The sequence below is a fragment of the Lepidochelys kempii genome, chromosome 2 (genome assembly GCF_965140265.1).
Source record: "Lepidochelys kempii isolate rLepKem1 chromosome 2, rLepKem1.hap2, whole genome shotgun sequence".
Lineage (NCBI taxonomy): Eukaryota > Metazoa > Chordata > Testudines > Cheloniidae > Lepidochelys > Lepidochelys kempii.
In genome coordinates, this window is record NC_133257.1 from 181,430,675 (window position 1) to 181,502,763 (window position 72,089).

Below are 72,089 nucleotides of genomic sequence, written 5' to 3' on the forward strand. Positions count from 1 at the left end.
AATGCTTCTTTGTCGCTTCAAGTGCTATGAATGCAATGGGCAGAGTGGGGGTGCACTGGGGTGTTTGTCCCTCCTTTTTTGTATTTTCAGTGCCCTTCTTGAAAAACGTTTCCAGCTAGGTACCAGGAGACAAGTTCTCTGCTGCTTTTTCCACACAAGGTTGAGCTTCCTTTGTTTCCCTTTCTGCTTGATGACTCAGTTTACTGCTTAAATGCAACTTAAGCAGCACACGCATTCCTTTCCTTGTTTGAGACAGACCTGTTTGCCAACCTCAGTTTAGAACGTGTGTTAATAACACCATAGAGTGAAATCTTATAACTTCAACTACAATATTGTCACATACATTTTACCAGGAAAATAATGACCAGCAAATTATGAGTTTTCAAATAATACCTCAAAAGGCATACTTTGTACAAAGATTATTATAATAGGGGGTAGGCTGTGGATATGGATACATTGTATCACACTATGACAGGTAAAATTCTTTTAATTTATTTGAAAAATACACCCTTTAATATAGTCAAGGGCTTCTCAAACTGTGGGTCAGGACCTTAAAGTGGGTTGGGACCCTATTTTAGTGGGGTCACCAGGCCTGGTGTTAGACTTGCCTAGGCCCAGGACTGAAGCCCGAGCCCCACTGCCCAGGGCCAAAGCCTGATGGCTTCAGCTCTGGGTGGCAAGGCTCAGGTTACAGGCCCCACCTCCTGGGGCTGAAGGCTTTGGGTTTGGCCCTCCCACCCAGGGTGGTGGGGCTTGGACTTTGCACCTCCCCCCCGGCCTGGGGTGGCAGGACTCAAGTGGACGTAGGCTTTGGACCCCCTCCTGGGATTGTGTAGTAATTTGTGTTGTCAAAAGGGGATTGTGGTGCAAGGAAGTTTGAGAACCCCTGATATAGTCTATTCTTGAAGTTATTTTGTTCAATGGCATACTGACAATGAGGTTTGCTGACAACTCGCATCATGTCACAAACCCTGTATACATGAGCAAAATGTGCAACGGTATAACTACATCAAGGTAGTCACAAGGATGCAAAGCAAGGTTTCAACTAGTGTAATAGGGACCCTGGTAAACTTTCATTTGATACATTGGTCATATAAGCACAGCCTGCCCACTGTGCCTTAGATAAATTTGCATTGGCGTAATAATTAGGTGGACACAACTTTGCTGGTGCAAATGTCTCTAGAGCACAAAGAGCTGCAGTTTGCTCCCCTGACACACACTCTGTTGTATTCGACGCCTTTGCTGTTGTTTGTATGATGATAGTACCTAGCCGCCCCCGGCGCGGAGCACTAGCCAAAGGCCAAACACTTGTTGCAGATGCCATGGAGCTCTGGGGGCTGGAGCGAGCAGGGGGTTTTTCCCTCATCCCCGTCCCAGAGCAGATACCACTTCAGAAAGCTCCAGTGAAGGTGCCCCGCTGCTCCTTCTCAGTTCTCAGAGGCCTTGGATGCAGCCTGTGTGAACAGCCCCTCTGAGGCCCTGCTGCCACTCAACAGCAGGGGGCGCCCGTCTCCTTGGCGCCAAGACGCAGTGACCGGGTTTCCCTGGCCCCAACACAGGGCCGATGCGGCCGCGGCTTGGCCAAGAGCAGGCCTGGAGGACTGCCGCGGTCTCTCCGCGCGGGGGGAGTGCGCATGCTCCCTTCGCCGCCAGCCCTCCAGCGCCCCCTGGCGCCGCGCACGGGGCGCCGCAGGCGAAGGGAGGCGAACCACTTCCGGTCTCCATTTTACGCCAGCAGAACAGCTCCGGGACGAGCCGAGCCGCCGCCGGGCTCGGTATGGGCGGGTCGGGGCCCTTCTGCTGCTGCTGCCGCCGGGGAGGCGGGGTGTAGGCCTCCCCCCAGGGGTCGTTGAGTGTGACCATGCCTCGCCCGAGGGTTGGGCTCCCAGTCACTGGGCTCCCCGCTCTGCTCCGGTTACCGGCCCCCGGGGGGGGGAGGAGGAGGAGGAGGGTCGCGGCCCTTGTTGCGTGGGAGAGGGGGGTCGGTGTGTGACGCCCCTAACTCGCCCCCTCTTTCCCCCTCCGCAGGCGGACACCGCCCTGGCGTGGCTCGTCGGGGTCCCGTCTACTTCCCCCTTCCCTGTACTGCCGGGGCGGCTCCCGCCGAGACCGCGGGGATGGGCGGCCGAAGCCTCCTTGTGAAACTCGCCCCCGGACACTGATCCTCCGGCCCCGGCCGTCGAGCTTCAGCGGCTTCGCCCCGCGGGGAGAGAGAGCGAGCCCGTGCGAGCAGCATGGACCAAAGCCTGGTGGGTCACCCGGTGACCCTCATCATCAAAGCGCCCAACCAGAAATACACCGACCAGACCATTAGCTGCTTCCTGGACTGGACCGTGGGCAAACTGAAAACTCACCTCTCCAAAGTCTACCCCAGTAAGCCGGTAAGTCGCTGCCTTGCCTCGCAGCAGCCTGCCCAGGGCCACGCTGCCTGCCCCGGTACTATGGGTTTTGTATTACAGCAACTTCTAGGGGCCCTGATGAGGGCCCCATCGTCCTTGGTATGGCACACATACAAAAAGTCCCTGCCCTGAAGAATTGGCAAGCCGAGTAATGTTTGCAGTTGTCTTTATGTTTTGGGGAAACGGGAAGCATATTCAATATCTTTCTCCTTTTTCATGGTCTAAGCAGAGCACAGTGCATTTAGTTAGTTAGTTCTCTAGGCTAACTAGAGCAGTATATGTTTTTGGCTAAACTTCAGTAAACGGAAGGCCTCTGAGGTGGGTGTTTTTTTTGGGGGGGAGGGTACTGCTAAGTTTCACATAAGATATAGTATATTTATGGAAGGGATGGGCTGCAAGAATGCTTAACAATGTGAAGACAAAGCTTTAAAAGAGCGTAAAACTTCTCTCCCCTTTCCTCCAATCTTGGTTTAGAAATCCGCTCTTCTGAACACTGAAGACCATTGCTGTGTTCTCAGTTCTTGCAAATACTGTTGGGCAAAAGTGGATGATGGTTGTCCTGATAGTAAAAATGGAAAGTATTATAACTTAGAATTATTTATTGCTGTCTTCTGAAGAAATTTTGTGACTTGCAGATTGAAAGAACTTGGAATGTTGTTAGATTCCAAATTTGCACAATGAAAGAACTGTAGCGCCTATAAGGCTAAGGAAAAAACAAAAATTGGTGGTTCAAATACATTAAGTGCATTCTTAATACATCCAGAATGATTCTTGTTTGCTATTCAGTTTCCATTTAAAATGTGCAGGAAGTCGTGTATTTGGTTCTTAGGCACATTGAGATGTGAATTGATTACACTGTGTAAGTATTTTCCTGGGAAAAAAGTACAGGATACTGAAGGTCTCTTTTTATCTAGCAGAGAAAAGAATAAGAAGAACCAGATAAATTCAAATTAGAAATAAGGCATACATATTTTTTAAGTGAGGATGATTAAATGAGTGAAAAAAAATAAAGAAGTTTTGGATTCTCCATGTCTTAATGATTTCAGATCAAGACTGGATGCTGTAGAAAACAGCAAAAAGAAAAGGAGTACTTGTGGCACCTTAGAGACTAACCAATTTATTTGAGCATGACGAAAGCTCATGCTCAAATAAATTGGTTAGTCTCGAAGGTGCCACAAGTACTCCTTTTCTTTTTGCGAATACAGACTAACACGGCTGTTACTCTGAAACCTGTAGAAAACAGGTTAAAGGATTCAGTACTGGGTGAAATTTAAGGGCCTGTTATATATACACGAGGTCAGACTAGATGATCTGATGGTCCCTTCTGGCCTTAAACTCTGTGAATCTATGAAACTTATATAGATTAAATTTCTGAGGCATGAACAGTTTTATTTCATCTTCGTATAGCACCAGCACAATGGGGTCCTAGGCCTGATTAGAGCATCTGGGTGCTACTGTAATACTAGGGAAAGAATAGAACAAAGGATGAGTGTGTATTGCAAATGGCTAGCATAGAGCTAGTGTAATAAAATGGTCAGCTGCTTTATCAGTCTCCTTCAAAAAGTGCAATTGTAGGATTTTTCTTTAGTAGTAAAATTGTTGTAGTTTCATGTTTGAAAAGAAGGGTCTAAATTTTTTGAGAAGGAATTAAAGTTGGAAGGAAAATAGAACTGTTGTGTGTGCTTTGTCAGGCATGTGCAGATCATTTTTTATCTAGTTTACAACATGATTATATTGTGACTGATAAAGCTACACTGACATCTGTTGGAGGAGTAAGTACTCTGAGGGTAAAACTTGTGAAAGTATAATTAATAGATAAAATGTATGAAAGGAGCATGTCCATTTTAAAGGAAATGAAAAAATACCTTTGATTGGTTACAACTTTTTCATCAATAGAAAACACTTTCCTAAAATGTGTATTCACACACCAGTTCAACAAATCTTCCCCGGATCTCACATAGGCAGAGACTTGAATTAGTCTTTAGGAAACAACTCTAATGCATAAGAGAATATATATGCATTGTATCATTACTTTTTTTAGGGGACTGAGCAAATTAGTGAAAAAAATTTATTCTAGTTGAGTAATAAATTCCTTCTCAATGGGTCTCTGGTTACCAGGAGACTTAAGCTATGTCTACTCTACAGCTGCAGCATTGTATGTGAATAACATAGCTGGAGTCAATGTACCTTAGGTCGAGTTACTGCGGGGTCTACACCGTGGGGGGTCGACAGGGGAAAAATCTGTCAATTTACCATACTCTTCTCCTCGGGGGTAGAGTACAGGGGTCGACTGGAGAGCGATCTGCAGTCGATTTGGCGGGTCTTTACTAGACCTGCTAAATCAACCACCGGTGGATCAATCTCAGAGCGTCCATCGCCATAGTGTAGACCTGCCCTAAATGTAGACACTTCCTCCAGCCACAGAAGAGGTTTTTCTGTTCTGTAGATAATCCACCTCTTAGAGAGGTGGTATAGCTAGGTTGATGGAAGAATCCTTCCATTGATCTAACCACATCTACACCACCAGAGGTTAGGCTGACCTGACGATGGTGCTCAAGGTGTGAAATTTTTCACAGCCCTGGATGACATAGCTAGGTCAACCTAATTTTTAAGTGTAGATCCGGCCTTAGCACAGGGATGAAAGGGCTTTTTCTGTTTCTGTAGTAAGTTCACCGCCTTGAGATGCAGCAGCTAGGTTAATAGAAGAATTCTGTCAACCTAGCAGTGTTTACACCGGGGCTTAGGTTGGCTTAGCTACATCTCAGGGCTTTGATGATTTTTTTTACTCCGATGAGTGGCATATCTAGGTCAATCTAAGTTTTAGGTGTAGACCAGGCCTAAATTTTACCTGACCTATTAAATATGTTTCCCTGCTGGGTTGAAGAGGATGGGGAGAATGCTAATTTAATCAGTTTTGCTTTTTTGTGTTGAGAATTTCATTGTACCTTATATACAGTTACTGTTAACTAATTCAGCAAGTTCAAGTGTCAGTTGGAGTGGGATTTACTGCATATGTTTTTGGCTGTGATTGATGGTCACAGATTAAAGGAGCCTTTTAAAAAAAAAAAAAATCTGTGGTGTCCTGTAAAACAGCATGGAAAGTATTTGGTTTTTAGAGGCTGTTTCTCTTCTCCACCCCCCTAATAAAAGTTGGGTAAAACTGTTCAAACTTATCATAGCTATATGTAGGCTTGGAAAGGTTTAATTTACTAATAAGTTCTGGAAATTAACTTTTTTTTCCAAGTTCAATTTAAATTTTTGCACTACTAAAACTTTGTAAAATAAAAATGCTTGATACTGTTTTCTTGGACTTTAGTGACTGTAGAAGTTTGAAAAACAAGATTTAGAAATAAAATAATTTAATATTTGTAATAATGCACCAGTTCACAAGTGCTGCTTTTCGGCATAACATTTTCCTCTCTAAATTTCAATTAGTGATGGAAAGGAGAAATCAATTGCCATCACTTACTGATCAACTATAAACTTTTCAAGATGTTTTTATATGACCCTCGTAGATCATTGTTATACCACTAGCTAATTCATACACTTATGGCATATTAAAAATGATAAATATGTTGCCCCCTGCTTAGGTTTACCAGCCATTGTAATAATTTTATAAATAAAAATTCTTTCAAAATAAAAGTAACAAATGTGAGACTAACCAACATTGATTCACAATCAGGAGTATTGCCTCTTGTCATAAGTTAAAACATGAATTAGAAATGATATATTAAACTTTTGGGTATTTTTTCATGTGGTAGCATAATGGGAAGCGAAGAGCAAGAGATTGTCAGTAACCCACTTATGATGCAAAGGATCCCAGAATTTTGAAGACTCAGGTGTTGTCTGTATTAGAGCAGTTATACTAATTTATATTATTATAAAAAGGTCCCAGTTAAATCAGTGCAAACTCCTAATTTAAGTGCTCTTAAACCAGTTAAACCGTTACTAAATTCAGGTGTTGTCTGTATTAGAGCAGTTATACTAATTTATATTATAAAAAGGTCCCAGTTAAATCAGTGCAAACTCCTAATTTAAGTGCTCTTAAACCAGTTAAACCGTTACTAAAATCAGTCTAGACTGCATTGTTAATTCACTGAATTAAGATAAAGGGATTTAAGTGAGGATTAAATTGATTTGTGAGTGTACATTTTAAACAGATTTAAACTAGTGCAGTTTTTATAGGCAGGTCACTTGAATTACAACTTCCCAAATAGATAAGTTTACTCGTAGGTGTAAATACTTTGAAAAAAACTGAGTTGTGCTCTCACGAAAGCTTATGCTCAAATAAATTGGTTAGTCTCTAAGGTGCCACAAGTACTCCTTTTCTTTTTGCTTTCAAAAGGTTATTCTGGTATCGTAGATCCTAGGTTCAAACCATCACAGTGCATGCATCTATCTTCTTTTGTATTTGAGTACTGATATCTTGTGTATGAAAAAGGTTATTTCTAAGGTTCATGAAAGAATCCAAACTTGGCATCTTCTTTTTTTACTGTTTATTTAGGAATGGATGTTGACAAGCTTAACTTCGTGTTAATGCAGTTTTTGAGTGAATTAACCTTGTTTTTGGAGTAAATGAATTATGAGCATACGGGGCAAAGCTTAAATTAGGTTGATGACAATATTTTCTTAATAGTCACACTTGAAGGACTTTAATTTAAATTTCTGTGGAAAAATGGGATGGGAAAAACCATAGTTGTGTGTCAAAAACATGAATTTCTACCACCCACGAAAGAGATGCTCAATGTGAAACAGAGGAATTTCCTTTAGAAAAGTTAGTCCATTACCAAATTCTGTATAGATGTTATCCTCAGAATTGTCTCTACTCTTAGCCATAAATAACTCTGACCATATAGTGCAGAAATGGTTTTGCCGTATGTTACTTATATAAAGTAGACAGTATTGTTGAGAAATTGAGCTCTGTAACAGTGCTCCAGATATTACTTTTTGTTAGTATAAATAAACTCAGCAAAAATATTTGCATGTCTTTTGGAGAAGCAAAACTAGAAAGGAATAAACCACACTAGGAATTACTGAACTAGAAGACTTCAGATTAGCAAATATTCATGTCATTCTCAAGATGTAAATGTTTTTTACTGTCATAGGCTGATTAGAAGTGCGGTTATGTGTTTGTTTGTGCATGGGGATTTATTGGATTTTTATTAGACAGAAATATTCTAGGTGTTTCGTTCTTAAGAATCTACTCAGTTTAAGGATTATGCCAGAGAATTATTGTTTGTTAATTATATAGCTTTTGAGCAGGCAGTTGATAACTAGATGATGTAAAACAAATTTTCATGTATTAGAACTTCTTATATAAAGTTACCAAAGCAGGGCACCTGTATTTGATCATGCAGGAGAGACTACCTCATAGGGAAAAAAAAAAAAAAAACATAGAAAGCAACTTGTACTGGCTTGCTATCCATTTTAAGGGATTTCAGCCCCCTCACCCCCCAAGCTATATACTGTATACTTAGGACTAATTACTTTTTTAAATGTTGCATTATAATCTTATGAGGTAAGCCCTCTGGGTTCTTTAAAAATCCTCTGTGGTATTTTTCTTGTGACATGATTTTTGTCAGTTTCCAAAGAACTTTTAAATCTTGTAAGTACAAAAATATGGTCTCTTGTACTATCTTTGCTGTGGTAGTTAACTCTGTTCCTGTGATTCTTGTTTCTGTGATGTGGAAAGCCGAAGTTTTGTAACAATAGGATGCTATGTTCACTGAAGTTCTTATACAACAAACACCTTTCTTTCAGCTCTATTTAAAACAATGTTAATTAAATAAGATGGGTCAAAGCCAAGGGCACTGTAAGCATGGAGAGTAAAACTAACAAATTATGAATGTTTTCTGAAAAGAAATTAGTCTTAGCAGTGAAATGTGGAAAGAATGTAGTCAGTGTGCTACAATACAGGAAAAAGTTGCTCACGTTTGCCAATAACCAACTGGGCAATATAACTCACTGTCTTCTGCTAGTAACCTAAAGTGGACTCTACAATATGAAGAGAGCACTTAGGACTTGTTTTGTCATTATTTTTCAGTTCAGTTTCCATGTTTGGGTTGTACTTCTAAGTAGCACTAGGACATAACTTGTTTTGTACGTTTATGTCTAATGTTCTCCACCCATAGCCCCTACAATAAACTTTGCCTTTCTTCTCTGTCACCGATGGGTTTCTTTTTTTGAGGCAGCTTATATTTGATACGCTGCTATGACCTTCTAGTGTGACTGTATTGAATGTGGTACATCAGAAATAGGAGTTGGAAGGAAATTTTTTTTTAAGGTAATATAGGGCAGGACTGTACACTACAGTACATTTTCTAATTCTTTGCCCAGTGTTGTTCTAAATGTTTGTCGTGATGTGGCTTATTCCAGAAGAAAAATTGTACCAGTGTAGTATCCGGAGTACAGTTTGCTAAATTACAGGGGAGCCTATAAAAGGTAATTGCAAGCAAACAAACAAAAAAAGTGTATTGCCTTCTGCTGCATTGTGACATATAAAGATGGTCTCAAAGGATTTAAAATAATATTTTGCATTAGAAATCTGGATCTCAGCAGGATCTTTGGTCCTGTATATGAGACTGTATACTTAGCTGCATATTAAGAGAAGGGGGAAAGAAATGCAGAATCTTAAGCAATGTTTACACTGATAACAGGTTCAGCTGATGGGGAGGGGAGTGGTTTATATCAAGCATCATGTCAGCAAGGCTTGCTCCATATTGAGTTAGTTGTGCTGAAAAACTTTGCCAGTTATAAACTTTTCTACCCCAGGATTCTTCATGTTGCTTGTGCTTGTTCAAGTGAAGTTAGCAAAGGTGGGGATTTTAAAAAAAAAAAATCCCACTGTAGATAAGGCTTCAGGGCCCATCTAAACTAGAAAAGCTGTTCAGGGATGTAGTGGTATCCTGAAACTGTTAAAACTAGTTGTGTATTGCCCTTGTAAATGGAACCATACTGTGAACTTCACCAAGGCTATAGCGTGATTTAGTAATTCAGTTAAAACAGTTTGATCCTACCAGCAAAGGTAAGACCAAAGGGAGTCTTTTTCTGCATAAAGTGCCTGATACCAATGGTGACACATAAAAATCACATTGGGTGCTGTAGTAGTGTAACTTGGTCTCCCACATATACTTTCTACTCCTGGGGAAATTCTGCACATGCACAGAATTTGTCCCCCACAGATTTCTTTGTTTCCCAGTCAGAAAGTCACTTTTCTGCAGGGAAACAAAGGGAAGGCACAAGAGTGGTCATGCTACCATCGCCAGCAGTGTTTCAGGTCCCCAGGGCAGCCAGCAGAGAGAGAAATCACTGTGGGGAAGGGCACAGGACTAGGAAAGACCTGGCTGGTGGCTCCTACCCTGTGCCAGGCTCAGCTGCTAGTCCCAGCTGGGCTGGGGAGGATGGGACTCCCTCTTCCCCTGCACAGCATCTGGGGCCATGTCAGACCCACCCCCAGATTTCTCTCCCAGCTGTAGGAAACTCTGCAAACCTCCCCACCAACTCACCCTGGTGCTTCCTGCACCCATCGCTCCTCAGCTGCAGGGGGAGGGATCCCTATAGAGAGAGCTGCTCCCCCATCCACCTGACCTCTGTGCATCCAGATCCTCTCATATCCAGACTCCCCTGCTGAGCCTCACACCCCTCCACTCAGAACCGCCTGATGAGCCTCACTCCCCCTGCACCTGGACTACCCCAATGAGCCACCCCGATCCCCAACCAGCTGCACCTGGATCCCCACCCCACTGAGCCCAAACCAGCTGCACCAGATCCTTCACTGAGCTCCCCACACCCGGACCCCCCTGCTGAGCCCCACCCACTTTCACCTGGACCCTCCTGCAGAGTACCATTACCATTGCAGGTAGAAACCCCCCCCCACCCAAGCCCCTGTGCATCCAGATCTCCCCCACACCCAGATCCCCCCCCACTGAGCCACCCATACCCAGATTGCCCAACACAGAACCCTCTCATCCCACACCTGGATCCCCCCACCTTTTGTTATGCACTATCAGCAATTTTCCGTAACAGCTGAAATTACAAAACCACTGAAATGTGTTTTGCAGACTAACAGTAGGTGGTGGGAATTTGCAAGGGATTTTTTTCATCTACAAATGTTTCCAGCTGTAAATCTGTACAGCTGGAAAAAAAGCTAAATTCCTCTCTTTGTCCCATCTTGTAGTCTACAAAGGATCAGAGACTGGTGTATTCTGGCAGACTGCTTCCTGATCATCTGCAGCTGAAAGATATTCTCAGAAAAGTAAGCTTTACATCAACACCATATGATATTTTAAGTAAAACCATTGTTTGGGGAAATAGGACTCTAAACTTGCATTGTTTAACTTTCAACTTTTCATTCTTATATTGAGATTGAGCATTTTATTACATGTAGTCTAAATATGTTCAGGGAAATTAATTTGAAAGTTCATGTCTCTCTGCAGGGGAGTAGAGCTTTTTGAAGGACTGCGAGAGGTTTGGTGGGAGAGGGTAAAATATTTTGCATTAATTCTTAGCTAGTAGCATGAGGAATAGAATGATTGTTTTTTAACAACTGGCCCAAGTGCTAACTTCGCTGTTGCGTGATGGCATAAGTTTAATTGCAGCAACTTTGAAGCATGGATCCTGCATAAGTTCACCACAATGCTGAGTTTTGTATGGATCTGAAAACAATTATATTTATAGGGTCATATGCTTCCCTCAATCCACAGCAGAACTCTTGGACAAAAATGGGAGTTCTTTGTTTAAATTGACAGTAGTACATGGCTGTTCATATGTAGAAATGTGTATCTGTCCCTTTTAACAAGTCTTTCTGCATAGTATCCTGACTCCTATCCTGGTTTTAACCTTTAAACATTTTTAACTGCTGCTGGTTTTGTTTTGCGTGTGATGGCTTGATAGTACTAACTTGGTTGGTGCACCTTTTTCTCTCTCTGCTGGTTCACCTTACAGATTGATTTAGTTTTACTAGTTTAATTTTAGGCTCCTCTGGCTAAACTGAATTTGAACTCAGGCCTCAAAGACAAAAAACATAGTGTGTCTTAGTACTTAGTATCTAAACGTAGAAAATTTGTAGTCCTTGGTCTGGAGAGAATAGCCTGTTTCAGTACCATCAGGCAGGAGGTACTTGATCAAACGAGAATAGTGTAGGATTAGTGCACTGAGCAGAATGATGTGCTAGAGAGATTATTTTGTACCAGAACTCTAAATAAAATCTCTGAATTTTGCCTGTGGTAGAAACCATAATACATTTAGTTTAGTCTCATTCCTGAGGTTAGGATGCATAGAAAGCAGTAAAGATTTCACCTGAAGCTATTTTGTTGGGATAAAGAAATACACTCTTGTGTAATAAAAACATGCAAACCATTTAATATGCAATACCTGAACATCAGTGAGGATGAACTAACTTCTGTTCCTGGAATTCTTTAAAGTATTGAATCAATGTATTTATCAACCCTTGCAGTTTAAAAGGATATGCCTGATATGCAGAAAAAAAGTTTCTCTGTCTGACAGGGATAATAATGCTTACCTCATTTGTAAAATTCCTTGATCTACTGATAAGAAGCGCAATGAAAATGCAACCGAAGAGCCATTCAGTCGGTTTGAAGCTGGTTTTTAAAATACAAAACAAAACAAAAAAACTGGTCAATGAATAGTCAAATAATGTGTGTTCAACTGTTAAACCTTTAAATCAGTGTGATGTCATATTACTTGAAGATGAGATGGAAAACCATAAGGCAGCTTGGGTAGCATGGTATCGGAATCCCGAAATACTGGAAATATGATCATTAGCATAGCTTTAAGGTGAAATATCTATTGACAAATATCCTTTTGGAAAAAATTTCTATCAATATAATTTAAACAAATCTCAACAGCTTCATAGTGTTGTTTCTCTCCTGATTTAAGGTAATTTTGAAATGCACACATCACTTGTATCTGATCCAATACCACCAAACCTAAGTAGATTATGACTAGGGTCAGTGGAAAACTGTATGTGGAATTATTTTTACTGGCAGTAAATCTTCTGTTCCATTTTTTTCTCATTTCATAAAATTTGTAGCATTTACTCTTTGTGCAGAAACCTTATTTTCTGTGATTGCTGAGTAGTAACAACTAAAGGCCTGAATCAGTTTAGACAAATACAGTTCTTTCCGTGCCCTGAAAATCAACAGTAGCTCCATGGCTTATGGGTTTTTGTGATAAGCATAGATGAGTTTATATAACCTGTTTTCTCTGATACACAAATTCAAGCCATGCTTATCTACTGGAGGAAGAGCCCATATAAATAAACCCTGCTAACCCTGTGGACCTGATTCTACAAAGGTTTTCATAACAGTCTTCAGCTACTGTACATCAAATTGTTTTACTTAGAGAATTTTGTATCCCTGAATGACCCCAGAACTGAGTTGGGGGCATCTTTATCAGTCTAATTAAGAAAAGATTGTAATGCGAGGGGGTGGAGGGGAAGGAAGGGAAATAAAAGCTGTGATAGAAGGTAAGTGAAATATTCTTTATTGTTCACCATATTCTTCTTCCCAAAATCTTTGTGCCATCAATTGCTTTAGATTTTGAAGAAACGAATCTTTAGCTCGTGGTCTCTAATACTTTGACTAGCCATCTGTTCTGATATCAGCTAAGGATTTGATGAATATCTACAGAAATTTTTGTCTCTGACATTTTGCTCTCTTGACATGGAGTGTCATCAGTTGTCCAAAATAGTACTTACGCACATGTTGAGATGTCTAGGAACTTCTTGAGCATGTACACTGAAAACCTGTGTACAATTGTGTATAACACATGTGATGGTAATGCCATTGGTCAGTGCCATGCAGATACTAAGCTTGAAAGAACATGCTATAATGTCAAGCATTCTGTAAGTTGCACCTGTATGGGAGGAACCTTATTAGTCAATGTGGAGATTATTTTTGTAAGTTGGTCAAGTTCCACTGCTCTTTGAATGTGACACATCTGAATAGCAGGGGAAGGAACCTACCTGCTAGGGAGTAGAAGCAAGAGAGGAGCCTGGGGCTAGGAATGGAGCTGACTAGAGTGGGAGTATGCAGTGGTGGTGTAGCTGTGTCAGTCCCAGAATATTAGAGAGACAAGGTAGGTGAGTTAATATCTTTTTATTGGACCAGCTTCTATTGGTGAGGGAGACAAGCTTTCAACCTTACACAGAGCTCTTTTTGACCTGAAGGAGAGCTCTGTGTAAGGTTGAAAGCTTGTCTCCCTCACCAACAGAATTTGATCCAATAAAAAGATATTATCTCACCAACCTTGTCTCTCTAGAGCGGGAGTGGTGTTTGTTGGGGTTTAGCATCAGGGTGGTTATGTTTGCTTGATTGGGAAGGGAAAAAAAAAAGTGGTAATGGAGAATGTGATGCAAAAGCAACCTTTCTGTTGGCTGTTTTGAAGAATTAAATGTGGCTATTTAGGGTTAACGTTCTAAGCTTTAGCCTTGTCTAAAAAATAAAATATTTCTAAACTTATCCTGATAACTGTTATTATAATGGCACATTTTATTTGTGCCAGGGTGTGCGCTGCAGCATGACTTCAGAATTGTAGCAGGCTATTGTATGTGAATACTGAGAGAACCCCACAGTGCAATTTGAATCTAGTCACAGCACATCTGAAATAGCCATGGCCATAGCCATTTAAGCTATTTATTTCTAGTGGTTTCTTTCCTATGGAATAAAATAGATACCTGCAAATTGAGCAGTCTTTATCACATCCCTGTTTGAGAAACAGCATGTTCTTGGAGAATCCAACTCAGTGCTCAAATCAAGAACTGTTGATTTCCAAGTCTGACTCTGCCAGTGACTCATGGTTTTGGGCAAGTCACTATAGCTCTTTTCCTCAGTTTCCCCAAATAAAATGGAGATACTTTCTGTACCTCATGTAGGTCAGAACTAAGGCTTATATAGCACTTTGAACAATACTACGTAAGTACTGAGTATTTGCTGTTTGACTGCAATAATTATACTTAGCACTCGTTCACACATCTCAAAGCCACTTAAGAGCATATTTTCTATTTTACAGATGGGAAAACTAAGGCACAGAACAGTAAATGACTTGTCACCATGAGTTAGTGGCAAAGCTAGAAACAAAATGCGGTCTCCTGTTTCCGAGTCTGGTATCATACCCATTGTACCATGCTGCAGTTCTAGAGGCAGGGATAAGAGACATCTTTATGCCAGAACGTACGCTATTGTGCATAGTGATACAGTGAATTGGTAAGAAAATACTTTATCCAAAACGTGGAACTCTGTCATAGTGGGCTTAAGTTATAGATGTGTATGGCTACTAGATTCTGCATCATGCTGCCCTATTAATTGTGAGTTTACTTTGAAAGTAGGTTTTTAATCCCATTTAACCTAGAAATTTCCGAAATACTGTTTTTTAAACTCTTTAATTTCTTTAATTTTAGCAAGATGAATATCATATGGTTCATCTAGTATGTACTTCACGGACCCCCCCAAGTTCTCCAAAACCAAGCACCAGTTCTGTGTGTCATGGAGCATCGACATCCAGCAGCAGCTCAGTGAGTTGTTTTTTGGTATATGGAGTGGAGATTCTCATTTGATCGTGGTCTTTTTTTGTCAGCACTTCCCATTAGTTTTTAAAACCTAGTAGCAATACAATGAAAGTGCAAAATATTGTGTAAAAACAACCTTATGTAAACTGTTTTGTACAGTTAAACTCAAAGGCAGTGCTGCAAATATTAAAATTGTAATAGAAAAAAACATGAACCCTGTTCTGGTAACTGTAACAATGCTGAAATCTCTGTAGTCTTCATTAGAAGATGAAATTTGTGACTTCAAAACTGCTATGTATTTTATATTTAAAAAATCCTTCCCTGGAGCCTGAAAGTGGGGGTTTTCTTAACTGTATTTGGCTGTGATAGAATAGCAGGTAAAAATGGTTCTAAGAGTCGTCTTTTCCTTCATTATGGTGAGCCTCCTGCCTCCTCTCCTTAGGTGGAAATGTGACTGTTCTCCAGGAGGCTGTTGAGGGTTAGCTGGGACATATGCACATGTTACCTGTGTTCTGCTGATTGACTATCAGTCAGCAAAAACAGCACTTTGGCAGTGATCAGCTGTCTGCTTTATTCTCACCTCACTGGAAGGCCAAGTTTGTCCCCTCTTTGACACACCCGCACTAGACAGCGTACAGATTGGGACTTCCTCATGTAGCTGAATACCTTAAGCCAACCTCTGGGCAATACTTGAGTGCAATGAATTTTTCAGAGGGATTTTGTAAATATTTCTTTTCAAAAAGTCTAGGTTTATATTATAGTTTTTGAAATAATTGGCTTCCACTCTTATTGCTTTGCTTTATAAACTACCTGTATGCTTGTCTGCAAAGTAATTATTTTAAATCATGTTAGTACACAGTGCCAGATTCCTAATCTAGTAGAAAAAGTATCCATCAGAAAGCAGAGGGACTTTATCCATCATTCTTTCTTTCTTCCGTTCTTCAGTTGTCACTCTAGTAGGTAAAACTATCTCTTGCATGCTTTTTGTTGCAGACAGATGGGGTTGTATAGATGTTTGTTTCCATACTGACATCTGTGGCACGTTGACCTTGTTCTAATTTCTGTTCTTCAGAGCTAGTTAAGTTTGGATGGGTTTTTCTAATATTTAAACACTGTACTTTAAAAGCTAATATTAGGAGTTGGAGTTTATGAAAGCTAATATAATTATGTATGTATTAACCAAATTCTAGTGCAGGAGGCTGGTTATACTAGAACATTTGCCACCCTGCAGTCTGATCTTCATTTCTGAAAGTGTCAGGGTGACTGGCTGGCCTGCCATAATTAATTAGTTGCTTCCCAGCCTGAGAGGGCAGCAATAAGGGGTCAGGTGATAGCTTAATGGACAGCTGGGCCTCATAAGAGGACAGAGAGAGATCACTGTGGTGTAGAATCACAGGGAGCAGGCAGGATCCTGTGGAAGGCTCTGAGTTAGCATCTGTGGAAGATTGCATACTCCAGGGAACTTGGGGGCCAAGTGCTCTATCCTAGAGCCAGAAAATCTTTCAGAAGTAGCCCTGGAAGGGGCTAGGAACTAGAGCCCAGGGAGCAGGCTGAAGAGAAGCCCCCAAATGGTAGAAGAATCTTCTTCTTTGTTGGCTCTCTTCAGTTGGACTTTTGATACCCCAGAAGGGTTTACACTTGTTTGTGACTTTGCCAGAGGGCTAAGCCACATCACTAGAACTCATGGTCAGCAGGTAGAGCCCCCTTTGGGGGAAGCTAGCCCCTGGCTCCACCCCTTCCATCCATGTCTCCCCCGTGCCCCCCCCCCCAACAGGAGCATCGAGCCTCCCTCCCCCCCACCCAGAGGAGCCCCGAGTAGTCTCTCCCTCTCCCCCCCTGCCCAGCTGGAGAAGTTCTGGGCTGGCCGGAGGCCTGAGTGCACCCCTCCCTCGGCTGGAGGAGCCAGCCCCCCACTTGCCTGGAGGAGTCCTAGGCCTGCCACGCCTCCCCTTCCCCAGACCCCAAGCTGCCCGGGAAAAGCCGCAGCATCTCTTCCTGAAGAAGAACCTGAGCTTTAGATATGCCCCATTCAGATTTTGGGGCGGCTGAGGAGGCAGTATGTGCTACTCAGCTTCCTGGGTTCATCAGCAGTCTCTCTGGAGTCCAGGGAGATTACTGATGAACTCAGGAAGTTGAATAGCAGATACTGCTTTCTCAGCCGCCCTGGAACCTGCATGGGGCATAATAAAGCAAAAACTTCCCCCACCAAATCTGCAGCTGGGCATCAGCATCAGTGCTCCACTGGCCTGTTATACCTGCCACCCATGCCAGAACTGACTGGTGTCTTTGTGTGGAGTTACTGAGGTGTCTGCAGGAAGGAAATTGAGGCAGAGAACTCCTACAGTACCCTGCTCAGCCAGCAGGGGGCACTTAAAGGACAGGCATGACCTACAAAATTGGATTGTGCAATTGTTTTTAAACAATGAGAGACACTGACAACAACTACTTCTGTTAGTGATGTCCACTAGTATCTCCTTTCACTGTTAAACGTTTGATTAGAATCGTTAAGTGCTGATTTATTATGAGCCAGACCAACCCAAAAAAAAGCGCTCGTTACCCATCTCCCATTTAAATTTTTTTTTCTTTGGGAGCTGCTGGATGCTGAGCATTTTTGTAAACCTGGCTTCCTACTTCTGTGCCTGGATGGGCAGTTGCATGCTTTTTTTGAAAATCTGGCCTACTCATGGCTCCTATTTTTAAAAGGAGAAAGTTTCTTGTTGCATGTGTATACACCATATATAATTAATGAGACTTCACACAGCACACTTAAGAACATGCCTTTAATGCAAATATAGAAATACTGAGTCCCCCATAAGTGTGGTGAAAATATTAAAGGAAACTATTTTATTTTAAGAACTCAGAACATTCTGGATCGACAACTCCATCACCCACAAGCCAAGAATCTTTATCTACATCTATAAACTCTAGCTCAGATGGAGTGAGGCATCGTAACCTTCCACAAGCACAAAGCAATCCTGTGCAAAGTCACCAGTTCCCATATTTAATGCAAGGGTAAGTGAATTTGAAGTAATCCTCAAAATCATGTTATAGTGCTGTTTATATTTTTTGCTGTAGATACCTCCTTTTCACTTTTTAGGTTTTTAGTTGAAATTATGGTTACTCCATAGTCTATGATGGAATGACTTGTAATTAATATTATGATTTTCAGAATTCCTGTAATCAATCTTATGTATCTTCTTTGATTGTTTGTTTATCTAAGAGTAAGTCCCTGGGTAAGCATTATCAATGCTGCCTTCCATGCGATTTCCTTTTCTGTCCTGCCCTCATACACTTTGCCTCTTCTGCTGATGCTCTCTTACTTTTGGGTGGTGTGACTGATATCCCCATTTGTGGTTGAAACACAAGCAAATAAATCCACTAAGGATCAGCTGATGTTTTTTCCTCATTGCTGGTATTTTAATCAACAAGATTACCTAACATTAAATTCATACAAGAACAATGTTGACTCTTAATTTTTTTATGGCATACACACATCCAGAAAAGCAGTTTGACACCTCACTCCTGGTCCACATTGGATTGAACTGTAGAAGTAATTCACAGATATCCTGGATAACAGATATAAGAGGCGGTCTTATATTGGTGTGCAGCATAACCTAACAGACTATTTGCAGGTTCTGCTAGGAAGAAAAAGATCTGCTTTGTTATTTGGTAGGAAAATTTATGTATTATGTTGCACTGTGAACATTTATTCCTTGGGTAAATAGTGACACACTTGCCTTTGAGGAAACTGGATCAGGCTAGCTTGACTGTCAGGGAAACTGCTCAATGTAGAGCAATAAGCTCATTCTCAAGGTAACTTGTGGTATGTTCATCATACATAGGGGATTGTCTTATAAATCTTTTTTTGGGCGGGGGGAGGAGCCTGGGGGAAGGTTGGATAAATTCAGCTTTTCACATGAACTTGCCATACAGGGCATAAACATTTCACTAGCGTGCAATCTAAATAAATGATGAACTGGATCATTTGTCCCTCTCACCTGCAGACTGACACTAAAGTCCTTATACCGAAGTCCAGGTGACTTGGAATGCTTAAACCTAGAGACATGGCTAAGGGGTCAGTCAAAGTGAACTGTAAAAAGTTATTTGATGATTTCTCTAAAGAATAATTTAATGGAACATTGTCAAGTTGATCCAAATTTTTAAAAAAATCTTTTGCTATGGGTTACTGGACACCAGACCCACTAATTGGTGAGGGATTATTCCATACCAGTACCAATCCTGTCTGCTGTCTTTTTGCAGACAGAAGCCCTCTTAATGTCTTGGGCTACTTTGCAGCCATTAGCCCCTCTGTTTTTTTACTAGAGAGAGCAGAGTCTAAGATTGTACATTGATTACATTTCTGAGTGACAGGGAGGATGATGATGTCCACAGTGACTGAGGAAGGTGAGAGCGGTTAAAAGCTCTGTTCCATCCCTTTTGTGGATGCCAAGCATCAGCTTATATTCATGTCAGGAAGACAGGCAGAGATGTTAGTTTGGACAGAAGGAGAGCTGAGTCATCAGCATAGATAACTATGTACATGTAGCAGTAGCATGTTATCAAAGACCGCTTACGATTAGGCTAGGCCCTCTCACCTATAATCCCTTATTTCTGTGGCTCTGTAGTCACAAAATAAATTGACAATAAAATAGTCATATTGCTCTTTAATAATTCTAAACAACTGGTTTAGGTAAATGGAGCAACATATCTTTAAAAATAAGAGTACCCTGTACACTTATTACAAAAGGACTATGTTGGAAATCTTAAGATTTCTTACTAGTTGCTTACTTAAAATGAGACTGTTTTGGTTTCTTGAATAGACAGTATTTTGCTCCACTGCAAAATCCTCTTCCAAACTATGCATACACAAACTACATGGACAACACAATGGTCACCTTTCAGACACACACAGACAGGCCAAGGAAATCCAACTTAGAAATAAAGTGCATTCTGATGTTTATCATAGTAGGTCACGAGCAGCCTCTTACAAAACTTACTAAGAAATCCAAATTCTTCCCACAGAAAAGAATCTTTCTAGTTTTATTCATCTGAGGCACACCCTCTGTTTGAAGCCATTCTCAATCTGATCTCCATCACTTAGGCTGTGTCCGCACCGTGCTGCAGTTTGGACTGCAGGGATGTGAATTGCAATGTCCCCCCCCACCCAAGTGCTGTACTGTAACTGCCCATGTGAATGGTGTTGACATAAACATGGGGTAGTTACAGTGGGTGTGTGCTGCAGTTTGCACTCCTGCAGTCTGAAGTGTAGGGCTATGTAGACAAACCCCCAGATAATGTGTGTAAGTTTAGGTAGGGGTGTGGCTTTTTCAAAGCAACTTTTGAGGTTAGGTCAGGAATGTGTAAATAGTCACACATCTTGCATCCTCTCCATTTGCAACTTGCTTTCCTGGTTTGTAGGGATTTTATATGATGGGAGAAAACTCCCATCTTGTAAAGAAATTTTTTTTCCAAAAAGCAAAATATAGAATATATACAAAAGGACCAGAGGAGATAATTTGAAATTTGTCATTTTGATATCCAAGCACGTTAGAAGATTAGAGGTGACACTGACAACATTGGGGAGGTGGTTTTGCTTCCTGTTAGTTTGGGGAAGAGACAGTTTGGCTGAATAATGTAGGAGACGAAATGGTGTGTGGGGGAGGCTGGGGAACCCCATAAACGTGAGCCAAAGGATACTGTATAGATGTGCACCTCCGGTGTAGAAAAGGATTGTCAAACTCCTTGCTAGTGTGATGTATTTAACTGGCCTTCATGATGCTCGGACTCTGCAAAGTGTAAAAATGACCTGGTGCATTGCTGTCTTAGTCTGAAACAGCTCTGCAAGTTGTGAACTGAACCAATTTATTGCAATGAGGTTTGAGCTCTGAAGACAGTGACAGCAGCAGGACTCACATTGCGAAATAACTTCAGGCACACATTTGCATGTGCAAATGGTTAAATAAACAGAAGGCAGATAAATGCTCTCTACCATTTTACTTCAATTGATAATACTGACTATCGCAGTTAGTTAACTAAAAATTGAGTTGCTGTATAAGGATCACATACTGTTTGTGCTAACCTTCCATTGCCACTTTGAAATTAACCTGTTGAGGCTGATATCGCCCGAACCTATGGACAATAAATAATTCAGCAGTCTCCACAAAACAAGTTTTAACAGCTCTGTGGTAGAACCCCCTTATATCCAGGACAACCATTGGTGCTCACCAATTGCTTCACGAAATGAAATATTGGGAAGATAGTTCAGAACAAATACCATGTTCTGAATAAAAGTTAAATAGGGCTCGAAAAATATTTGATGTATCCTAAGACTAAACCTACTAGCCAGAGTGAAAACTACCTGTGCCATTTCCCCACCAAAGGTATTCCTATTGCCACATATTCATTCCTGCACCAGTAAATCAACAGTGCCACTCCTCTATGCACCATTCACTAATCTTATTCTCCCCTGCAAAAAATATACCTTTTCCAAAACCTTATTCCCAGACATAGCTCATTTAGTACATTTTGGGTTTTTCCTTTACACTCAAAATTTAAACCTGGGTCCCTCCAAACTAATGAATTCTGGGCTCTCTTCCCACCCTCAACCACTTAAGAAGTTTTGGGCTTCTTGTCTCTTTGGAGGGATGTTCTGAGGCTGCGGTCACTCATGGACATGCTGGTGCTCCTTGGCCTCATACAACTCCATTCTTCTGTGGCTGCTTCTGTTCTGCTTGCTTTTCCTCTGCTGTGGGAATAGCAGCAGAGGCAGTTCCAGCTTGTTCTGCTCTGCTTTTATGCTCTTCCACTGCTTCCAAACTCCTGGACTACTCTGCTTCCTGCCTCTTCTCCCTTCCATTCTGAGGGAAAAGTGGAAGCTTCTCATGCTCCTTCTTTTCCTCTCCCTTCCAGAGAGAGTGCACTAATTCTTTACTTGGGAGGGACTGTTACTTTTTTGGTTAAATATTGTTTTTCCATTCTGCCATGCAGTGTATTTGAGTTCTAAGCATTGCCCATGTATTTTCCCCAAATGCCCTTGTTGATCGCTTTCAAATGTGTTGGCTGTGTACTTATTTTTATACTAGCATCTGCTGAGTTTTCCAAGTATATCAAATATAGCTTGAGAAGTTAGCACTGCAGAGTGCTTCTCTGAAGCCAAGATTTCTTTGAGTGATAAGAAATGAGAAACTCAGTGGGCCTCCGAGTTTGACATTATTAGGTATGAAAGTGCATCTTGCCTCTCAGAAAATGTAGTCTCCAGTAATCAATAATAAAGCATGCAAATTGTTTTGGTGTGAGAGAAGCAGAAATAGCTTAGGACACTGTATTATTAAAGTCTCTAGTAGTCTTGGCTTAACTGTGACCATCTTCTTTTTCTGTTCCTTCCTCTCCCTTCAAGATTTTTTTAAGACTGTCATAAATTTTCGAATGTGGTATGAAGTGGAGTCTCAAATTCCAAACACCACTTCCAAGCAGCACCGCTGTGCGGGAGGAAAAAAATTATTATTTTTAAAACTGTAAACAAGCTTGGTTTCTTGAAATGTGCTCCAGATCACAAAAATGAAGAACTTGCTAGAGTAAATTCAGAGCTTATTACTGGAGAGTGGAGCACAACTAAAAGAAAACTAAACTATACCAAATATTAAAAAAAGGGACTTGCTAAACTCCTACAAATTGTCTCAGCATAATACCAAGGAAGCACTGATATCCAGGGGTTCAATTGAGGAGCCATACATGAACTATACATAGAAAACGACAGGGTCTAAATTAGCTGTTACCTCTCAAAGAGATCTTGGAGTCATTGTGGATAATTCTCTGAAAATATCCACTCAGTGTGCAGCGGCAGCCAAAAAAGCGAACAGAATGCTGGGAATAATTAAGACAGGGATAGATAATAACATGTTGCTTCTATATAAATCCATGGTACGCCCACATCTTGAATACTGTGTGCAGATGTGGTCGCTTCATCTCAAAAAAGATATTTATATTTATTGGAATGGGAAAAGGTTCAGAAAAGGACAACAAAAATGATTAGGGATATGGAACGGCTTCCGTATGAGGAGAGATTAATAAGACTGGGACTTTGCAGCTTGGAAAAGAGACTGCTAAGGGGAGATATGATTGAGGTCTAAAAAATCATGACTTGTGTAGAGTAAGTAGATAAGGAAGTGTTGTTTTACTACTTCTCATAACACAAAAACTAGGGGTCACCAAATTAAATTAATAGGCAGCAGGTTTAAAACAAATAAAAGGAAGTATTTCTTCACACAACACACAGTCAACCTGTGGAGCTCCTTGCCAGAGGATGTTTTGAAAGCCAAGACCATAACTAGGTTCCAAAAAGAACTCAATAAATTCACGGAGGATAGGTCCGTCAATGGCTATTAGCCAGGATGGGCAGGGATGGTGTCCCAAGCCTCTGTTTGCAAGAAGCTGGGAATGAACCACAGGGGATGGATCACTTGATGATTACCTGTTCTGTTCATTCCCTCTGGGGCACCTGGCACTGGCCACTGTCAGAAAATGGGATACTGGGCTGGATGGACCTTTGGTCTGTAGGGCCGTTCTTCTGAAGAAGGGGGGAGTAATGACACTCTCCCAAGTTTACTTCCTGTGCCAAACTCATCTCACTTGGGATTTCAAAAGGAGACGCCACTCTGTACATTTTCATAATATGATCTCTTCTTTCTTGAGTGCTTTGGGCAGTGAACAAAGATGAAAAATTCCTTCAAAAATATTGATAGCTTATGCTCCTTTCAGAAATATGGTTTTCATTTATTTGCATTCTCAGTGGACACAACCTTAAAAATGTGGAACTTATCTTTGCGTTCAAAAAGGTAAATATTTACTTTACCCTTAAATGACAGCTTATTTGTCAGGACACAAGATGACATCCTTAGAAAAAAGTACTGATTTGCTAAGCCATTGTCACAGACCCAACTTGACCCTGCTGATGTCACGGAGCCTGCCAGTTCAATTTCTGGAATTTATAAAGAAACAAAAAAGCTATTTTCAGTTTTGTGTGAATGTTAATTTGGTTAATGAGAACATTTGTATATATTTCCAATTCTGTGCAGTATTTGCTTTTTGTTCACTCTGGGTAAATTAGATAATAGCGTAAAGAACTTGATACAAATCTGTCAGATGGGCTATGTGGTAGGGTGAGGGAATTGCATGATGCCTTGTGCTCAGATTAACAGCAAATCAGTTCACACGGGTACCCTTCCTCTCATATCAGGGAAGAATAATGTTTTTAGCATCTTCCACTCCTCCTTCCTCTCATTTGACTTTCCTTGCCTATCTGAATACCTGGGTGGGCTAGTGAGATCTCTTGGTGTAACACTTTTCCAACCAGTGATCTACCCAGAACAGAATTGTAGCCTGCCGTGTATTTGCGGTATTTTCTACTGTTGCTAACTGCAATATGAATAAACTTTTTAAAACTATTGCTTTATGCTATAATACTGTCCTGAAAAATCGATTGAAAGATGCCATAAGAAACCCCAGAGTTTTTTGGGAAGACTTTGGAATCTAGGAGTTTCCATTTAGGAGTTTCTTTATTTTTTTGCATGTGAACTTAATGCATGGGAAAGGTTCCCTAGGGCAGTGATTTCCAAACTTTTTGAATCGCGCACCCCTAAGGCCAGCTCTAGGGAAGCAAAAAAAAAAAGAGAGAGAGTTGCCGCCGGTGTGCCACCTGAGATGGAGCCGGTGTGCCACCTGAGATGGAGCAGGGAGAGCTGAGGTGCCGCCGAAGAATCGAAGGTCCAGGAGCGCTGCTGCCGCTGTGCTGGCAGCGCTCCTCCTGCTGCGCACTCCCAGGGATGGTATTGCTCACACCCCACTTTGGAGACCTCTGCCCTAGGGAACAAAGTTCTTTTATCCACAAAAGAGACTGCAGGAGCAGTGTTAGAGTAAGGTTACCCACCATGCTCTTCCAGCATCTTGCAACCAGGATGCAAAGGGGCCACTTCTGGGGGTGAGAGGGTAGCTTGCTTTCTATGTCCAGTCAATCCTTGCTGATTCGGTGGTTGTGAATAGTGATATTTCTATCATTGCTTCCAAAAGAGAAAGCTGTAATAGAGTTAAAGTACATTTTAATCAATTCCCTGCCATTGCATTGGATATTTGCACACCTCAGTCTGTTTTGTTTTCTGCCTGTGGCACATAACAGTCTCACTGTAATACTTTGGTCTAATTTCAGTTGTTGGGTTTAGTGTGCACGTGGTGTTGGTGGACTGTCATATGCAGGAGCTCAGGATATATGATCTCGTAGTCCTTTCTGGCTTTAAACGCTGATAGTTCCTTGAATTGCCTGTAGTAGTGGGTTCTGAACATGTGAAGTCTTCTGGTGCAGATAATCCCTCCCTATAATATATACAAATGTTTGATCAGCAGCTCTGATTTAAGAAGTTTTTCTAATAATGAAATAATTAACAATGATTATTTGGCCATAAACCCATTAGTCAATGTAGGTAATGATAGAGTTTCTAGATGCAACAAATGTTTTTTAGAATGGAAATAATGGTACATTCAAATGAGGATTGATCACATAATTGTGGTGACCTTTTATCTCTGACAAAGAGCTCTTCATTTTGCACAGTAATGGATGATGGAATCAGGTATTTATCCAAAGGATGTCTTCACAATTTTATTGATACTGAATTGTCTCATGGAGCACATGAAGAAAAAAGTACCCAGTGTAATCTATATTCTAGAATAATAAATGCATTTGTAATTATTAATAGCCAAAGTCTGAATGGTGGGTTTTTTTGTTTTGTTTTGCTTTTAATTCACTGTAGCAACATAGGCAACCAGTTTCCAGGTCAAGGTGTTTCTACTGGATTTCCAATGTACCCTGCATTCAGCCCATTACAGATGATATGGTGGCAACAAATGTATGCACGTCAGTACTACATGCAATAGTAAGTTATTTCATGTATCGTCTTAGTGCACCTACCACGATGACAACCTGCCATAAAAAAACTAGATAGCTGCTGTTTGTGTGACTGAAATGTCTGTGCCTTGCCTCTTTTATTAATCTGGTTTTACTGTTTTATACTTAATTTGGCTATTAAATTAAAAATGACTTAGCCTGCTTCTAAAAATGTATTCCTTTTAAAGTTTTGATTGAGAGTGGAATTCTTCTGTTTGTTTGAAAGTATCTTTATTAACATTCACCTTTGGAATTGTTGTGATACAAACATTAGTCTCATTGGGCTCTTGTACTGCCCAGGCAACACTTCTGTGAGATGGGATTAGCTATTAAAAGGCTCAAATCACAATTATCATTAAAAATTTTTTGTCTTCAAGTAGAGGTTAGCAAGACCCAGAAAAAATCTCTCATGCCAAGTAAAATGGATTCCATTGGTTTTTAAGCCAAAAAGCAAGGGAAGTAGCCCTGTTGAATGTCGGTGCATCATGCTGAATGAGAATTTGGCTCCTCTCTCCCACCTTACTCAGTTGGCGGTGGGGCTTGGAACATTATGGCGACAGCACACAACTGCTGACTGAGGGGTAATGCCACGTGTCACTCTAATAATCTCTGCTACTGAGTGCATGGAGTGGGCATAGTCTTTGTCCAACAGAAGCAGTGTCCTCAACTGGGAAGAGGGTTATAATAAAGGCCAAATCTCCCCTACTTTCACCTTGTTGTGTCCAGATACTGCAGCTTTGATTCTGTGCTAGATCACACAATCATCTGAGACCCTGGTGAAGACCTACTTATTACCAGATAACAAAAAGGTTCTTTAAAGATGAAATTTTGTATTATTTTCCAAACTTTTATGTTTTACTCAAAAAGTAAAGAGCTTTTACTTAAACTAATGCTGTGCGTCTCTTTCTGGAGGAAGAGGGAAAATATAGTTGAATTAATTTTGGGGGTTTTTTGCTTGTATGTATCTAAATTTATTTGAGAATGTTTATATTTGGTATAAAATGAAGGGAAAAGATAAGTGAGAGCTGCCAGGTCTCTGTACAGAGGTACTATCGAAAGAAGAGGAATTTGGCATATATTTTATATACTGTAGTTAAGATCTCAAGTTTCCTAGGTGCTTCAGCTGGCATTTTTCTCTATACAAAAGAGCTGGAAGGAAGCTTTGGTTTAAATATTATTACTTCTGATACAAAGCTAGCTTTTCAGAAAACATATTTTTAAATTTCAGTCAAGCTGCAGTTTCAGCCCAGGCGACATCCAGCACTGAGCCAGTCAGATCAGCCGTCGCGCAGCCTGTAAATTCAGAGCATGTTCCTGCAAATGAGCCCCCAGCAGTGCCAAACGTAGCAGCACAGGAGAACAGGCCTGTAAACCAGAATGTTCAAATGAATGCACAAGGAGGTCCAGTGGTGAATGAGGAGGACTTCAATCGAGACTGGTTAGACTGGATGTACACGTTCTCTAGAGCAGCTATTCTCCTCAGCATTGTATACTTTTATTCTTCCTTCAGTCGGTTTGTCATGGTGATGGGAGCCATGCTACTGGTTTATTTGTGAGTAAAAAAAATTCAGTTATGAATAGCTAGCTGTAGTTTAGATTATCAGTGTATGACTATCATTGTAAGTTAACTTTTAAAGGTGTGATATTGGATCACTTTACAGAATTCCAACTTAAACGTGAACTCTAAAGAATTTGTAAAAGAGAAGAATTAATGATAATCATTAACAGGGCACATACAGAAACTTGGCTTTCAAACAGATGTTCAGATGTAGTCTCAAAATATAGAATTCTTGAGTTCTGGATTCCCTTTTTCCCTGTAAGAACTGACGGGCATCACACCTAGAACATGCTGCTTTTTGGGTATTGGTGATGTCAACTTATCAACTGTTGCAGGGAAAACAGAGAATTATGGGAACAGAACTTAAGAGGTGAGTGAAGGAAGAATTGAATTTCATTCAATTGATTTCCAAAGCATGTGTTTGCATTGGCGTAAATTACATATTGTTACTGGTTGGAGATCTTAAAGGTGAACTGTACAGCTGAACTCAGTTTTGAATTAAGCACAGATATAATTACTAAATGCTCCCAGTAACTTGTATGGGCTCAGTGAAGACACTCCAGAATACAACATTCAGGGGCATTGTAGATACCGGAAAAGAAAAGCTTTACAGATTTTTTTTTTTTTTTTAAAAATGGAAGCTACTGCCTTTTGCTACCAAATTTCATTAACAATGACACTGAGGTTTAATGAATTTAAAAATACCATCTCAGCCAGGGTGAAGGCGTTTAGTGTGATCTGGATGGAAGTGGAAAGTGCCAGAAATACTTAATGGTTACATAGCACATTCATCTTGGGCTACTTTCAAGAGGTAATTTTTAAGGAATTAAACTTGAAAAGATCTGCATTTAAGATTTTTGAATTCTCAACTTAAGATATGGTTGATTCTGCTACGTCATTGTGCTAACAGCTGTTGGTTAAATTTTCAATCGGCTTTTCCCCCACAAGGATAGCCTTAATTATAATGACTTAAAACTGCCAGTCAGAAACATCATTAAAACTGAGTAGCTCATGAACAAAATATTCACTTGCACACATTACCATGATCACTGACATCAATAAATTATCGTGGTGGTGGTTGCGGTTGTTGTTGTGTTTATTTTGGACAGGCAAGTAGGAAAAAAAACTGAGCAGAATTTTTCAGTGCTTACCTAAAATAACATAGGTATTAGCTGTTCTAAGAAGCATTTTATTCTTTATTTGGGCTAACAGGGATCTGTTCAGTTAGTTTTGTTACTTAGAAATAATGCTCAGACTCCAGTATTCCCCCAACAGTCTAATCAAGATGAAGAATGGATTATCTGTTCTTAATCTGCAAGTAAGTTTAATGAGACTTGGTCATGTAGATAGCAGTTATTTTCCCATTGTAGAAATTTCATAAGCAAGTTCACAATTTAGAGAGACAAGGCTTTTAATTGTTCATTTTATTAAATAGACACCAAGCTGGATGGTTCCCCTTTAGGCAAGAGGGAGGCCAGCAACAGGCAGCCAATAACAATGCAGAAGTGAACCGTGATGAACAAAATGTAAATAACCCTGACCTTGAGGAGATGGTAGGTGACTGTCAACTTGGATGTTCCATGTTTTCCTGTATTCGCTCACCTTCAGATAATCTGTATTTGTAACTGAATAGTAGTACAAAATTCAGCTTGAATCAGAAGGGAATGAGGATAGAAATGCACTTCGCTTTCTTTTTTTTTTTTTTAACAAAAAAGTAACCTTAATACGTGGGATGGGCAGAAAGGAAATGAGTTTGTTTTTAAATGTTTAATGATTAAAGCCTTATTATGAAAAACCAGATCAATACTGCCCTCATCTTCGTCTATAGTATTTAATAGAGAATTGCTAGTTATTTACTCCACTGTTGAATGGGTTGTATGTTTATGCTAGTAGATCCTTCACAGGGAATTGCCCTGTTAATAGGGTTACTTTATGTAGGAAAATATTTCCATTAATATATTCTGCCTCTTTATTAAAGCAATTAAACCATTTAGACAATTTCTGTTTTAAAAGGAGCGTCTTATGGACGATGGGATTGATGAAGAGAGTGGAGAAGATGCAGGTGAAGATGGCAATACAGAGCAGCGTCCTGGATTCATGGCTTCAGCTTGGTCCTTCATCACCACCTTCTTCACATCGCTTATCCCTGAAGGACCTCCACAGGTTGGCAATTAAGCTCAAGAGGAACTGTGCCAGGCAGCATTAGCAGCTGTACATAGAAGAGGGAGCTGAATCTAGGGGGTATTTTAAATACAGTGCAATTTCAAAAGATTTATAATAACTTTTTGATCATGGTGCACAAAAATGTGTATTTTTTTCCCTTTTGGCTTTCTCATGCATATGAATATTTTAAGCACAAGTGGACTACTAATTTTTTTTAAGTTCTTCTTTTTTCTAAAGAAGATTAAATGTAAAAATACTGGTCTTCCATGTTTTATCTTAATTTTAGTTGTACATTACACTGAGACAAGAAGTTTGTAGGTTGTGTGCATGATTATTCCTTTGAAGAGCTGTTAAAGTATAAATGTCAACAACGAAAACCTTTTTAAAAATGAGATTTATCCTCCTGGTAAATTTAACTTAACTGAGTCTTCCTAATAGTCTTAATCACTATATAAATCCTAATAGTCTTAATCACTATATAAATCCTTGTCTGAGTTTTGTGTTTATGGCATCCCCAAAAGAATTCTATTCGGACAAAGCATTACCTGCTAATGGTATGTTTTTTCTTATGCCATAAAGTACTAAACCTCTCATGTAAGAAGCTAGAAAGTTTAAATATCTTGAGGCTATATAGCCAGTTTCAATACATTTTGGGGTGATTTTCTTTTTTAGACAGCTCTTCAAAGAAAATTAACAGTGATAAAGTACATCATCAATGTTTGATACATACAGTACTTTTTTAAAAAAAAGATGTACTGGAAAATAGACATATGTAATTAGTTTTTTAATAAAAACCAAGTTACAGTAACCCTTATGGATGCTTATTCCTAGAAATACAACCTTTTATCTTAAGTGCAAAAACCTACATGTACACATCATTAAGGATGAGAACACATGAATCACAAAACTGAAATTATATGGTTACAACAGCCATATTGCACATAGTGAATAAAGGTATATATTTATAATGGCAGAGGTAATGTGGTAGATAGTTTATCAATTTTATGATTCTGTACTTTTAAACTATTTATTTCAATGTAGCAGAAACAAAATGTTTTGCATTCTTTTTGGGATAAAACTAAAGATGGTAAGTAGCCTTTAAATGAGAGAAATAATGCATTACACATCCGTGGCACAATCCCTTACTGTATGCATTAAAGTCAGGAAGTAACTCTTTCCTTACCCAATTAATAGTTGAACTACACAGTTAAATTTAACACTTTATTTTTGGATTCCCACAGCTCTTGTATGTTTTGTACTTGATTACTTCAGAAATGGCTGAACAGATGATGCTCACTTAATAATAAAATAAAATAAGGAATTCCTATCTTGGCTCTGCCCAAACATTAAGTTTCAACCCAAAGGACAAAGTTAGGAGAATTTATGAACAAGTGAAAAACAAGGCTTTAAAATGGCCTGCCCTTATCAGTATTAACTATTGAAAGCTCTTCAGTAAGGAAGTATTTAAGCCTTAAAATAACTGTTATATTTATTTGGATTTATACAATACATAAAGTGCCTGTCTAAGGTTCAAGACCCTTCTGACATGTTAAAACCAGCCTAACTGATATAAACGAGTAAAAAGGAGCTGCCCGTAAACTAGAAAATAGCCAGCCATGAATATCAGTCCTCAGTACCTAAATACCCATATGTTCTTAATGCTGTAGCATTTGTAATGCCCTCTTAAAGGCTTCAAAATATTTCTTTTACTGCCTGTTGTAGAAATAATAGGTTGACTTTTAAGTAGGCTGTTTTGTTCCCTTGTTTTCAATGGGACAGAAGTCATAACTCCCTTTGGTTTACGTCCTTGTTATGCAATAGCATAGAGGTGTCCAAACTCTCTACCCAAGTGATGGCTGCCTTGGCAAGTTGACAGGTACCTGAATCTCACCTAATGGATGTAAAATTAATGTTTGCAAACACACTGATCTTGAATACAATGATAGGACTCTCAGTGGCAACCCTAGACATTGTAGGACTAATTTGTGATAGCCTACAGTACTATATTACAGAGGCACCCAAATCTCCAGCTTGTACCCTCCTTACCTGTTGCCCCTGCAGTTAGTCTTCCCTGCTGTCTTACAAGCTCTATGTCTAACATCTGCAGTGCTTACAACGTGGTGGCATGCCGACAGTAGTAGCTGCTCCCTGCTTGGAGACCTCCTTTTTCTTGCTACAGCAAGCAAGTACTGGCAGCTCTCTGCTGCTGACAGATGGGATTGAGAGGACCACTCCCACGGTGATTCTGGCCCTGTGCTAGTAATAGTGGCAGCCACTACAGAAGAGCCGGTTTGATTGTAGCCGGACAAGCAAAGAAGAGATTTGAATGGTGGGGAAGGTAAGAACACTGGAGACTGGCAAATGAAGCAGGAGAATCTGATGATGAGTGAGGCGGATCATGGAAAGGAGCAACTTTTTAGGGTTACATTCAGTTCCATATGTTTGGAGGAGTGGGATGGTCAGTCCTGAAGAAACCATGCTCCTAGGAGCATATCTATCACAACACTGATCCTTGAAACTCCTGCCCTTACTGGTTTCAGAGTAACAGCCGTGTTAGTCTGTATTCGCAAAAAGAAAAGGAGTACCAGTGGCACCTTAGAGACTAACCAATTTATTTGAGCATAAGCTTTCGTGAGCTACAGCTCACTACATCGGATGCATTCAGTGGGTTTTCCACTGAATGCATCCGATGAAGTGAGCTGTAGCTCACGAAAGCTTATGCTCAAATAAATTGGTTAGTCTCTAAGGTGCCACTGGTACTCCTTTTCTTTTTGCCCTTACTGGGTTTTGCAGGGAAAAGGAGGGGAGGAAGAAAAACTAACTTGGAGGGTGACAGGAGACGAGGGAGGGAAATAGATATGAGAGGGAAAATGAAAGCCAGAGGGGTACTGGAAAGAGGAGGAGGAGAGTTGGGAAAGAAGTGTGGAGAGCTAGAGGGGAGTGCACAAAGAAGGTAAAAGATGGGGAGCTGAGGGTGAGGTAAAGGGGAGGAAAATAAAGAGGATAGAGACAAGAAAGAATGGGCAAGTGATTGGGGAGATATGCACAACAGAAAATTTTCAATACCAGTTGAGAGGAGAGAGCCATTGGTGATGACTATAGTCAATGAAGGATCAATTACCTGGTATTGGTGGGTTGCAGGACATATTTGATAAAGGAGGAAGAGGAGGGGAAGGAATAAACAGAAAATGGAATATAAATAAATAGTGGGGAATGGCAGAATGGAATAGAGAAATGGAAATAATAGAAAAACTGAAGACTAATAAACTACTTAATTATTCACATTTCTTATAGTCTATTCTGTTTTAGGAGCTGGTCTCAAAAACACAAAATACACGGCATCACCAAGTTTTGCACTACTTTACATCCCAAACAACCTCATTGAAGTCAAAGGATATGTTGTAAGGCAGCACAGAATTTTATCCCAATATCAGTGTGCACATACAGTTTAACACTTACATGCATTACACGCCAATGTTTTATATAATAGACAAAATGTCAGCCCCCCCCCTGATTTTTCAGGTCAGCTGACAGGATGGAACACTTAAGGTATGTTGACACAGCAAAGAGAGCCTTGTGGCTGGTCCATGCCAGACAACTCAGGCTCATGAAGCTCAGGCTGTCGGGCTGTTTCATTGCTGGGTAGACTTCCAGGCTTGGGCTGGAGCCTGAGCTCTAGGGACCTCCCACCCCATGGCCCCAGCCCTATCAGTCCAAGTTAGCTGCCATGGGCGAGCCACAGGGTTTTCTTTGGTATGTAGACATACCCTGAGAGGACACCGTTACACCTCTTAAAACCAACCCTACTTCACAGTGTCATGTACAACTGCTCGAGAAAATAAAATTCTGGCTAAAATGTTTGAGGCAGTAACACGAGACTATGCCATCTTAAATATCTTTGGACATTATGTGAGGACATTAGCAAGAACAATCACCACTAGTAATCTGGCAGATGCAAGCCACCAGCATCACTGAACATCATTTGCCCCTCCCCTTGAAGACCAATGTGTGCAGTCTAAATACATACTTTGTGTTCACTTTCCCAGGGTATAATCTGTGGAAACACTTCAGCTGGGCATTTTAGTCCATTCAGCAATAACTAAATTATGTTTTCAATTGACTTAAAAGAAGGCCAGTGCACAGGAACATGGAGATCTCGCTCTTCCTCCTCCATTTTAAGTATCTGCATGAACAAAATATATAGTGCATCCCTTTTCATGTTCACCTAGATAGCATGATCAGTAATAGTCAATAAGCTCCCAGTTGGCTGGGGAAATGGGCCGAGTCCAGCCTGAGCACCCCGTTGCTCCATGCAGTGCTCTCTCCTCAGATAACACATTCTGACACACAACAAGCAGCAATGGCTGTAGAGTGTACTTCATGTATATATTACCATCAATGGAGATCTCCTTCAGTCTCACAAAAGCATATTCAAACACGATTGTAGATGGATAGATGCCAACGTTAATGCAGGGGCCATTGTGATTATCTTGTTTCTAGTCTGTCCTTCTGTATAACACAGACCATAGAACTTCCTCAAAATAATTTCAGAAAAGAACATCCAAGTTCTTTGCTAGTGATGGAGACTCCACCAAGACCATAACTTGTTCCAATAGTTAATTTTTTAACAGTGGAGGTAATTATGCCTTATTTCCAATCTGAATTTGTCTGGCTTCAACTTCTAGCCATTGACTCTTTATACCTTGTCTGCTAGATTGAAGCGCCCATTATCAAATGTTTGTTCCTCATGTGGCTGCATATAGACTGTAATCAAGTCACCCCTTAACCTTCTTCCTGTTAAGATAAATAGATTGAGTTCTTTTGAGTCCATCCCTGTAAGGCATATTTTCTAATCCTTATCAGTCTTGTGTTGCTTCTTCTGAACCATCCCCAGTTTATCAACATCCTTCTTGAATTGTGGAAACCGGAGCTGGACAGGGTATTCCAGCAGTGATTACACCAGTGCCAAATACTGAGGTAAAATAACCTCTCTGCTCCTACTTGAGATTCTCTTGTTTATGCATCCAAGGATGGTGTTAGTCCTTTTGGCCACAGCATTGCCATGGGAGCTCATGTTCAACTGATTATCCACCTTCATCCTCAAATCTTTTTCAGTCACAGTATCCCAGGATTGAGTCCCCCATCCTGTAAGGATGGCCTATAATTCCACATTTACATTAAACTGTATTAAAACACACATTGCTTGCACCCTGTGACCTGTCCTCTTCGTTATCTGCCATTCCCCCAATTATTGTTACCTGAAAACTTTATCAGTCGTGATTTTGTTTTCTTCTAGGTGATTAACAACGTTAGTGTTGGGCCAAGAACTGATCTTTGTGGGAACCCATTAGAAACGCATGTGCTTGATGCTGATTCCCCATTTACAGTTACATTTTGAGGGTTTTTTTAAGACCTTATTCGCTATTAGCTTTCTCAAACACACTTCTAATCTTATTAAAAAAAAAAGGTATCAGGTTAATTTGACAGGATCTATTTTCCATATACCATGTTGATTGTCATTAATTATATTGTCCTCCTTTAATTCTTTATTAATTGAGTCTCATATCAGCCGCTCCATTAACTTGCTTGGGATTAATGTCAATGGCAGGCCTATAATTACCTTATATCCTTTTAAAATATTGACACATGAGCTTTCTTCTACTCTTCTGGAACTTTCCCAGTGTTTCAAGACTTACTGAAAACAACAGTAGCGATCTAGTGAGCTCCTCAGCCATCACCGCTTCAGTAGGGAAACTGCTGTTTGTATGCAAAGTTCCTAAGAACTGCAGTTGTCACAGAAATCACTCTTTATTTTCCTGCTATGTTGAAGAAATGGTATCTGCCCTTGCTTTCCTAGAAAGCTAGAATTTTAAAGTGTTCTGGCATGAAGCATGCCTGATCAGCAAGGAAGAAGCTGCTGCAGTCCACCACAGCAGAGTGAGAAATCAGTTCTAAAAGTCTGACCTGGGGGGTATGTGGGACGCAAGTTCTGTCACTTACACTAGCATCATTCAAAACCCCTAGCTATTTCAGGGACACTACTAGCCTTGATCACGTCATTGGTACATGCTTTATTCCAGTACATTGCAGCACACCTTCAATACAATGGGCAATAAAATGTCTCCAATTGTGATCTCTGTGCCAAAAAGTTCTGTTGCACAGCAGTATTCTGTATTAGCAGCCAGCCTCTAGATGCTGTTATTTCTCTTGTCCAACCATTGTAATCTGAGTGGTTTTCAGGTTTAAGGCAGTTTACTGCTCATCATTGGATTTGTTCATTTGCAGAATCTCAGCCAGTCACTGCTCCTGAAAGATGCTGGTTGGACCATTCTGGAGGCTGACATACTTTATTGATCCATCCACAAAACTAATATGTAATAGCAAGGACTCTAGTAGTGTGAGCTTCCCCATACTGATGTCTCATCTTATCGGGCTGAGATGGATTAAACTTGAAACTTTTTTTTTTTTTTTGGAAACTAGTATGAAGATATGAAGGTCAAACACAGTAGTATCCAGGAAGAAAACAGTCTAGAAATAAAAAAATATAGACAACCTTGTGTGATTTTTGGACTTGTAAAAGAGAAAACACGTAACTTGTTCTTCCTTCCTAAAGCATCAACTTACACTTATTTCAAAGCTTTGCACTTTGTTGAAATGTCATTAGTCAACACAGACAAACATCTCTATTACGTGTAAATGTGCACATTTTAAAAAAGATGTAGTTATGTGGGGATCAATCAAAATCTGGTCCTGGGCTGCTAGTGTACTTTTGCTACTACACATTGGCATCAGTGTGTTGAATCATGAAGCTGAGACTTATAGATGTTATTTATGCCGAACTTTGCTTGGATTTTCATCCTACACTGTGGTCACCGCTGGGTGGGAAGTATAGGCACAGTTGATAGCTGCTGTCTTTTTCCCCAGATAAGCCAGGGTTGCCCGCAAACCTTTAAAAAGGGTGCTGGAGGAGTAAAAGGGGGGAAGGATGGTAGACGTAGAATTTCACTAAGACTAGCTGAAATATAAACTCATAGACTTTGTCTACACTGGGTTTTTGCCAGAGGTGTAAATTCCTAGAAAAGACTTAATTTATATGAGTGCAGCATGATTTGTACTGGAGCAGCTTAATCTGGTTTCTAATAGTAGTAAGCTTCACTGATACAAATCGTGCTTACGTTGTGGGTTTTACCAGGCTATCTCAACCAGTGGCCTAAAATGTAGTGGAGACAAGTGCATGTATGAAATTCAGCAAACTTCATTCACCGAAAGAATGTAAATATGAATTCCATCTGGTGGAACTGAATGAGGGCAGTAGCATTTCACATATCTCCCACTAGATGGTACTACAACTGCACCCAAGTCTAGATCGCACAAATTCCATTTTACACTCTCATATGAGAAAGCTTGCTCTTGAGAGAGAGAATGTGTGTCTAAATTACAGCTGGGGAGGATAGTGCTTGTTTAAATACCAACAGAATGTGATGAAGGTAGGTGTGAGGGGTAGGGCTGGATGATTTTTGGTTTTTGCCAGGCATGCTAAAAATCTAGTTTGGGCTCTGTGTGCCTTCAGTAATATGTCATTTTAAAATTTAGCTCTATTACACAAAGTCTTGTCCAGGACAGTTCAGTTTTGTGTTACCAAGTTATTTCCATTCTTGGACTGCCTGTAAACTGAAGGCTTGGAACAAATTGATAAATTAAACAGTTCTAAGTTACCAGGTCCAGATGGTATTCACCCAAGAGTTCTGAAGGAACTCCAGTGTGAAATTGCAGAACTTCTGACCTCTGGTATGTAACCTATTGTTTAAATCCGCCTCCGTACCAGATGTCTGGAGGATAGATAATATAATTCTGACTTTTTTTTTTTTTTTTAAAGGATCCAGAAGTGATCCTGGCAATTACAAGCCAGTAAACCTAACTTCTGTAGCAGGCAAATTGGTTGAAACTATAGTAAAGAACAAAATTGTCAGACACATAAATGAACATGATATGCAGGAGAAGAGTCAACATGGCTTTTGTAAAGAGAAATCATGGCTTACCAATCTATTAGAATTCTTTGAGGGTGTCAATAAGTATGTGGACCAGAGTGATCTGGTCACCATAGTGTAATTGGACTTTCAGAAAGCCTTTGACAAAGCCTTTGACAAAGCCTTTGACAAAGGTTCCTTGCCAAAAAGTCTTAATCAAACCAAGCTGTCATGATCAATGGGAAGGTCCTTTCATATATCAGTAACTGAGTAAGATATGAAGCAGAGGATAGGAGTAAGTGGTCAGTTTTCACAATGGAGAGAGGTAAATAGCAGGGGGGGTCCCCTAAGTATCTGTATTAGGACCTGTGCTTTCATCATATTCATAAATGATCTGGAAAGGGGGTGAACAGTGAGATGGCAAAATTTGCAAATGATAAAAAAACTATTCAAGATGGTTAAATCCAAAGGTGACTGTGAAGAGTTATAAAGGCATCTCACAAAACTGGGTGACAAAATGACAGATAAAATTCTGACTTGATAAATGCAAAGTGTAATGCACTTTGGAAAAAATAATCCCCGCTAATAATGGGGTCTAAATTAACTGTTACTATGCAAGAAAGATCTCTGAGTCATTATGGCTAGCTCTCTGAAAACATCTGCTCAATGTGTAGTGGCTGTTAAAAAAGCTAACACTATTAGGAAAGGGAGGGAGGATGAAACAGAAAATATCATAATTCCCTGATATAAATCCATGCAATGCCCACACCTTGAGTATACTGTGTTAGGTTCTGGTCACCCCACCTCAAAAAAGATGTGTTAGAATTGGAAAAGGTGCTGAGAAGGGCAATGAAAATGATTAGGGGTTCAGTTTAGAAGAGGTTTAGGGGTACAGTTTAGAAGAGGGATGACTAAGGAAGGTTATGATAGTCTATACAATCATGAAGGGTGTGGAGAAAGTGACAAATTCTGTTTATCTCTTAGCAACACAAGAATAAAGGTAACCCAGTTAAATTAATAGAAAGTTTAAAACAAATAGGAAGTATTTCACACTATGCACAGTCAACCAGTGGAATTCATTGACTTGGGATGTTGTGAAGGCCAAAAGTATAACTGGGTTTAAAAAAGAATCAGATAAGTTCATGGAGGCTAAGATCATCAATGGCTCTTAGTCAAGATGGTCAGGGAGTCAATCTCATGGTCCGGTTGTCCTTAAACCTCCAACTGCCAGAAGCTAGGACTTAGATGACTGGGATTGGATCACTTACAGTTGCCCTGTTCACTCCTTTTGAAGCATCTGGCACTGGCCACTGTGAGAAGATGGAATACCGGGCTAGATGGACCACTGGTCTGACTCAGTATCGCCTTTCCTATGTTCTTATTCAAGTCCAGGATCATGTATTGGGCCACTGCCTTCATCATAAATGTTTTTGGTAATAGAGCAGTGGGGATTGACATGTAGAAGTTTGTCCCTAGCTCAGTGGTTTATATCCCTTTCCTAAGTATGTATGCATTTTATACAATGTCATTATGGATCATTTGATCCATATAAATGTATGTATAAACTGTTGGCAGCTCTCTCTTGTAGCAATGAGTTCATCAGGTTAATTATGTCTGAGTAAAATATTTTCAGGCAGTGCACAGAGACCCACTGTCCCCCTCCCCCAAAGGGGCACGCAAAGACGTGCAAGCCGTAGGGCTAAAGTAGCTCCCTGCCTGCATTGCCTCCCTCCCTCTGTGCCTCACCCGGAAGCGGCCAGCATGTCCCTGGGCCCCCTCGGGGGGGATCTCTGTGCGTTGCCCCCACCCCGAGCACCGACTCCGCAGCTCCCATTGGCTGGGAACTGCAGCGCCTCCCAAGGTAAGCGTTGGCCCCCTGACCCCTCTCATACCCCAACCTCCTGCCCCAGCCCAGATCCCGCACCTAAACTCCCTCCCAGAGCCTGACCCCCCACATCCCAACCCCCTACCCCAATCAAGGTACCTCACTTTATTTTCATTTACTTCCTATTACTTATAGGACGATGAGGAAGAAAAAAAGAATGAAAAATCAGGGGTGGGAGATGAGAGAGAATGTTCTGTTTCTTGGCTGAGTCCCAAGGGGGGCCTCAAAAAATGAATCTGTGCAAAGGGCCCCACTAACTCTAAATCCACCACTGGGAAGGACAGATTTGGGGAGGTTCTGGGACTGGAAGGGCTTTTGGGGGCACTCTCCAAAGAGTAACCAGCCTGGTAGAAGCCAGGGTGAGACCTAGTGCTTTTGGGAGGCTACTGGTGTCATGGCTCTGAACCAAAGCTGCATAGCATAAGAGCACTCAAGGTTACAGGGCAGGTGCTGACAGAACCCCTTCCTGGTCTAGGTGATTCCCAAAAGGTCACAACTCGATTTAAACATGGTAAAGAACGGTAGGGTAGATGAGGCCTAACAGTGTTCTCATCACCAGGTTATAGCCTTCAACCATGCAAGATAGTCCAATGGAGTTGCTGTTTTTTTTACTGTGACAATGAGCTAAGGAATGGAGGACCACTGAAATGATTCAACCCCCTTGAGCAACTGTTACTACCTCAGTCTTTCAGAAGAAACATAAAATTGAAGTCCTGATCACCGACACCCATTAAAAATCTAATGGGACTTTTCACAAGAGTAGGGAGTTATTTTCTGGATCCTGAACATATTCCATCTTTGGAAATTGTTTTGTCTTTTTAAATTTCACCTGTGGTTTCAGTTACAAATTCTTTGTAGTGTTGCAATGCACTTTTAAGCCACAGGCCTTGAAAGCACTGAAACACAGTCTTAGCTTTAAGCAGATGAGTAGATCCATTGGCTCAAACAGCTGCTATGTTTGGGTTTGTTTGTTTGTTTTTTAAAGTGAAACTGCATGACATCAATGAGTCAAGGATTTCTCATATATATAGTTTATATATAAAACACTTCATAATCCTCTGTAGTTGACATAAATCAATGGAAAAACTTGAAAGAACCCATTAAAATCAAAACTATATTGGTTTGAGACATCATCATCCATGATTCCAATGACAGTTAATGTTTTAGAATTGGAAGCTGAACACAAACTAATTAAAATAAACTCACAGATTTGAATTAAACCCAAGAAATTCACTATAATGACTCCTCAAGCTAGCCTCACTCATTTGTGTTTAAGTAGAGCAGGGTTCAGAGACCAGTGACTAAATGCAGATATGTGTACATTAGTACCAAGGCACCTCGGTGTAAGCTTCAGGACAAAGGGTTAAATTCACCACAGTGAATTAGTATTGTGCAAGGATTTCTGTGCCATTTAAGGGTTTAAGTGGTGAGTACAGCTGCACACAAGTTGGTGCAGTCTGAGGTGGAATTTCACTATTTCCTGGGGTTTGTGGATTCAAGCAAATCTCTTTGAGATATATGATATAGTGCTTTTCAGCAGTCTTTCTCAATGCACTTTACAAAGGTGGGCAGTATCATTATCCATGTTAAGTCAATATGAACGCACCAATAGGAGCTAGGTGTGCCACCGTCTTGTTCTAGGCAAAGAAAGAAATGCCACAACTAGGCAGCTGGAATGAAAGAACAGAAGGTAATTCTTACCCTATAAAAATTATTCAAGGGGAAGATGGCTAGACTATTGCAGAGTGATCTAGCTACATTTCTTCAACTTGACTGAAAAGAAAAAAGCAAAAGAAAACAAGACACACTTCCCTTTTCCCCAGAAACACTAAATTGTATTTGTTCCTGTGCAGATGTCAGATATGTTAGAATGCTTGTATACAGGCAATAAAGTGGGACAAATAAAGCCTAAAGAAAATGCCTCCATTCCCCTAAAGTATCATCATCAAAATAATCTGAACCTGTTTCTATAACTGCCTACCTTCATACTGTACTAGTCGGCCTAGCAGAGATCAAACAGGGATGCTTAGTACAGTGGAGGAGGGAGGAAATTAGAAACACAAGCATTAGTAGCGTCATGAGCATTAACCAATGAGGCAATAATTCAGGTTGTCAAATTTAACACATAAGAGGTTATTAAATTACAGTAACAAGAAGGGAGGAGGTATCAGGACACTGAAGGATGGAAGGAAATTTGGATCTATTTCTCATAATGTGTGTTTGACCTCTCATAAATCAGATATAACAGGATACAGTGGAAACACAGTCTAGCCACAGAAATGGTCCCACATAGTCAGAGACAGCCGAGAGATAACAGTATATACCTTTAACAGGCATATGGATAGATGACTGTGGGCCAGATCTCTGGCTGGTCGTAATCGATAAAACTGTGCCCATTGGACCAGCTGAGGATCAGACCCTCGTTTGGTTTGGTTTGGTTTTTGTTGTTCATTTTTATAGTTCTGCCTACCCTTGCCCGTTGTCCACACAAATTTCCTCTGAAATGGACAGAAACATAGAATATTATACAGAACAGTTTAAAGTCTAGAAACTACACCCTCCAAGTTCCTGAACTGAACTTTGGAACTATAAGAGAAGAAACAGCCTCTAAGGAAACCATCCCATGATTTTTATTGCAATACTGTGTGGTAGGCGTATAGTCATGTCCCTTAATGCATTTCCGGAAAGCGCTCAGACACTGTGAAGATGAGAGCAGTATAAGAACCTGAATACAATAGAATATATGAATTCCCCCCTTCACCAGTGAAATGCAGCCACCAATATGGGCGGGAAAGGGGTGTGTGTGAAATCCATCAGTTATTCTACATGAGCAACACCACACAACACTTTGTTTAGGGGGAGAAGTTACTTGGATGATAAAGTAAACATTGATATTAAGAATTATCAAATAAAAAGGGAAATACATTTGCTCTCAAGAACCATGCACAACCTTCTTCTTTCCTATTTGTACCCATGCTGCTCTTTGTCCTATACTTAAGATGCAGTTCAGAATAATACAAAACATACAAGGGTCCAAGTCCGGCATGAACATCTAACTCCTGAAAGATGTTTGCACAATAGCTACAATTCCATGTGGCTGCAGGAAAAAGAAAGGGGCAGAGAAATTGAATAGACAGTAATAAAATGATGAATCCCTGATTCCCAGCACCAATAGTATGTTACATAAAGTTGAGGTTATGTGCCAGGGGCACATACCCCCTTAGGCTGCTTGGAAAATCCCAGCCTCAGTGCTTGAGCAAGTTGAAATATTACCAAATATTTCTGAGAGAGAGAGAATCTAGTTTGTGAAAGTTCCTGGATTCACAGCCTTGAAAGGTGAAGATCTTAGTCCACAGAACAGGCATAGCAGTGGCAGCAGCAATGCAAGTTTCCCCAATATGCCCTGAGTTTGAGCTCAAGGGGCCACTTCTAGAAGTGAGAGGGAGGTCCAGTTTTTACCCCAATTAAATCACTAGCATCTCTGCTAAGACTACTAGCAAGGGCTTGAATTGTGATTTTTTTCCCCCTCTTGATGTGGAAACCTGCCAACTGGGAACCAGACTGACAGCACCAAACACATCTCACGTAGATCACTACAAGTGAAAGGCAACAGCAGAGGGTTCCGCCAGCTGGGACTCAGGGGCAGGTTGTCAGATGAGATTTGTCCTGCATTTTGGGGCCCCCCCATCATTGGGGGCCCCATGCCACCGTCCTGTTTGTTTCATGGTAAGTCCACCTCTGGTCCTACCTGAGTTATTAACTACTCAGACTTTTCCATTCTGGTTCATCACCCCCGAAGAAGTGAAACCAGCACCTCAACTGTCCGTTCACTTTGGCACAAACACTTCACATGGTTTGCACAACAGAAACCTGCTTGGGGTAAAAATAAAAGGGTTATGTAATAGGCAAATCACAGGTTCAAAGATAAAATAGTAAGGAATAGAAAACCTGAACACATGACCCAGAAAACAAACAAAGACACAACTTCAGGCTTTACACTTTCAAATTAGATAAAATCCCTTTTCTGATACAAGTGACCTATAGCCTCCGAACAGTTTCCTAGAATACCCCCTACCACAGAGGGGATCCATCATTTCACAGACACAACCTGCCACGTCACTGTCCCTCCATTGCTGGATGCCTTTCACTTCAAACCCCTTCCATTTTAAATAGGATTTTGAGGTTTTTTTCCACTTCAGTCGCCATAGCTATTGAAAGGGGGGATATCCCTAGTTCCCTCAAGAGAGAGGACCGGTACCTGCTCATAGTGGTGGGGCACAATTTAAAGATTTGGCTGCCCTGGAACAGCTTGAGTCACACTCCCTTACCCCCTGGAAAGCAGCAGTCCCTCCCTGCAGCTCCCAGCTGTTGCTCCCGCCTCTCCCCAGGCTCCAGCAGCTGCTGTGCAGGGAGGGGGCCCAGCTGCACCATGTGACCGAGCAGGGCTGGCAAACCCTGGTAGAAATCTGGGGTGGGGGAGGACACGTGAGCCTGCATGCCCCCATGTTGCCTCTTGTTCCTCAATGTTTAGCCATTAACTTTAATTGTCCACTGTTGCCTTTTCCTGGATTGTAAAATGAATCATTTCTTATGTCTGGTTTTGTGTAAACACCTGGCTTGGGAGGGTCGCCTCCCTGCTGTGAGGTGTGTTTGAAAGTGTAGTACAGGTTATGAGCACAGTCTTCTCTATAAACAAATACATAAATTCATAACCAGTCTATACCTATCTCATAATGACCAAGTTCAGAATATTACAAGCTTTCATAAAGACTTTACTCAATGTATTTTTATATACAGTAACATTGTATACAATCAGTTGATTCAATTGCTTATTCTTTAGTGTTTGCACCCCTGTTCTCCCCTCCGAGTGTCTGGACCCTGATTGTGACACAGGTCTTTTGCTTAGACAGGGACTAATGACCTATCATGTCAATTATGAGGGATGCTCTGGTTCCTCAGCCTGTGAGCAAAATCCAGCTCCGGTCTAAGCAGAGGCAGATCCCACTGCCTTTGGAGTTGTGCCAATTTCTTTGGGGGTGATCCTCCATCCTTAACTTGACTACTATAAATGGCATCAATATTATCAGTGAGAATCTGTGTGAATAATATGGAAATATGCACAAAAAACTGAATATTAAACTTTACTTTTTTGCACTCCTGTAACTTAAAAATACTTAAGCTCATTTCAACAAAATTTGGCATAAAACTAAAAACATCACTCCCCAAGCTGATATGTGGCAAATTTATAAGAGTTTCCAGAGGTTTGAAACAAGTTGATTGTGAAATACCTACAAAGCCAGACAGAAAGAAGTACCAGTGGCCTCTGACAGCTATACCACCTGGTGTTTAGAGTCCTTGCCCTGAAAATATAGCCAGTTCCACAGAGGAAAAAGCCATCAGCTGAAGTGCAGTTTCTCAAAGATTGCCAAACTGGGCATGTGCACCTCTTCTTGGAGGGTTGTAGGAGTGATGGAATCCTTGATCTCAGACATAGATAAGAAAAGACAAAGAAACATAGGAGACAAGAAGGATGTATAAATGCCATAATGAACTCGTGTGTCTTGAGAAAACCTCTAACCTAATGAGAATGGATTTTGTTTGGGAGATTGTACAAGTACAATTAATTATTCATGGCAGCGACATCATTAGGATTTCATTTTGTTTAAAGGCCTCTAAGTGACTTAGAAAATTGGGTTAAGCTGAAGAGGAGTTTCAGGAGAGAGACAGGGGAAAGCTTTTCATTATATTGACTTTGTTTTATATTTTCTAGATAGATATAAAATACACACATTACACGCAAGCTCTAAAATTCCTATATTAAACTTGGACACAATTTTTATACTGCATGGGTCAAGAGGTTCAGGCAAAATTGGATTTGTGCTGGATATGGAAATCACTTAACCTGCTGTCATTGGTTTTGGGTGTTTTCCCTATTTTGTAGCCGCAGGAGGCTTTGCATTTTTTCATCACTGTTAATTAATATCAGGGCACTTTCATCAAAAGTTCATCATCAAAAGTTTTCAAATTTGGGCACTTAAAATTAGGTACCTAGGAGGAGATTTCCAAAGTCTCAAAGGGCAGCTAAGCCCAACATACTGGGCTCAGGGCTGTTATAGTGGGGGCCCTCAAGGCCTTTCGCCCATCCCTGCCGCAGTATATAGTGCAGATGCTTACAGGCAACACCACAGCAATGTACTACATCAACAAGCTCCCAGTCCTTAACTGCTGAGTTAAGAAAATTTTGGCTCTGATGCATCCAGAACCAAATCCACCCAGTAGCTCTTCACCTTGCTGGGGAAGAGAATGTTAAGGCAAACTCGCTCAGCAGGAGGTCTCAGGATCAACACCAGCAGTGTCCAATGCACTATTTTCCAAGTGGGGCCATCCAGTAATAGACTATTTGTGGCTGAATAAAACACCAAATGGGAAGTTAGTCAAGAGCATTCAAACCAAAGCCATCTCAGATGTTTTACTGCTGGACTGGAGGCAATGTCCTCTATACACCTTCCGTCCCATTCACCTGATATCTAGAGTCATAAGGAAGATCAGATTAGAAAGAGGCAGGATTGTGTTAACAGCTTCAATGTGGCCTCATCAGCGCTGATAACTAGATTTCCAACAGCTGGCCAAGGAGCCACCGTATCTGCTGTCTTTCCCCCCCAGACCTCCTGTCTCAAGAGCAAGGGAGGAGAACTGATCTGCTAACTAACGGGGACTGTTTCTGCTCTCAGAGAGTTCAGGCCATCCTAGCGCAATGCAGGAAAGGCTGCACTCTGAAATATTATAGACAAAAATGGATACTGTTTAGTATCCAGGCCCCTGGTAAAGGATTGGTAATGAAGGAGTGCATTTGTTATGACACTCTGCAGCACTGCTGTTTGCTGCACGCTACTTTTTTGCCCCAGTGTGTTTCTGGCATGCTCTGCTAACTAGCTTTTCAGATTAATTCTTTAGTGTTATCGCTTTTTCCAGTTGCAGTCCTAGAGCACCTTCAGTCTCAGGGCTTAGCCTTACCCTCCCTAAAGGTCTATATGGCAGACCAGTATCTGCTCATCATAGTTATGTTGAGGACAAACTCACCTGCAGCCTTCAGGTTCAGTGAGGACAGTATAAATGCATTTCCACCCCGTGGAGCGCTCCATCTCCATGGGAAATAAATCTTGTCCTAATAAAGCTGATGGACCTAGCTGATGAGCCTCTTGCTCGAGCCTCTCTCAAGCATTTGTCAATCAAAACAGCCTTCCTCACAGCAATTACATGGCTAGAAGGGTCAGTGGGCTTAGTGCTTTGATGACCATTCCATCTTATATTGCTATCCAAAAGAACAAAGTCACTATGAAGCTTCATCCCAGTTTCATGTCTAACTGATCTGAGATTTCCACCTCTCTCAATGTATTTCCCTCCCTATGTTCTTCCTCAGCCCCTGTTCCTGTTCCAGTGATCACAGCTCGAAAGGAGAGGGTGATCATAAAAACCCTGAATATTCCCACCCATTGGGAAACTTGTCTCCATATTTTAGATGTAAAGAGGTCACACTGTTCTTCCCGTTAAAGACCAATGCCTTTAGAAGATCTAATTGGTTATTTGTAGCATGTGGGGAGAGATGCCTGGTAGAACCTGCTACCAAACAGAGACTCTCTTACTGGATTAGGAGATATATAGAACATTGTTACATCTAAGCTGGAAAGCCAGTACCCTGCGGTTTAAAGACCCACTCCTCAACAGCTATTACAACTTCTATGACATGCATCAGGAGGGTTCCCCGGTGAAGATATGCAAAGCAGTGACTTGGAGGACAGTGCACACTTCCATCAGGCACAGCTCCTTGACTTTAGCATCATGCTCTGAAGCTCAGTTTAGCAGAGAGGTGCTACAGTCCATATTTAGTGAAGAACCCCTCCCCCCTCATCCTTCTGGTGGAGCACTGCCTGCTATTCTCTACAAGTGGGCATGTCCACTTTCTCCCATATCTCAGAGTTTTAGATCAGGACCCTTCAATTTAGGGAGAAAAAACTGAGGTGATTTGGATTGAACTCCCTTAAGCAATGGTGTCACTATCACATGAGATCTCTCATGTGGACACAGCATTTCGAGGCTGTTGTGCAGCTTTTCACCAAGGGTATCCTATCCCACAGGAGTGAATGCACAGAAAAGACTCACTAAGGACAAAAGGTACTGGTAAGTAACCTCTCTGCAACTGTTTAGATGCTATATATATATGGAGAGAGAATTTCAAAGACTACACTATGCAGTTTCCAACCAGCTCTGCTGTTTTGCCTTCTGGACAGTTGGGCCTGGCAAGTGAAATAAGACCTATTGCTAATGGCAGCTAAAGCTCAAGTGTTAGAGTTCTGGGGTATTTGGTTTTCGTTTACTGGAAGAGAAGACTTGAGTTCTGGTTCCAGTATTGCATGTCTGCAATTAGCTGATGCTGTAGTATTTGTGTCTTCATTCATGGATATGTTACACTTCTTTGAATTGCTAACAGTGGTATGCTCATGAAGAGAATATTTTAATGTATGTATGCTAGCCTGGGAACCGTCTAGGAGTCTGATTGTTTAAAATGTCTGGTTCTCTTTTTATTTTTACTTCTCTTCTTGTTTATTTGTTCCTTTCCTTGTAATTCTCCCTGCTAACTCATGGACATCATTCAGGGACAGATTTAAATGGAAGCAGACAGTCTCCAGTTCTGCTCTGTCCCTTGAATAGTTAGATTTGTTTAAATGTGCTGTTGGGAGAATGCTTGGTATGAATGGAATGCTTGTGTCTTTATTTTTCATTTTGTATCACGTGAGGTGCCCCGGCTAAAATCTGAGATGTTCACACGTCCATGGTGGTAAAATCTCTATTATGATGGGATCAGGCTGGGTAAATTATTTATATTAGCTTACTGGTGGCAGCCAGGAACAATGGATTGGCAACCCAGATGGGGAGTGAGGCTGCCTTGTCTCATATGGACCTATACAACACAAGATCCTTTGGAGGAATGATGCCTTAATGTTGGGTCATATCCATTGAAAATGGAAGCGTGTGTCTGAAAGCAAAGATTTAGCAAAACATCAAGAGGGATACAGTGTTTTATGCAAGTTAAACTGGGCTTAAAATTGAGCAACAGCCACTGTAGACTAGCTCCTGTTCTGAGAGACAGTGCCTCTTTTGCACTCAGTACCTAACCAATATTGGAAGTGGAAAAAGCCAGTTCAATTTATCCAAGTAAAACTGCAAGGGGCGGGGGGTGGGGGGTTAGATCAGTGTAACTTAATTACCATTTGTCCAAGATCATCAAGTTAACATCTTTCCTCTTATAAGAGCTGTCTTGTAAAAGGATCTACAACAACTACCAGTAAACATGGCCTTAGTTCTACTTTTCACCTGAAAATTGGTACCTGCAGCAACACAGTTCCTTTAGCACTGTGCTAGATTAATGGCTCAATCCTGAACCAGAGGCAAGAGAGCCAACTACTGCTGAATCACTCATCCTGCTCCTTTCAGCACAGGAGTTTCCCATGGTGCTATCCTGTGACTGTATTTTATTAATATTGTTCTCTGTTTATAATTTTTAAAGGGTGTCAGTCTGCTCCTTTGGTTGCCTTTGATGTTATTTAACACAACAATGTAACGTAACCACAGCAAATCCCCAGAAAAGCTCCACCCGTGCCATAACGCACTTGGATGGACTTTCTCCACCAAAATTCTATCCTCCATCGGCAGTCTGGCCCGGCACCATCATCTTCAAATGGTGGCAGAAAGAGATGTGCTTTTCAGTGTGCAATGAACCCTGATTTTTTGGGCCAGCAGGGGAGGCTTGTTCCCCACCTGAGGGCCTCTCATATGGTATGCTCTACCACCCTCCCCCTGCCTGTTAAATGGAGGGGAGTCCACCTTCAGCATCTCTCAGTTGACTACAACTGTGGCAGGGTAGCACGGAGAGAGGAGGTCTTTCAAGCAAGCAGGTCCCAAGTCATCTAGGACTTGATCCTATGAAATGCTAAGGACCTCTAGCTCCCACTAGAGTCAAAAGAAATTGGGGGTGTTCAGTACCTATCAAGATAGAGGCCCTGTAGAATAAAACCATCACCTTGTACAAATACGTACCATGACAAAACAACTGCCTTGGCCAGTAAATTATTGAGATGTGTGTAGCTTTACATGCCCTGATTACAGGATTCCCATCTGGTGGTGATCACCTAACCAGTATTATCACACATTTTGTAACATATGTAACGAGGAAGTGGCCATCTTCCATATTGCCTGATGGAACACTCAGAAGTGCTCACTTCCCTTCTGCTGCAGCTGAGGTGCATTGCAAAAGTCTTCCTATCCTACAATGCCATATCTTAATCAAGGCATGTGGGGATTGTTTAGTTCTGTGAGTCTCTCCCTGAGGGCCTGTGCATGCTGTTTACCAAGGCTAGAGTTTTCACACTTTAAACGAGCAGGCTCACAACCTCCCCCAAACTCCCAATAGATGGAATGTGGCTGCTGCTTTAATGTTTATTTAGTTTTTAAGAAGCAGAAACCACAGAAGGAAAAAATGTTTTTAAATAATAAAATTTTTCTTCTGATGACTTTTTGATGACATTACCTTGGTGGCTAGACACTTGACTTTACAATATGTAAATAGTCATTTGTTTCCCATATGAAGAGAAAATTCAAGTCAAATAAATTGGCCAATTTATCACTTTCATTTCTTTTTCTCTCTCTTTTTTAAAATTCAGTTTTATATTTGCAACCAGGAAGTAATGTACTTTTGGCAAATGTCTTTTTTTCCATGAATGATCCTGAGTAACTACCATACATATTAAAATATGGGTGAAATGTAACTTCTTGCTGTGTATTGTGCTATCCTGGGACAATACACCATTTTAGTCATGTCTGTTCTCTCATGGATGGGCAAAGTTTAGTCCTATGCATCAGTGTCTGTAGGATCAGGCCGAACTAATTTAAATAATTTCCTTTTAAAATTCTCCCACTCGGTTAATTTGGTGGCATTTGGCTGCTGGAGAGTGCCAATATTTTTCTAATTTGTTATTATTAAATACCATAACCTAGCCCTTGATTCAGCAAGGCAGTTGGGCCTAGAATTTTAAAGGTATTTAGGCATTGCTGTGCTCAGCGTTGCAATGCCTAGCTGATTTAGGAGCCTAAATCTCATTTTTAAAAGGGATTAGGCATTTAGGAGTCTAAATTCCGTTGATGCTTAAATTTCTTTTGAAAATGAGATTTAGGCTCCTAAATCAGGTAGGTATTGTAATAAAGAGCACAGCAGTGCCTAAATACCTTTAAAAATCTGGGCCTTGAGTACTAACTTTGGCCCTGCTCTTGGTCCCATTGAAGTGAATTGCAAAATTTCCATTTATTTCAGTAGTGCAGGATCAGATGCTGTTAAGTACGTGTGTAGTAGCCCTATTGAATTCTATGGGCATTTTCTTAAGTATCTCCCTGAATCAGGGCCATAGTGATAAATTCTCTGTACATTTACACATGGCTTTACAAACATAGATCCTGGTTCCACATATGCTTACATTTATACACAAGTTGTCCCGTTGCCCCCAGGGCAGCAGCACAGTTAAGCTTAAATTCCATTGACTACAGTGAGGCATAAGCACACACTTAAAGTTAATTGAATGTTTAAGTATTGTGATGATAGGGATGGACTTAAGTACATGTTTAACTTTTAAGCATGTGTTTAAGCATTTCACTAAAGGGGGCCATTGAGAGCGCAGAAGAAGGGAAAGAAAAATGGGGAGAAAGTGCTGTCTTTTGATAGATCCTCTTAATTCGATTTTGAGAAGTTTGCTATGATCCCTGGAAAGCTGGGCTGCTGGGAAGGAGTTTAAGGAGAGAAGTGAAGGTAAAGAAGAGTTGACGGGGATTGGCATAAACAGCTTGAGAGGGAGGGAAGTAAAGCTGTTTTGAAAGAAAGAGGGCAGAATTCAGGCAGTCAAACTAGTAAGAGACCTGGCAGGAAAACATGATTTAAAAAAATAGGGCTATAGATTGAGATTTTCAAAGCCAGCTGGGGAATTTGGCTGTCCAATTCCCATGCATTTTTTTTCCCTTAGGCAGCTTTGAGAATTTCAGCCACAAAGCTCAGACAAGGTGCTTAATTCATAATAAGGCTGACACATGCAGAACCTCGTGGAAATCATCAGTTCTACAGTATGTTTTGCTTCTTGAAGCAAAGGTTGTTCAAATACTTCAGTAAAACACAGAGTACTGGGGAATGATGATAATGAACTGCTGAAAATGTAGGCCTGTACTGGCTGCTGAGAAAATAAAAGATGTGAAGACTTTCTCCTAGAATCACATCCCCAGAGGGTTTGAACTCATTACTTTCGCCCTATAAAGAATATGCACACTAGAGTACACAGTCATTGGGTATTATGCTTAGGAATTCACAAACATGAAGTTAACTGCAGGAGAGCTCCCCTATTTTCCCCAGAATGCAATAGTATTAGGTTGGCAGATTGGATATTTCAAGTAAAAAATGAATACATTAATATGAAGTCCTATTGAAATCAATGGCTGTTAAGCTTCTAATTCACGTAGGCACATCTGACAATCCCATTCTGTGTCCATCTGCATCTTTAGGCTCCTAAATACTTTTAAATATCAGGCCCCAAGTGCCACCTTTGAAAATGGGATTTAGGCTCCTATGTCACTGACGTGCTTTTGAAAATTTAATCTATGATGCTTTACAAAATGTAGAATAAAATGAGGACCTGCCCTGAAAATCTTGCAAGACAATATAACAAATACACGTAAGATGTAATGCAGATCAAACTTAATTTCCTGAGTGTGGCTTCTGAAATTTAAAAAAAAAAGTTTTTACATTTAAACTATTTTTTCCCCATATTTTGGGCATTGGTTAAAATATTTTGTAAGTAACAGGGGGACTGATTCCACTTTGCACTAAAGCCCTGTTATGCTGCTCTGGCTTTGTGAAAGGGCCTTAACAGGAATGTAATTGTAACTGACTTCCCCTTTAAGGCTCCTGTAGGCTGTCAGAGAGGGGCAAAGGGGCCTTAATGAAAATGAGAATCAGGTCCAGAGTGTTCACGTTTGTATGAAAGCGAAGAAGAAGAAGAAGAAGAAGAAGAAGAAGAAGAAGAAGGTTTCAGTGCTCAGTAGCGTTAGGGAAGTACCTCAGATTCCAAATGGGGACTTTTGCCTGAGCAAGAAATATGCCTGCAGGCCTGAGCCCCATATTACTAGAGGGTCACTGCATTGCTTCTGTAGGCTGAGTACACTGCATGCACCAGAGGCTCCTTGCATCCCTCCAGTCCTTCCCACAAACTCCCTGTGTGCCACCTTCCTCCTCATTCCTCCTCCTCCTCTCCCTATTTCCCCCTTCTCCCATGCTAAGGGTTCTGTGTCCCCACCCCTGCATTTCTCCCTCTCCAGATGCTCTCCATTCCCACCATTGCAGGATCTCTGTGTGTGCCACTTTCCCCCATACCATTGTCTCCCATTCCGCCCCCCATCCTAGGGACTGTCCATGCCCCTTACTCCCCCATTCTCCCCTCTTCCTCCCAGGGGCTCTGTGTCCCCCCACCCTCATATCCCCTTCCCCCATACCATCGTCCCCTGCTCTCCCTCCAGTCTCCCTCCATGCTGGAGACAAACAGAAAAATGCTGTCATGTTAAGTGTACGGCCTTGCAAATTCGACCAATTAAGGTTAATGATGTTTTCAAAATGGCTTCCCTCACCCCTGAGATTCTCAGTATTCAGATAATCTGAAATGATTTTGTACCTGGAGGCAATCTAAGAGGACACGAAAAGTAGAATATTCTCTGCTTCACTGTGCCATGGAATGTGCCCAGTGCATGCAACGTGCAGTGATGCAAATGGCTATGACACATATGGCCAAGATTATCCAAAGTCACGAGTGATTCTGGATGTGTAACTTGAGACATTTTAGGCTGCGTCTACACTACATACCAGTGGCGGTGGGGCATAGGGTACGTATAGCTACAAGTCACAGTGAAAAGCAAGCTGCAGCCACACTGCGGGGTGTAGCTGCATGTGTCATTGAACGGCTTTGACAGAGGAGAGCTGCTGGAGCCTTTCCCCACTGCCTCCCCCAGCCAAAGCCTTTCCCAGCTGCTGCTGCCAGAATCTTTGCCTCTTGGAGGAGGCAGTGGAACACTACACTGCTAAAAATAGCAGTGTAGAGAGACAGGTGGGCATATACTCGGGTACATACCCACAGGCTTCAGCTGTGTCTTAACTTGCCTAAGCTGTGCTGCACTGTCTACATTGCTATTTATATCCATGCTGGGGGGCTACCCAGGTGTGTACTCTACATGCCACTGTAAGAAGTGTGCAGTGTAGACGTCCCTTTAAAAGGGCTTGATTTTCAGAGGGTGGGTGCTCAACGCTTTGTGAAGACCAGGCTCCTTTAAGGTTTCTCAAGTTAGGCACCCAAAAATCACAAGTCACTTTTGTAAATCTTGGCCATATACTTTCATATCTTAGACCAGCATTAATGGGCTGGGAAGGTGGATATTTGACATGGAATGTATGTGGGTATTTTATAAATGAAACGTAAGTTAAACAGGGTACTTCAGAAGTACAGAATGTGTAAATGCTTCACAGCTGTAGCTGTTCAGTGCCAGAACATCTCCTTAATGTGTTTGTTTGGTTACGAGTTCTTTTCTTTTCAACGGGATATGTGCAACATTTCAGCAAACACAACATTCTTGCTATAGAGCTATATTAAAAGATGGGCCTCTCTTTTTCAGTGCTAGACACTCCTTAGTGATTGTTACCATTCCTTCTCGTCATTAACTAAAGACATGATATATATCTATATGCAGATACTGAGAAATGTTGAATGTTATTCTCTTACTTTAACACATACCACTGAATGAAGTCCTTTACACAGTTTATACATTTTACAGCTAAATGTTTAGTCCTCAAAAATAACCCTTTCTCTTGGAGCCAAATGCTGAGCTTTCAACACGGCTTCCTTCATACCAAGGCCAGGGTGGGATTCCCAGCCCCAGGCTGATTCACAGCTTGAGACTGAAACTAAATACAATGCCCTGGGACAAAGCCCATCATTTGCAAAAGTCGGGCAATAGGAAATGTTTCTTGTGTTAGCACAGCTTGTGGCCACACTAGGAGAATTTGTTTGCACACCAAACAGATGACTGATTTCTCTGTTTTGGGAAGGAAAAGCTATGACTGAACTTTGAGAGAAAGGATTGTACCTTGGCAGTGGCTCTCTTTAAAGGGAAGAGGCCAATAGGGAACAGTACAGTATAGTGTTATATGTACAGTACTCATCTAGCTCTCATTCGCCCTCCTGTCCCTTCTCATGAAGTAGCTTAAGGATTCTTCTAATAATGAGGGCTAATAATGCACCTTATATTATTCTCTGCACACGCAAAAATAATGACTGTGTAGAGGCTCAAAGGAATTACATTTACAATTTGCAAAAAGAAAAGGAGTACTTGTGGCACCTTAGAGACTAACCAATTTATTTGAGCATGAGCTTTCGTGAGCTACAGCTCACTTCATCGGATCCGATGAAGTGAGCTGTAGCTCACGAAAGCTCATGCTCAAATAAATTGGTTAGTCTCTAAGGTGCCACAAGTACTCCTTTTCTTTTTGCGAATACAGACTAACACAGCTGTTACTCTGAAACCTGTCATTTACAATTTGGTATCTTTGCTTTCCAAATTGAAAGGCAAAGCAAGATGACTCAAGCTGCAAATTTTAGATCTATATCCTCAACACCCCAAAGTTTGTGGGTGATTGAAGACAGGATTTTGGTCAGGCCTACTATAAAGGTAGGTGATAGTTGCAAAATATTGATGTGGATGTGAGTTTGCATGTAGTTCACCTCTGAGGTTCAGGGGAGTGCACATCTAGTGTTTTGGTTTGGCAACACTGAGCATATTAAGTTGATCTTAGTCAGCAGCGTTGGAATTTTGGTTCCAGTAACCTATATCAGAACAACCCAGCTTTATTTATTGAACTACAGCCCCAGTTTCATTTGGTTTTGACCTCCCATTGTGCAAGGAACTGAAAAGTCTTCTTCAGGTATTGGCACTCAGCCTTGGCACAAATCTATACACTGGGTTGATCGCTGTGTGTGGCAATGAGAATGTCGACCCAGGCTTGTAAATCACCATTGGTAAAGAAGATGAGGCTAACATTTTTGTTGTTGCAGATATTGTCAGCAAAAGTTTTCACTTCTCACTCATGGGTGATAAGAGATCTCATCACATGAAGCCTGGTTTAGTTTAAATGAGTTTTGGTGAAATTCTTATACCTGTGGAGTAGCCAGGGTTTTGTGGGGCCCTGGGCCAGAGCAAGTGGATACCCCACCCCACCTCTTCCACCTACAGTTCCCCCTGCCCTGGTGCTCCTGCCAGGGAAATGGGGTCAGGGCACGGGGGCTTGTCCCACCCCTCCCCTACTCAGCACTCCTGCTGGGGAGCGGGTCAGGGCGTGGGGGCTTGTCTCACTCCGCCCATCTGGCGCTCTTGCCACTCCCTAGGGTAAATCCCGCACCTCCCCAGTTGGAGAGCCAGGTGGGCAGAGCACGTTGGGGTACAGGAGTGCCCATTTTTCTGGGGCCCCCCAATTGGCCAGAGCCCCTGAGCATGGGCCCCATTGGCCCAGTGGCTAATCCGCCACTGGGAGTAGCACTTGCTGGGACTATTGTTTATCTTTTTTCCTACTAAAACAATTCTTAGGCCAGTGGTGGGCAATCTGCGGCCCGTCAGGGTAATTTGCTGGCGGGCCGCGAGACAGTTTGTTTATATTGACCATCCTCAGGCACGGCCACCCACAGCTCCCAGTGGCTGCGGTTTGCTGTTCCCCGCCAATGAGAGCTGCAGGAAGCAGCAGCCAGCATGTCCCTAACCACAGCCACTGGGAGCTGCGGAGCGGCCGGGCCTGCGGACAGCCAATGTGAACAAACAGCCTCGTGGCCCGCCAGCAGATTACCCTAATGGGCCGCTGACTGCACACCACTGATTTAGGCCATGTTAGCTAAATGGCAATAACGTCAGTTCTTTTTTTACCCGTGCCGTAAGTGTAGCGGAATCTCCTAATTGTCTTCTCCAAGGTAAGCCCTTGTCCTGGTGACCCAATTGTAGTACTGCTTAACACTGTACTCATTACCCAGTTTGGAAAGCTTCCTCACCGCCACGGTGTAGACCTGTTAGGTGGTAGCTGTAAAGGTGTGAGTCCCATCTGGACCCCACTATCACTCCAGATCTCATGCAGGGCATCACACCGACTGCAGGCCAGCTACAACTTGATCAGAGCTTTCATTTGGAGCAGACATTGTAAGAAACAATAGACACTGGAGTTCTGCTGTCTCACAAGTCAATGCTGATGATCAAATGTGTAATCTGATTATGTGTAACAACTACTGGGCATTAGATATCAATAGGAAATCTCTTGTTAATTGTGACAGGGTGCTGGCTAAGAAACTCTGAGCCAGGGGTCTGTCATGCCAGCTCCAATGCAGAAAGGGGAATTGGAGCTGGCTTAGTAAGCCCAGGCCTGAATGGCAAACTGGGAACAGCTGCTGGCCTCGTTAGCCAGGGGCTAGATAAAGGCTGTCAAGAAGGAAGCCAGAGGAAGAGAAAGGGAGAGGTCAGAGGGACTGGTGGCTCTGGTCTGCTGCTTGTGAAGCCTGGCTGCAAAATCCTATCTATAGATAGTAAGGTGGTGGTGGTGGGAAATAGATATAAATAAAGTACACTGGTGATTGCATCAACCTGAGGCATCCCTGACTGGTTTGTGAGGGCAGCAGGGGCAGAAGCAAGGGGGGCCCAGCTGCGCTTCACAGCCCACGAAAGCTTATGCCCAAATAAATTTGTTAGTCTCTAAGGTGCCACAAGGACTCCTCGTTGTTTTTGCTGATACAGACTAACACGGTAGCCCCTCTGAAAGGTAGAACTGTCAACTGAGATACCTGGAGCAGAAGGCACAGAGTGCTGAGGGATGTCTGGTACGGAGTGTTCACAATGCCGTGTCTCAGATAGCTTGGAATTAGGGTGAACCAGCCTAGCACAAGCCTTCTCTTTCTGCTCACGCTGAGGAGCAACTGTTGCAGAGCGCAGGGCTTCAGCTAAACAAGGGCTTGTCCCAGGGAATTCCAACTGACCAACAGACCTAATGCATGTAAAAGGAGTTGTTTGAATGCAAGGCTCTGTACAACCGTTGCAAGCTTGAGCCCATTCCAACGAATGGTTTGTGGCACTACCTTTTCATCTAATGCAGATAGGGTCCTAGTAAAGAAAAATCTATGGACTGCAGTGTAAGATAAAGACGCAGAGGCCCCTAAAAAAAAAAAAAAAGCCAGGTGTCTGTGAATTGATGCTGGTTTCTTTATTGGCTTGAGATTCATGCAAGAACTGTATGAAACTCTCTTGTTTTGACATGCATGGCTTTGCGCTCAAACAAATCCCATACTCCAAACCAAATTCAGATGAAACAACCAAGTTTCACCTGGTTTATTCCTGGAGAGCTTGTGAAACCATGAGAAACAGATGATTTTGACATGAAACCATAAATCGTTGCAGATTTGCTCAATACCTGGCTGAGAGTCACTCAAAAGTGGATCCAGGCTCATTTGAAACTGAGGTCTGAAAATGTTAAATGAACCTGGGCTGACATTCAAGTTTGCAATGGAGCTTAAAATCAAACACGATTTATCTGCTTTTGGGTTTCATCGAGAATATTTTGAACCAGGACAAGATCCTTAAGTGAAATGCAGATAAATGGAACGAAAAATACCTGAGCATCAAATGAAAGATAGTAAAGTCGAAAAAGGGTAATATTGGATGTTAAGCCAAACTCCTAATAACTTATTCAGTCGATTCATTTAAAAATTGACATTTTTTTCCAAAGAGCGGTTATATTGTGGTAGCGGTTTGGGTGCTATTTCAGCTCTCATGTGTTACTTCTGCTTTCCCTCGAAATGGCTTAGTACAGCTGTGCATGCAAGATTTTAAGTTACAAAGTGACTTGAACTCTGACCTAGGTAACAGAAGCCAAAGATAGTACTAGACAATGAACATTTCATGTATTCCTAAACTTAACTGAATCAACTTCAACCTAGATAGATAGTCAGTTCAGTGGCTCACAACAAAATGTAATAAACTGAATAACTGTAGGCTTTAATATAATCTCACACAATTGTATTACCTCCCAATTACTTTTTTGACCTTTTTAGGACTGCACTTCCCTTAAAACACACACAATCTGCAGTTTTGAATGTCCTTCACTGCATACAGGACCAAAGAAATCAATAGATCGAGCAGAATGAATATCTCACTTGTGACTTCTGTTTGCAATAATATAGTACCATGAAAGGCATAATGCACGCCTCAGAAATATAATAACCCTTCATTTTCTCGAGGGCTGGAGGTGCTTGCTAGCTATTGTTCCTGTTTAGGTTCCCGATTCTAGAGCATTCAAAAGTCAGCTATTTATGTTTAAGGAGATTATTTTATTTTACTAACAATGGGTGAGATTTTTAAAATCAGTCGGATTATCCCCAGGGTTCACCTTGCTGATCTGGGGCTTATGGACCTAACTTCACTACCAAATATAGTGGTTAGTAGTATGAGGCTATGAGGCTCACAGTGGTTAGTAGTATGAGGCTGTGAGTACTCCCATTGACTTCAGACTGCTCATGATAGTAAGCACTAGTGCTCTGATTCAGGAAAGCACTTAAGCTTGTCCTCAAGTGCTCTGTTGAATAGGGATGCTTTCCTGAACTGAAGCTTGGTAGTGACGGGATGGAGCCCTGTGTTCAGGCAGGGATAATTTTGTCCACCACTAAAATGCAGCCACCTCCCCTTGGGTGAAGAGTGGCACCCAAGCTAGTGCGCTGCATGGTACTCATGAGTTTGGTGAGAGGAGACATTGGCCAAAGAGAGTGGGGCAATCCCCTGCTTTTATGAAAAGTGTCATGGGATCTTTGTCGTGGGGAGCTGTACGTTTAAGATGCTCTGACAACAGCCATTTGGCATGGGTTTTGTTACCTTATGTAGAGGCTCATGCTATGCAGTGCTAATCACATAGGGCAGGTCTACACTATGGCAGGGATCGACGCCCTGAGATCGATCCACCAGTGGTTGATCGAGAGGGTCTAGTGAAGACCTGCCAAATCGACTGCAGATTGCTCTACAGTCGACCCCTGTACTCCACCCGCAACGACAAGAGTAAAGTAAGTTGGTGGGAGATTTTCTCCCGTGGACCCCCCTGGTGTAGCCCCTGCGGTATCTCGACTTAAGGAACGTCTACTCCAGCTATGTTATTCATGTAGCTGGAGTTGCGTAGCATAGGTCAACTTACCGTGGTGGTGTAGACATAGCCTTAGACTCAGACACTGAAAGAAGCAGACCTCAGTCAGCCTCCTTGGCTCTGAGACCTGAAGCTACAAAGGGATTTAGGATTTGCTTAGAAAATCACTGGAACAACAATAGGATCCACAAAGCCTGGGGCAGGATGTGTAGACTTTCTATACAATGTATGGGGAGAGAGAGGTGCCAAAAATGGGATTCACAAAAACAAGCATGCTAAGTGGGGAGGCATCTAAACTAGTGAATGGAAGATGCTGACGAGAGGGGTGTGTGCTAAGCCCTGCCCCTCCACAGAGATAGATGCCTAAGGGCATGTCTACACTACAAAATGAAGTAGACCTAACTTATGTCGGCATACGACACTTTGAGGAGAGGAAAATGATCAGGAACAGTCAGCATGGATTCACCAAGGGCAAGTCATGTCTGACTAACCTAATTGCCTTCTGTGATGAGATAACTGGCTCTGTGGATGAGGGGAAAGCAGTGGACATGTTATTCTTTGACTTTAGCAAAGCTTTTGATACGGTGTCCCACAGTATTCTTGCCAGCAAGTTAAAGAAGTATGGGCTGAATGAATGGACTATAAGGTGGATAGAAAGCTGGCTAGATCATCGAGTTCATTGGTAATGATCAATGGCTCCATGTCTAGTTGGCAGCTGGTATCAAGTGGAGTGCCCCAAGGGTCAGTCCTGGGGCCAGTTTTGTTCAATATCTTCATAAATGATCTGGAGGATGGTATGGATTGCACTCTCAGCAAGTTTGCAGATGACACTAAACTGGGAGGAGTGGTAGGTTCTCTGGAGGGTAGGGATAGGGTACAGAGGGACCCTGACTAATTAGAGGATTAGGCCAAAAGAAATCTGATGAGGTTCAACAAGGACAAGTGCAGAGTCCTGCACTTAGGACAGAAGAATCCCATACGCTGCTACAGACTAGGGACCGAGTGGCTAGGCAGCAGTTCTGCAGAAAAGGACTGAGGGGTTACAGTGGATGAGAAGCTGGATATGAGTCAATAGTGTGCCCTTGTTGCCAAGAAGGCTAACAGCATTTTGAGCTGTATAAGTAGGAGCATTGCCAGCAGATCAAGTGATCGTTCCCCTCTATTCGGCATTGGTGCAGCCTCATCTGGAGTATTGTGTTCAGTTTTGGGCCCCACACTACAAGAAGGATGTGGAAAAATTGGAAAGAGTACAACAGAGGGCAACAAAAATGATTAGGTGGCTGGAGTACATGACTTATGAGGAGAGGCTGAGGGAACTGGGATTGTTTAGTATGCGGAAGAGAAGAATGAGGGGGGGATTTGATAGCTGCTTTCAACTACCTGAAAGGGGGTTCCAAGAGGATGGATCTAGACTGTTCTCAGTGGTAGCTGATGACAGAACAAGGAGTAATGAATGGTCTCAAGTTGCAGTGGGGGAGGTTTAGGTTAGATATTAGGAAAAACTTTTTCACTAGGAGGGTGGTGAAACACTGGAATGGGTTACCTAGGGAGGTGGTAGAATCTCCTTCCTTTGAGGTTTTTAAGGTCAGGCTTGGCAAAGCCCTGGCTGGGATGATTTAGTTGGGGATTGGTCCTGCTTTGAGCAGGGGCTTGGACTAGATGACCTTCTGAGGTCCCTTTCAACCCTGATAGTCTATGATTCTATTATCTCCTATATGACACAAGCCAGAGAATTTCATCCAGTTACTCCTGTATTGAGCTCAACAATTTGTGTATGACTAAAGCATACCTTCCAGAAATGCATGCAGTCTTGATCTGAAGACTTCAGGAGATAGAAAATCCACCACCACCTTCAATGCTTACATCTTCACTTCTGTGCCTTTCATCTGAGATTTTCAAAGTGTTTTAAAAACATAAATTAAGCCCCATAACAGCCTGTGAGATACTCTAGGTAGGTACTACTCTAATACTCTAATTCACAAATAGGCAGACTGAGAGACAGAGAGGTTCTGATTTGCCCAAGGTCACTGTGATGGGGGCGTGTATAAAACTTTTGCTTGTGGAGAACAGGGAAAGGGTTGGTACAGGACCAGGAAGTGACAACAGGAGGAATCACCATTCCTCTATGAAGAGGCCCCTGAAGAAAGGGCTTGAGGCTATCAAGCTGAAGGACACGGCAGGTGTTCGGGTCTGGAACAGGAGGTGTTCAGTGGTGATAGACTGGTTTTTTGACACTTCAGTTTGTTTCTTTGGAGGAGAGAGAGACTGGCTGGAGCAAGCCATCCCCTTGTATTCTTTTGGACTGGGCTGCAGAAAGCCTCAAGGGCTCTGTGGTGAACAGAGGCTCCTTGGACTAGATGGAGTCAGTTGTATGGAAGTGAACCAGTTGGAAATAGAAAGAGAAGAACAAAGATCTCCCTTTGGGATCAAAATAAGCCTGCTGAGGGAGGTGCTACTGGAGGGAGCCCTACAGCAAGTCCCCAACTCTAATGTGTCTCCCAGGGAAGTCAAGTCAGTAGGACTACATGTGCTTAAAGTTTAAGCAGGTGCTAAAGAGCTTTGCTGGACTGCGGCCGCAGAGCAGAAAGCACATAGAGTTAATAAAGCACCAAAGTGAGCCAACTGCATTTTACTGAGGGAGTTTCTTTTCCTGTATTTAACTGATTGAACTAAATGTCTCCAGTTTACCGAGCTCACGCTCCCTTGTAGTTTGTCTCCCTTCTTACAGCAAGAATACAGCCACTAACTATATACGGAGGAAGGAAACACAATGAATATGAAAGGAAAAGAGAGAGAGGAAAGAAGGAAGAGAAAGAAAGTCCTAGAGTCAGTGATGAGTAAGGAAGATCAAAAGCAAGCAAGGACAACTGCTGAGAGAGAGAAATATCAAATTTAGTGTGGGGCTGGGGGAAAATCTTCATTTTGCAGTACTCTTTTCTGGCCTTCAGCCTGGCCCCATGAAACCACTTCTATCAAGCAGATGAAAGATTAAAGCCAGAGATTAAACTGTTTTAGAACAAAGATTTACAGCTCATGAGGTACATCAGAATCTAAAATAAGACCAGTTCTGTAGCATACAAGATCTCAACCACTTTAAAAACTATGGCAAAGAAAAAACTTCTTTACATCTCTGAGAGCAGGATTCTATTTCTACCACAAGAAAGTGATTTTTCAATGCCACTGGAATGTGGCTTCTGAAGCGGGGTTTCTGCTTAAAGTATTCTCCTATTGTTTGCAGTGTGTTAAGAATGAATTTAATGGAGGGAATCACAGAAATGGAAAAATATTCTTTCATTTATATAAATGAAAAAGTCCTAGCCAGGCGAGTAGCTTGTTGATTTAGCCAGGAAGACAGGGTATTTTTTTTTTTTTTAGAGTGTCCCATTCATGCAGTGTTGCATAAATGTTGGAGTCTTCTTATTTGAAGTAAGTGACACAACACACTAGACATGTTAAGTCCTTGAAGGAAAGTGTTAGGCAGACACACCTGCCAGATCACAGTCGTGCCTGAGCTTTTCCCAATTGGAACACTTGGCTGCCACCACCACTGGTTTTCCCAAAAGTGTATTGCACTATTGCTTCCCTGAAATGACGGTATTTAGACCTTTCCAAAGTACAATGCAGCAACCTGTCTGAACTAGGATTTACAAATGGCTGACTGAGCAATACTGCAAATATAATACCAACCCAATACTCAGACCTAAGGGGGATCCTTGTTCCCAGAAAGGCAGCAAGCTGGGGAAATGGGGTGAAAAAGCAACACCTCGCCTGGCTCCCTAATTATTATTCTTTTTATTGCAGTAACCGAGAAGCCTCAACTGAAATTGGGGTTCCATTGTGCTCGGAACTGTACAAACACACAGTAAGGGTACATATGTGCCGCAGCTGGGAGTGTGCTTCCCAGCACAGGTAGACAGACACATGCTAGCTCTGCTGGAGCTAGTGTCCTTACAATAGCAGTGTTGCCGGGATAGTGGCTTGGGTAGCCACCTGAGTACGTACCCAGGGATCCGGGCAGGTGTTTACTCAGATGACTTGCTTGAACCACTGCCCTTGCTATTGTGGTTTTTATTTTTAGCACACTAGCTTGAGCCCAGCCAGTGGATGTCTGTCTATGCATGCTGGGAAGCACGCTTCCAGCTGCCCTGTAGACATTCCTTAGGACACAGTCCCTCAGGAGATGACAGTCTAAATGGCAAAGGCAGACATAGGTTGAGAAGGGAAACTGAGGCACAGAAAGGCAAAGTGATTTGCCCAAGGCTGCATAGCAGGTTGGGGCAGTGCCAGGGCTAGAACTCATTTCCAGTGTCCTCAGTCCAGCACTCTGTCTACTTGGCCATGCTGCCTCCTCCTCCTTGGCTAGCTCAAGAAGAAATGCTGATGGGCTTTCGAAGGGAGCTGAATCCAGATCTCCTTGCGAAAGGGAGGAACACTACAAAGTAGACCCTTTGAAGACTTGGGGAGCGAGAAAACCAGGGACAACCAAAGGTGGGATCTACCTCAGGAAAAAAGGAATGGTGGGTTTGTGATTATGGTGCATTTCAGTGTCTACTCTGCAAACATCTTTACACCTATCTCTCAGACTGAACACACCAGGCAGCAGATAGTCTACAGTCAGATTTAGAACGCTACTTCTGAGGAGCAAAGCAGACTTAAAACATTACCCAACAGGATACATACTTCTTTGTTGCTTATTACCTGAGGTAGCAACGTCCACCACAAACAAAACTGAAGATTCATTTATCTCAGAACAAAAAATTAATAAATACAATGGATAGAATTTTCCACAAAGTGTCCCTAGAGCTGGCTTGTGCTCCGGGGGAGTGCTTGTGCTTCCCTACTCCATCAGGGGGCTACAGCATGCTTTCCTCTGTGCTTGGGGCCAGTTGCCTAATCTGACTAAGAAAGCACTGGGCTAAGATTACGGTTTGCTCCTAGATCTGGTGCAAAAGGACAGGGAAGATGGATTTGCACCTTCCTCCCTTTGTGCACCCAGGGCCTCAGCCAAAAGGATTGAAACAAGACAGCAGAATTTTACTCCTCAAATTGTTGCTGTGCCCTGTTCTCTAGCAGACCTATCACCCCGGTTTTCTATGAGCCAGACATTCACCCTTGTGGGTAGTACCAGCAAGATGACAATATTTCCCTGAAGAACTGGACTTTCCTTGACATCTGGAGAGTGAGGCCTCGGGGATTTTAAAGGAGGATTTGCGGAAGCGAGAAGAGGCTTGGCACGGCGGGTGTTTGCTAAAGGGGAAGCTGTCAAACCACAAAGCACTATTTCCATTCCAGAGAAATCAGGAGACCTTTCAATGGGCTGTTTCATGCCATGTTCGAGTGCCATGTTTGCATTTGATTTTACACAGAGATTAATGGTGGGAGAGCGAATACCAAGTGCCAGATCTCCTGTTAGCCGCAGTGAGGGCTGCGTGCCTGATTCCCCAGACACCGTCCTGAACATTTGCCCGTGCCGTCCTGGCTGTGTTAAGCAGAGTAAATAGATATATATATTTAGCTGAATAAGCGGAAAGTATTTTTTTCTTGCTAAAAATATGCTGACATGAGTTCTGGCAAAAAGTAATTTCAGAGCAAACTCTGCAAATTCTTCTTAGCCGTTGTTTAAAAAAACTAAAACAACTCATTACCCTACTGGAAAGAATTGCCATTAAGATGGATACCACCCAGTTAGGGCCAAGTTCTTTTTCTTGAATACAGCTCTTTCTCTGGGGTTATTATTTTTTTTAAAGATCACCCACCAGCACATTTTTCATCAGAGGGAGGCAGTGTCGTCTAGTGCTTAGGGCACTAACCAACAAGTCAGGATACCTGGCAATGCCATTGAACTGCTGCATGACCCTGGGGAAGGCACTTTGCCTTTGTGGCCTGTGGTGTCCCTTCCCACCTTTTCTCTGATTTGTCTATTTAGAGACTGTAAGTTCTTTAGGGTGCAATTGTCCATTCTTCTGTATTTCTACAGTGCCTAGCAAAATGGGGCCATTCTGGACATTCCTATGTGTCATACTTCTTGCCGTTCACAGATCTGGTAAACAGGGAGACTTGTAGATAGACCACATCAGCCACTTTCAGTATTCACAGAGGCCAAAAATTGACAGATTCTCTCTCTCTCTCTCTCTCTCTCTCTCTCTCTCTTCAGAAGTACAAAGGCTTAGATTCTGCCTGCTCCTTGTGTAGGTGACCAATGGGTTGGGGGAAGAATGCTGGGAGATTCTCCCTTCTTGTACCCTGCATGCTGAGAGGAGGCACAGTTAAGTCCCTGCTAGTGTCTCCTGGGGTGCTGGCCAGTCCAAAGGGAGCAGGAGGGAGGTGGGCCATGACTCGCATGCACTCTGAACCAGCCAGCGCAGCCTGCTGCACCCTCCTAAGCTGCAGTGCAGCAGGGACACTCTCGCTGTGCACCAGGGAGCTTTGGAGGCACTGTGCCTTTGTCTCCTTTGTCTGTCTAGTCCAGAGGTGGGCAAACTACGGCCTGCGGGACCGTCCTGCCCAGCTCTTGAGCTCCTGGCTGAGGAGGCTAGTCCCCGGCCCCTCTCCTTCTATTCCCCCTTCCCCGCAGCCTCAGCTCGCCTTGCTGCCAGTGCTCTGGGCGGCGAGCTCCTGCTGGGCAGCACGGCGGCATGGCTGGCTCTGGCCAGGCAGTGTGGCTGCCCGTCCTGGTGCTCTGAGCGGCATGGTAAGGGGAAGGGGAGCTTGGGTGAGGGGGATAGATAAGGGGCAGGGGGTCCTGGGGGGCAGGCAGGGGCAGGGGCCAGTTGGATGGGGTAGAGGTTCTCGGGGGAGGGGAGCGGTCAGGGGATGGGGGGGTTGGACAGGTGTGGGAGTCCCAGGGGGCCTGTCAGGGGGTGGGGTTGTGGATGGGGGTCGGGGCAGTCAGGGGACAGGGAGCAGGGGGGTTGGATAGGGGGTGGAGTCCGGGGGGGTGGTTAGGGGCAGGGGGTCCCGGGAGGGGGTGGTCAGGGGACAAGGAGTGGGGGGGGGGTTGGATGGGTGGAGGGTTCTGAGGAGGGCAGTCAGGGGGCAGGAAGTGGGAGGGGGTGGATAGGGGGTAGGGGCCAGGCTGTTTGGGGAGGCACAGCCTTCCCTACCTGGCCCTCCATACAGTTTTGGAAGCCCGATGTGGCCCTCAGGCCAAAAACTTTGCCCTTCCCTGGTCTAGTCATTTATATGTGGTCATTGCTGTGGTCTCTGCAGTGGCACATAGCCCTCAGTAAGTGCCTGTGTCTAAATGTCAGAATCTGGCCCACACTGGATATATTCCGCATACCCACCATTACCCCGCTGACTGAGACCATTGCATGAATCTCTCAGTTTCTGCTATCACCCACCACAATAACCTAGTCACACTACCCTACACACACCGATAAGATTTCACAACAGGAACAGAAACTTGTAAACCTGGTCAAAAAGGTATCGGAGACCCAGCAAAACCCAGCAAGTGCAGCGCTGTACATCCAGTGGTACCACACTCGGAGGGAGGCAGGCAACGTCATTTAAAGGGCAGCACATTTGTAATGCAGGAGCAAGCGGCTCTTAGAAAATGATGCCAAAGAAGAATTTGATCATCTTAAGTTTAAATTCATGCTACCCCCTCCGTGTGGAGCTGAAGAGGGAGGGAGGTAGACTCGGAGAGGCTGATGTCAGATCTGTAGCGAAAGCTGTTCAGTGGCATAGTAATAACAACGAGGAAAAGAAACATCAAGGACATCAGAAAGCATAAGCCCAGAAGTCAATGTTCAGTGAAAGTTACAGTGAAATGCAAAAGTTAAATCTCACTAAGCTACTAACCAGAAAGCTCTAAACCTTCAGACGCCAGCTTTATCCAATACGTGACTGCTCTTCTCAGCTCAGGATATGTGAAGATGTTTGTGGAATTCAACCCAGATGTACATAGTCTTTTAAATCTAAACCCTTCTGAAGCACTAAACCAGCAAGATGAGTAGGTTTTTAAACCACCAGGTACCAGTCTGTTAATTACAAAGCAGATAGCAACAGATAAGTCTAATTGACTAAGCTAAGGGGAGAGAGACAAGCCAGGGTAATGAAAATATGAAAGGGAGAATTGTGGCTACCTGCTAAGAGCTTCCAATCTCGGGAATATTTTTCTTTTCTTTTATGTTTCACTGGTTGGTTTGAAACTGTAGTTTTCTCCCCGTGAACTTGCAAGTCTCTGTGATGGGCTGTGAGGTTCATTAAGATGGTGCTGGCAGCATCTGCTGTAGCTCTGTGATGTGTGTGGTCACTACAGACATAGATCCTGGCACCACCAAGTCGAGGCAGATATACAATGAGATGTGTTGGCTGTGTAATGGAGCCACTAAAGGTGGGCCAGTTCATTGCCTGGGTCTGATTTATCTCGAGGCCTATAGATGTGGACAAGCCAAGGAGGACCAAGCCAGTGAAAATAATTACTGTCATTATTCCTTGGCAATCACTTGTTCTCGTGTCTCACTCAGTGTATTTTACATGCCTAGAGATAGCTTTGAAGTGCTAGCTGATGTTTGGACACGTAGAGGTGAACCAGACCGTTGGGGTTGGCTCTGCTTTCAGGTTTTATAGCTTGCCAGTGATTGTGACTGCAATGATTGGGGTCTAAAGACTGTGGTGACAGATGCAATAGAAATGGATAGAGACTAGTTTCTGAATTATGGAACTTTCTTAATCCTGGAGCAGCTCATGCTTCTCTGTTGATTAAAATTGCATTGTGGCCGATGTCTATGCTATTTTAGATCAACCTCCTTATTTCAGAACCAGACATGTCTTTCTTCTACTGAAGATGACATAGGATGAGCCCCTCCCTTGTATTCCTGAGGTGAAACACTGGCCCTGTTCAAGTCAATGGGAATTTTGCCACTGATTTCAATAGGGTAATGATTTCCCCATGACCACCACATGCCACCTTTCACATGCACAGAAAGTCATGAACTTTGGTTTATATTAGGGCTGTGGCATTTTGAAGGGAAGACAAATTTAAATCTGTTTCCTTTCCTTTAGGAGGGAGGAAGAATGAATGATGAATTTTAGAGGAGACTTCCATGTGCCCAACTGCACAAACACAACATTACTTTAAATTACTCTCTTCTCCTGTCGCCATGGCTACTGCCTCTCGGGGAGGTGGAGTACTTATGCTCATGGGGGAAACTCTCCCATCGGCGTAGGTAGAGTCTTCACTAAGTGCTACAGCTACACAGGTCCAACTGCTCCGCTGCAGCACTGTATGTGTAGACCCGCCCTTGGACGGGAACAGTTGTTTAATCGCTCTGGGTGGCGAAGGAGTAGCACTGGTGAGGCTAAAGAGAAACATGTCTGTGTGACTGAAAGGACAATTGTAACATTGCAGCAGCTGGAAGGTAAGTGAGTAAGGGAGAGGATTTCCTGGGGATTCAAGATGAGCTTGGAAGACATCCTAGCCACAGGAAACTATTAGGGACTTGATTCTCCACTGCTTTGCCTCTATATAATCAGGTACGCCTGTGCAGAGTGAGTGCAGTGTGTATATAAAATGCAATTGAATCAGAACGGTAGCATTCTGCACTCACTTTGCAAAGGTATAAATGTCTAAATAATACAAGGTAGTGAAGAATCAGGCCCTACTTGTGAACCAGGGAAAATAAAGTGGAACAATTTTAAGGATACATCTAATAATCATCTATGGAACCTTACTACTCAGGAGAGAGGGATAAATTCATGTCTAGGGTAGCACAGTTAATATCAATGAAGTTACTCGTGGGATGAATTTGGCCCATTGTGTGTTGTTGCTATTCACTGCTATCTTAATAAGAAACAGGAGAATAAAGATATCTAAACTGACAAGTCTTTCTATGCTTTGGGTATATATTACCTGGTGTTCAATGACCAACAGAAAAATGGACGCAATTCACCCATCAATAAGGGAAGAGAATATTTTGAAGAACTGGAGAGAATTGGTACAGGCAGTTCTACATACATATGGGTACAACAGAGAGAGCTCCACATTCGGCAAAATGGGTCTGCGTGAGCTACAACACAGTGGTGAATAAAGATGGGGGAGTGCTGATAATGCACTCACTAGTGAGAACAATATCATGTTTGAGCATCATGTGTTAAACACTTGTAAACAGAGGGTCTGCATCTGCTCCCATTGGTGTCAATGGCAAAGCCCCCATTGATATCAACAGAAGCAGGATAGTGCCCCCAAGGCAAATGAATCATTTGATCATATTGTAACAGACCTGCAACTGCTCTCTAAAAATTGTGAGTCTGAATATCTTGCAGATGCTATTAATACATGAGAGAATTACAGAGAGGGCTGTGAATGGAAAGGCAAGAAGATGATTATGTGAGTACAGCTTAACTTTACTAGAGTGCAAAGCCTTATCTGTAAGGCAACGAAAAGTTCGCAGTAAAAAAATGAAAACTGACTTGGGATGAGGCATAAACTGTTCTAGAAAGAACTCACATAGTATCGAATCAACAAATCAAGCTGTGAACTGAATTTTTGGATGTGAAAAAATAAAACTGGCCATTGGCCAGGTTCCAAAATGTAATCCCCCAAGAAACCACATTAAAATATCAAGGACACCTTCCTTGGGATGCGGCGATGGTCTCCAAAGGGACAGAACTAGAGATTCAAGTCCTTTATCCACATTACTAGGGCAACATGGGTGGTGGTTACAGTACAAGGTTTCTCCCACCATTTTCCCAGCCTGTCTCAATGCTAAGAGGGTGGTTCATTTCTCAATCCTTATTCATTCTCCGCTGAGGCATCCAACAAAGATGGTGCCATAATGGAGTGCTTTGTAGGAAGAACTGGCCTGATATCTCCAAGTCATTACTTCTGGGCCACTGAACAGTAATCAGATGGGATCTACTTCTGCTCACTCCTGACATGGTTCAAATTAATACTCACCACCTAGAAAGGAGAGGATCTGTTATCCCAGTACAACCCCCTACCTCTACAGCCTCCCTTCAATAACTGTCCATTGTATCCCTTCTTGTGACCTTTGGTCTGTGTGTGCCCTGAGGTTCACATCTCCATCCATCGTGACGGAGACAGAAGAAGAGCAAATCCGAACATCATTCCATGCTCGGGTGATGGCTCAGCAGTGCCAGTGTGTGTTTAGAATATTTCAAAGGCCAAGATTTTAAAAATGCACAGTAACACGTAAACATGTTGCATTAGAAAAATCTTCTTCCTGTTGACTCTTATCCAACAAGCTGGCTGTATGAGGAATTCCCATGCTGAGCGCTTAAAGGTCTGCATTCCAAGTGCTTACAGGATTGGGTCCTGTGTTTGCACGTGAGTTAAAGGGTCAATGTGAGCTAGTTATAGGCCTTCGGTTTAGAGTTTGTAAAAAATAGGTCTTTTTGCAAAATCTAATGTGAATAGTTGTGTTTTTTAAAAATAATTCAATTAAAATAATTCTCCCTGCAGAGCTATGACCCCAGACACAATGCCTTGCATGAGAACCAGAAAGTGAAACTGAGAGAAACAATGTAGTGAGCCTAACCTGTTCCTGTGGAAGTTTATGGGAGTTTTGCCATTGGTTCCAATGGGATCAGGCCAGAAACATTGACTTAATTTTTTATAGTCAAAGGTAGCATTATTAACGCAGGTGAGGAAATGCATTTTGTAAATAAGAACAGTTAGACATTAGGTTTTTTATCCCTGACTGCTTGGAATTGTCTTCAGCTAGGCAATGGTCCTTAGCGATGACTCTGTGGTGCTGAAGAGCTCTCTGTTCAGACAGTAAGTCTCTGAGGGTATGTCTACACTATGAAATTAGGTCGAATTTATAGAAGGCGGTTTTTTAGAAATCGGTTTTATATATTCGAGTGTGTGTGTCCCCGCAGAAAATGCTCTAAGTGCATTAAGTGCATTAACTCGGCGGAGCGCTTCCACAGTACCGAGGCTAGAGTCAACTTCCGGAGCGTTGCACTGTGGGTAGCTATCCCACAGTTCCCGCAGTCTCCGCTGCCCATTGGAATTCTGGGTTGAGATCCCAATGCCTGATGGGGCTAAAACATTGTCGCGGGTGGTTCTGGGTACATATCGTCAGGCCCCCGTTCCCTCCCTCCCTCCGTGAAAGCAAGGGCAGACAATCGTTTCGCGCCTTTTTTCCTGAGTTACCTGTGCAGACGCCATACCACGGCAAGCATGGAGCCCTCTCAGGTAACTGTCACCGTATGTCTCCTGGGTGCTGGCAGACGCGGTACTGCATTGCAACACAGTAGCAGCAACCCATTGCCTTGTGGCAGCAGACGGTGCAATATGACTGGTAGCCGTCATTGTCATGTCCGAGGTGCTCCAGGCCACGTCGGCCGGGAGCGCCTGGACAGACATGGGCCCAGGGACTAAATTTGGAGTGACTTGACCAGGT

The 72,089-nt window shown here is 42.2% G+C and overlaps 1 protein-coding gene across 1 annotated transcript; it reads left to right on the forward strand.

Annotated features, from left to right (window-relative positions):
• The first annotated feature begins 1,669 nt into the window (after nucleotides 1–1,669).
• HERPUD2 (HERPUD family member 2) lies at nucleotides 1,670–30,387 on the forward strand. Its single transcript, XM_073332898.1, has 9 exons — nucleotides 1,670–1,775; nucleotides 2,029–2,381; nucleotides 10,576–10,653; nucleotides 14,818–14,931; nucleotides 17,780–17,937; nucleotides 25,725–25,847; nucleotides 27,087–27,410; nucleotides 28,852–28,969; nucleotides 29,430–30,387. Exons 2-9 carry the CDS (start codon nucleotides 2,235–2,237, stop codon nucleotides 29,589–29,591), a joined length of 1,224 nt encoding a protein of 407 aa, XP_073188999.1. The 5' UTR covers nucleotides 1,670–1,775; nucleotides 2,029–2,234; the 3' UTR covers nucleotides 29,592–30,387.
• The last annotated feature ends 41,702 nt before the right edge of the window (nucleotides 30,388–72,089 follow it).

What these genes read in the sequence shown, in the direction of transcription:
- HERPUD2 (XM_073332898.1), top strand. Translation starts at nt 2,235, where the DNA reads ATGGACCAAAGCCTGGTGGGTCACCCGGTGACCCTCATCATCAAAGCG. An exon ending in AAGTCTACCCCAGTAAGCCG is followed by an intron (nt 2,382 to 10,575) that starts GTAAGTCGCTGC and finishes CCCATCTTGTAG; the next exon opens with TCTACAAAGGATCAGAGACT. An exon ending in TGAAAGATATTCTCAGAAAA is followed by an intron (nt 10,654 to 14,817) that starts GTAAGCTTTACA and finishes CTTTAATTTTAG; the next exon opens with CAAGATGAATATCATATGGT.